The 71,751-nt window shown below is 46.3% G+C and overlaps 1 protein-coding gene and 1 long non-coding RNA gene across 2 annotated transcripts; one reads left to right on the top strand and one right to left on the bottom strand.

The window, feature by feature from the left end:
- The first annotated feature begins 27,016 nt into the window (after window positions 1-27,016).
- LOC123463589 lies at window positions 27,017-53,516 on the top strand. Its single transcript, XR_006639003.1, has 3 exons — window positions 27,017-27,095; window positions 52,934-53,054; window positions 53,430-53,516. It is a non-coding gene; the product is annotated as an uncharacterized LOC123463589 (long non-coding RNA).
- A 5,815-nt stretch (window positions 53,517-59,331) lies between these two features.
- Mrps23 (mitochondrial ribosomal protein S23) lies at window positions 59,332-68,361 on the bottom strand. The gene is made up of 5 exons (XM_045158715.1): window positions 68,238-68,361; window positions 67,181-67,351; window positions 62,740-62,817; window positions 62,432-62,558; window positions 59,332-60,196 (listed from the first exon to the last, which is right to left on the bottom strand). Exons 1-5 carry the CDS (start codon window positions 68,279-68,281, stop codon window positions 60,083-60,085), a joined length of 534 nt encoding a protein of 177 aa, XP_045014650.1. The 5' UTR covers window positions 68,282-68,361; the 3' UTR covers window positions 59,332-60,082.
- Between the last annotated feature and the right edge of the window lie 3,390 nt (window positions 68,362-71,751).

Genomic DNA, 71,751 nt, shown 5'->3' with positions numbered 1-71,751 from the left:
CACGCCCAGCTCCATATCTGCTTTTTAGAAGTCACTGAGACTATAGTGTGCTCTTCTCAGAGCCAGAACAGACTAAGCCAGATGCCAAGTGGATAAGAGATTCCATAAGAACAGAACAAGATGAGGAGGTGAATCCATGTGGGAGACATGTAGACTCCATCCTACCCAACAGGCCAGGCCAGAAGTGGGTCATGTCCCCAGCTCAACAACAAGCCACTTTAGCCCTGCACAGACCTCCACCGCTGAGGCCCTGGGAAGGGGGTAAGGGCAGAGGGTGCAGCTTTCTGCTTCCTCCAGGGCTGGGGTTTAGCTTTTTGGCACCTACCTGGGCCCGTAGGCTTTGTAAGCAAATGCCTTTCTTTAATTACTGAGCCATCTCCCCAACCTCAGAAGTTTTTATTTATTTATTTATTCATCTTTTTAGAGTTGGGTCTCGCTCTAACTCAGGCTGACCTGGAACTCACTATGTAGTCTCAGAGTGGCCTTGAACTCATCTCGATCCTCCTACCTCTGCCACCGTAGTGCTGGGATTAAAGGTGTGCACCACCACACCCAGTCCCAGAAATATTTTTAATGTGCCCCATGCAATCATTGGCATATAGCAGGTGTTTACAAAAGATGATACGTTCTGGGCACCATGGTGATGGGAAGGGCAGTAACGTAGAATCATCCACAAAGGATGGTGGATCCCGTATGTTTTCAAACAAAACAGGACCCTGAGTTCTTTTTCTAGAATCCGATGCATTGAGGAGAGCAATCACTGTCGGAGCCACACACTGGATAATTCGTCACAAAGGGACCAGCACCATCTCTTCTGCTGTCATTGAAACCGTTACCTGTATGGTTCCCTGATTCTGAACTCTCCTACGCAGGGGCCTCATCTCTTCCACTGCATGACAAGCCCGTGGAGGACTCGGTTTCTGCATTCAGGAGGTGATTGACACTTGCTGCACAGATGATCTTTGTTTAGTTCTGTGTGTGTTTAGTTCTCGCCCACAGGAAGTGCAGCTCCTCCTGGCTGGCCCAGAGTGGCAGGGCTGTGTCTCCGAGCCATCAGAACAGCAGGACTGGGGTTTCCAAAGGGGAAGGACCTCTCCCATGCCTGTCACCCCAGCACCCAGGAGGCTGAGGCAGGGGGACCATAGATTCAAGGCCAGCCTGGTAGCAAGACACTGTCTCGAATAAACAAATAAAACCCAACAAAAGGGCCGGGGATGTGGCTCAAGTGGGTAGCGCGCTTGTCTAGCTTACACGAAACCCTGGGTTCTATCTCCAGCACCACAGAAAGCGGGGCTCGGTGGCACATGCCTGTAATCCAGCCCTTGGAAGGTGGAGGCAGCAAGATCAGAAGTTTAAGGTCATCCGTGGCTATAAAGCCAGTTCCAGGCCTGCCTGGGATACATGAGACCTTGTCTCAGAAACAGATATAAAGGGTTGGGGAGATGGCTGAGCAGATAAAGGCTCTTGCTTGCAAAGTCTGCTGACCCAGCCTCAACTCCCCAGCACCCACTTAAAGCCAGATACACAACGTGGCACATGTGTCTAGAGTTCATCTGTAGTGGCAAGAGGCCCTGGCGTGCCCATACTCACTCTCCCCTCTCAAATAAATAAGTAAAAATAAATGATAAATAGATAAAAAGAGCAATTCAAAGAACCAACAGCAGGAAGGGGTTACCACACCCCTTACTGGGTGGCTCCCTGCTTCATATCCACAGGCAAAGTTAGGCAGCAGAACCCACTACTCCCAAATCAAAGATGAGGGTTTGTGCCTGGGCCCATGCCAGGGCATGAGTTGTTTTCTGCCACCCACAACCACCTCTTAGAATCCCAGGGAGTGGCCACTCCACACCTAATCAGGAGATATGAGGACTTGCCAGCAGTGCACAGGTGTCCTGCAGCCAAGCCTAATCTAGAATGGTTTAGAAGGGGGAGAGCCTCGGGCTCTAACTCTTCCCGCCCGTCTTTGCTTCCCCCAGTCTGTTCTTATAGATCTGAGGGATGTGAGCTGCTGAGCTCACAGCGGGAGCAGCTGTGTCCCCGTTCTCCCTCTGTGGCCTGGGGTGCCTGGGGCCAGGCTGGGGGCAGTCACTCACAGCTGACAGCTGAGGTGGCACCAGGGCTCAGGCGCCCACCACATGACCGCTGTTTGCTTCTGGCCTTCCCCAGGGACAGCTGCTTCTCCCTGACTCCGAGCAGCAAATGGCCAGAGGTGTCCTAGAGATGAGCGGGGCACAGGAAGGTGGGGAAGGGGTAACAATGCTTCAGTGACGTTTGCCTCAAAGCCACAGGATGGCACTTTTTTCTCAGTAGTATCCTGGAAACACAGGGGTCTAGTTTTTAACCAGAAATCAGTATTTCAGTGCTCATGGTAATTGGGGGGGTCTTAGAAAGCAGTGAGGAGCTCATCATGGTGGCACCTGCCTTTAATCCCAGCACTCTAGGGAGACTGAGGTATGCGGATCGCTGTGAGTTTGAGTTCAAAGGCAGCCTGAAACAACATAGCAAATTCCAGGTCACCCTACCTCAAAAATAAAAGAGAGAGAGAGAAGGAAAGAAGAAAGAACGAAAGAAAGAAAGAAAGAAGAGGGGGAGAGGAAAAGAGGGAGGGAAGGAAAGGGAAGGGGAAGGAAGGGAAGAGGAGCTGACTGTTGGATGCCTCAGATACACAGGCCTGAGTTAGGCATCTCTTAGCTGGGCTCCTCAGCAAAGGCAAGGGCCTGAGCTTGCTGCTCCAGTTTGATCCCTTTATTTGAACCTCAGCAAGCCAAGAGCTCAAATTTCCAGCCTCTATGCCACTCCACCCCAAGGACCCTTTCACCAGAACATGGCTTTTCCAAAAAATTCCATAGAGGGGAAACCAGATGTAGTGGCACATGCCTTTAATCCCAGCACTCCAGAGGCTGAGGTAAGAGGATCATCATGGGTTCAAGGCCACCCTGAGAATACAGAGTGAATTCCAGGTCAGCCTGGGCTAGAGCAAGACCCTACCTAGAAAAAAAGAAATCCATAGAGGGGTTCTTTCTGATTCTGGAAAGTAATTTTGCTAGCAAGTCACAGCATCAATAATAATAATAATAATAGTAATAATAATAATAATAATAATAATTTTTAAACATCTGGAGGACCGAGCTGTGCAGGGTCTGGGGCTGGCAGGAAAGCCATCTCTCCAGCCTGGAGCTGAGTCCCCGCAGGCCGGCTTCTCGTGGCAGGAGAGCGCCCCCTGCTGCCCAAACTCAGATGCTATTCCCCAGCCTGGATTCTGAGAACCCAGAGAAGGGATAGTGAAGCCGGTCAGCCATCCAGGGAGCTCCTACCATGACACCAGTTTCCCATTACAACCTGGCAGAAAAGGGGTACAGTCTCCCTGTGCCAGCATCTTCCTCTAAGTGACAACAACCTTAAACAAGCCCCTCTGAGGAGGCCAATTGTCTAGGACTCCTCGGTGAAGAGCATCAGGTCTGCCACATACTACCCACATGTTTTAACCTCTGAAACTTGCAGTTTCCTCATTAAACAGCAGCCATCAATAGCGCAGTAGATCGCAGCGATGCTTCACGGAGATAATTCATGTAAAGCACATACCGAGCTTTCAATAATAGTAACTCGCTAGTATTGATTTTGCTGACACCCCTACAACTAAGTGATAAGGGAAGTAACAAGGGCTCGTGAACAGAAGTCAGGGGATTTGTTTTTCCAAAGCACTTTCATCGTTAAATGGATCTGGTCTAGTTCCATGGGCATATTTGAGGAAAACAACTTTGCCTAAAGGGAAAATAAATGCCAGACATTCACAGAAACATCAACCACAAACAATTACTAAACACATTGATCAATGCTTGGAGCCGCACAATAAAGGAAGGGAGAAAGTTATGCTTAGGGACCTTCTGTCCTGTGCTATCAATTTTCTCCCTCGTTGCTAGATTATATCTACAGGCTACAAGTGTACTGGAAAAGCAACAAAACAAAATGCCACCCCCTATGGCCCTCCAGCCCGAACCCACCCCAGTATCAATGGTCAAGTCATTGAAACAGGCTTAATGAGCCAGGCGTGGTGGCGCACACCCTTAACCCCACCACTGGGGAGGCTGAGGTAAGAGTTTGAGGCCAGCATAAGACAACATAGTGAATTTCAGGTCAGCCTGGGCTAGAGCAAGACCCTGCCTTGAAAAACGAAAAGAAAAAGAGAGAGGGAAAGAAAGAAAGAAAGAAAGAAAGAAAGAAAGAAAGAAAGAAAGAAAGAGGGAGGGAGGGAGGGAGGGAGGGAGGGAGGGAGGGAGGGAGGGAGGGAGGGAGGGAGGGAGGGAGGGAGGAAGGAGAAGAGAAAAAGGGCTGGAAAGATAGCTTGGTGGTTAAAACATTTGCCTGTGAAGCTTAAGGACCCAGGTTCAATTCCCCAGCACCCACATATGCCAGATGCAAAAGGTGGCACATGCATCTGGAGTTCATTTGCAGCAGCTAGAGGCCCTGGCATGCGCATTCTCTCCCCCCTACACCTCATAAATAAATAATTTAATTTAAAGAAATAAGCAGGCTCACTGGCATCATCTCCTCTGTAGGCTCTTAAGTGTGCTGAATCACATGTCTGTACCCAGTCCACCCACCCTTGTCAAGGTCACCGTGTCCAGTGGTCCATTCTCAAATCTTATCCCCCTTATCCCTCCGCCGTTAGCGGCGTTGATGTCATTAGCGCACCACTCCTTCCACCGAGGACGCTGTCCCGTCCACTCTCTCCCAGTTCTCCCTGCCCACGCCTCTCCTTCACTTTCACGCTCCAAAGATTCCCCTCTCAGAGTAGACAGCAAGGTCCTCCCATGGCCCACAGGGTCACTTATGATCTTGCCGTGGCCTCCTTGCTGGTGCTGGAACGTGCCTGGCGTGACACTATTCCAGGTTCCTTGCTCTTCCCTCTTCCTTAGGACGCTCCGACCCCAGGCAACTGTGGGACGCCCTCCTCTCTTCATGTAGCCATCGCTCAGCAGAGAGAACTTCCCCCTCCCATTCTACACAAAATTCTTATATTCCTTCCCCCTTATGATGAGATCTTTCACAGCCTCTGGATATATGATAAATCTGCTAGTCACTATTGTGATCTACATAGATTATTAATTATGATGATCTAGTTGTCTCCTCCGACTAGATCATAAGCTCCGGGAGAAGAGGCAACTTCGTTTTGCTCACTGCTAGGACTGCAGCTCCTCGTAAGAGCAATTCCCGGCACACAGTAGCTGCTGGATGGATGCATGTTGACTGCGGGCAAGAGTCAGTCCTCCCTGGCTGTTCTGCCCTGACCTCAGACCAGTCTCTGCACTGACTTCAGAAACGCATTCATGACCCTGGGCCTTGCCTGTCACCAACATTCTGTGAGACAGTCCTATGCCCAGAGAGGAAAAATAATGATTCCACCTTCTAGGTCTTGAGATCAACCAGGACAGGAGGACCCTGGGGACTTGCTGGCCACCTAGTCTAGCTGAATCGGTGGACTCCAGATTCAGGGAGAGACCTCATTTCAAGGTAGAGAGGCTAGGGAGATGGCCCAGTGGCTAAAGCGCTTGCTCCGCTAGGCTGCCGACCCGACTTTGGATCCTCAGCAGCCATATCTAGTCAGACACAGAGTAGCACACTTGTCTGTAATCTCAATGTTCCTACAGCAAGGGGAGGCAGGCAGGAGAATCCCAAAGCTCAAAGGCCAGTTCATTGGTGGCAAACAAGAAAGGCCTTGTCTCAGGGCTGGAGAGACAGCTTAGTGGTTAAGGCATTTGCCTGCAAAGCCAAAGGATCTGGACTCTCCAGGACCCACGTAAGCCAGATGCACAAGGGGGTGCGTGCATCTGGAGTTCCTTTGCAGTGGCTGGATGCCCTGGGGCATCCACACCCATTCTCTCTTTCTCTCTCTCCCTCTTTCTCTTAAATAAATAAGTAACTAATTAAAAAAAAAAAACTTTCAGGGCTGGAGAGATGGCTTAGCAGTTAAGCACTTGCCTATGAAGCCTAAGGACCCCGGTTCGAGGCTTGATTCCCCAGGACCCACGTTAGCCAGATGCACAAGGGGGATGCATGCATCTGGAGTTCTTTTGCGATGGCTGGAAGCCCTGGCGTGCCCATTCCCTCTCTGTCTCTTTCTTCCTCTGTGTCTGTTGCTCTCAAATATATAAAATAAAAATAAACAAAAACTATTTTTTAAAAAACTTTCATTTAAGCAGGGCATGGTGGTGCACACCATTAATCCCAGCACTGGGGAGGCAGAGGTAGGAGAATTGCTGTGAGTTCCAGTCCAACCTGAGAATGCATAGTGAGGTCAGCCTGGGCTAGAGCAAAACCCTACCTCGAAAACAACAACAACAAAAAAAAAAGTAAATAAACTTTCATTTAAAAAAATGAAGTAGAGAACAGTTGAGGAAGACACCTGATATCAGTATCTCTCTCTCTCTCTCTCTCTCTCTCTCTCTGTCACACGCACACACACACATACACACACGCATATACACGTGCACCTCCACCCACACCATACACGCCTGGGTTGGTCGTTGAGATTTTTTCTCTGTTTCCCATCATAGGAGCGGAGAGAGACACACTTGTGAAATAATCCACCCCAGGTTTTCTCTGTACAGTGTCATGTCATCCGACTCTCACTCAGTGTTCCAGTGATGTGCTCAAAGAAATGAGCATTCAGGGTAAAGCCAGCTGAGGCTTGAGGTGGTCCTGGCTGTTTCTAATAAACACCTTTAAATAAAACAGAAATGAACCTGACCTTGGAGCATCTTTGAGAGAAAAGAGGGCAAATGCTTCATAATATGAATCCCCTTGCTTATTTCACTGAAGATGAGCTGGAGGAGGTTGGGTCCTGCAACAAAGCCTGAGGATGTATTCCAACAGTGACAGGAGGGTGACTTAGAAATCCCCTTTTTTACCGGCTGTGGTGGCGCACGCCTTTAATCCCAGCACTTGGGAGGCAGAGGTAGGAGGATCTCCAAGAGTTCCAGGCCACCCTGAGACTATTCCAGGTCGGCCTGAGCTAGAGTGAGACCCTACCTCGAAAAAACAAAAATAAAAAAAGAAATCCCCTCTGTCTACTCCCTGGAGTCTATTTCCTCCCAGCCACACCACCTCCCATGCTCATGTCATTAGACAGGGATGCCTTTGGAGGGTGACATCTTCAAATGAATAAACAGTGTTTCAGTTGGTGTCCAACTTCTAGTCACTGTGGAGCACCTTAGGCTGCTCTTAGAACTCATGGTATTCTTTTTATTATTATTACTTTAAATATTTATTTGTTTATTTTATTTAGAGAGATGCAGATAGAGAATGGGCACACCAGTGCCTCTAGCAACTGCAAACAAACTCCAGATGCATGCACCACCTTGTGTATCTGGCTTACATGGGTCCTGGGGAATCAAACCTGGGTCCTTAGGCTTCACAGGCAAACGCCTTAACCACCAAGCCATCTCCCCAGCGCTTTAAATTACTTTTATTTATTTATTTGCAAGCAGAAAGAGATAGAGAGAAGAGATACAGAGAGAATGGTTGTGCCAGAGCCTCCAGCTACTGCAAATGAGCTCCAGATGCATGCACTACTTTGTACACCTGGCTTTACGTGGCTACTGGGGAATCAAACACAGATCATTAGGCTAGGCAAGCAAGTGCCTTAACCACTGAGCAATCTCTCCACACCCCGTGGTACTCTTTGTTTTCCTGTTTTGTTTTTATGGGTTTTTTTTTGTTTTTTTGTTTTTAGGCAGGGTGTCACTCTCACCTAGGATGACCTGGAACTTACTCTGTAGCCCAAGGCTGGCCCAATTTCCAAGATCCTCCTACCTCTGTCTCCTGAATGTTGGGATTAAAGGCATGCACCACCATGCCTGAATCATGATTTTTTAAAAATACTTTTATTTATTTATTTTAATTGACAGAGGAAGAGGTGAGAGAGAGAGAGAGAGAGAGAGAGAGAGAGAGAGAGAAAGAGAGAGAGAGAGAGAGAGAATGGTCATGCCAGGACCTCCAGCCACTGCAAATGAACTCCAGATGCATGTGCCCCCTTGTGCACCTGGCTAACATGGGTCCTGGGGAATTGAACTTGGGTCCTTTGGCTTTGCAGGCAAACACCTTAACTGCTAAGCCATCTCTCCAGCCCTCATGATGTTTTTAACATATCATTATTATCTTTTAAAAAATTATTTAGGGCTGGAGAGATGGCTTAGAGATTAAGGCATTTGCCTATGAAAGCCAAGGACCCTGGCTCAATTCCCCAATACCCAGGTAAGCCTGATACACAAGGTGGTACATGCATCTGGAGTTTGTTTGCAGCGGCTGGGGGCCCTGGCATGCTCATTCTCTGTCCACCTCTCTTTCTTTCTCCCTCCCAAATAAACAAAAATATTCTTAAAAAGTTATTTATTTGCATGTGTTTATGAGTGCATGAACACCTGCCAAAACCTCTTGCCACTGCAAATGAATGCCCATCTGGCTTTTCATGGGTAGTGGGGCTGGCAAGCTTTACAAGCAAGCATCTTTAACCACTGAGCTATTGTCTTAGATCATTTACTTGGCACAGGTGCCAACTGCTCCATCTTCTAGCAGCACCCTGATTCCACCCCTTGCCTGTCATGCTAATTCACTCTCGGAAGGTCTGATTTGATTCTTCTTGGTACTCTTGAATCCCAGTAATGCAAAGTCCATTTTCTACCTGAGCCCAGCTTTACCCCTGTGGCTTATCTTCTCATTGAGTGTGGTGGTCTGAATCAGATGTCTCTCAGAAACTCGTGGAATGTTTGGAATGTTTGATCTCATGCTGGTGGCAATTTGGGAGGTGGAGCCTTGTTGGAAAAAGTGTGCTGTTGGGATGGGTTTTGGGGTATTATAGCCAGCTCTTTCTTACCAAACCTCAGCTCACACTCTTGCTGCTGTGGCAAGATTGTGATGTCCAGCCTCTCTATTCTGCCATCTTTCCGCTGCCATCATGGAGCTTCTCCTCAAGAGACTACAAGCCAAACCAAACCTCTACCTCCCGTCAGTTGTTTTTGGTTTGGGTGTTTTGCCCCAGCAATGTGAAGGTAACTACAACACAACAATTGGACAGGTATATAAGTTTGCCACTACCACTAGTGAGACCGACACCAACTAGAGGTGTCTGCACGGTGCTGAGGGTGATGCAGAAGACTGAAGGGCTCTGAGGCAGCTCAGGAGGGAGTCAATGCAGTAATAGTCCAGGCAAGACACTGGTAGAGCATTCCAGATGGGGTGGAAGGTACTGGACGGAGCAGAGATCACAGGAGTAACTGAAGGGAAAGGAAAGCCCCGAGTCCACGGTTTGAGGCCCAGATAACCGAACACTCAGATTCCCAGACCATTGACCATCCTGTCCCCTCTTCTGCACCTTCCATCTTACTGCCTCCGGTACAGTCACAATCCTTACCTACCAGCCTGGATACGTGTCCTCCCTGTCAGCCACTCCTCATCCACAGACGGGACAACAGTAGTCATTCCCCTGTATATTTATAGTGAGGAACAGTCACCCCACTGTATAGAACATGTTTCGGAGAGTTCCTGAGAGGCGACAAGCTCTCAAGCAATGTCGCCTGGGGTCACCATTTTCATTGTCATCATTACTGTCGTCACCATTGTTACCATCACTGTCATCATTTACTTCCTGTCCTCTGCCTGAGCCACTGTGTTCCTTCCCCATCTCCAACAATAATCACAGCGCACTGGGTCGTCTTCTCCGCTTCTGTACCTAGTCTCACGTCTTCTCAAGTTTCATTTTTCGGGCTTGTTTCAGACACCCTTCCCCCATTTTTTGCTGCAAAAGAGCTCTTCGCTCTAACGCTTTCATTCCCTCTTAATGTACGTTGGATTAAACTCGGAGATCACTCCCTCAGTCCCGTAGCATTCCCTCCCTCAGCTCCACAGTCACTCCCTCTCCCTCTCCAGTGGGCAGAAAGAAACAATATAATTAGGACAGAAACTCCCTCCCTGGGGGGCACTGCCAACCCGACAGCTCCCATGGAAGCCTGCTTGTTTCTTTTTCCACTCTCTAAGCACTTGCAGATGTCTCTCTGTTTCCTTGATCACATGTCTTCCAGAAGAGGGAAAGCTGATCAGATACTTGGAAATATTTTAATCTCTCTTTTGCTTTTTCTCCTAACATGAAAAGAAGCAGTGGGTGAGTGAGGGGATGCTTTTCTTCCTTCCAGGTGCAGTTCAAGTTGGCAAAACCTGTAAGCAGCTTCATTTCATATCCTAAGGGAAAAGAAATGGTAAATTCATTGACCAGAAAACTAGACTGAGCTCTGAACCCCCTCCAGCCTCAGTAGGATTTCAGAAGCCTCAGAAGGAATCAGAATCAGATTCACCAACATGGCTACAACATGGAGTGGAAACGAGCCAGTCTAGTTGGCTAGCTGGAGTGTTGGTTACTTTCTGATTGCTATTACAAAGTGCCCGATAGAAACAATCTAAGAGAGGAACGGTTTACTTGAGCTCATGATTTCAGAGAGATTTCAGTCCATCATAGCAGGGAAGGGTTATGGCAGAGGTCAAAGTGGTGGGAGTGTGAGGTAGAGACTGTTTACTTCTTGGTGGACCAGGAAGCAAAGAAAGCAGGCTAGGACTAGAAGTGGGAATAACCTTCAAAGGCCTACCCTTAGTGACCTACTTCCTCCAGCTGGGCCCTGTGTTCCGAAGTTAGTTCCTATAGCCTCCCAAACCAGTGCCGCTCGCTTTGGACCAAGTACTCAAACACAAGAGCCTATGGGAGAACATTTCACATTTGAACTGTAATAGTTGCTTTCTAATTTGCTATAAGATCTTCAGATTAGGGAATTGTTCCCAGGAGGAATGGACAGGAATGGCCAAGGGTGGCTTGAAATGAGAATGAGAGAATAAGGGCCCACAATAAGCTAAACTATAGTATGAGGCACTTGACAGCATCTTTCAGAAAGGACTGGAAGGGCCAGGTGTGGTGGTGCACGCCTTTAATCCCAGCACTTGGGAGGCAGGGGTAGGAGGATTGCCATGCGTTCAAGGCCAGCCTGAAACTACATAGTGAATTCCAGGTCAGCCTGAGCTAGAGCGAGATCCTACCTTGAAAGACAAAAGAGAGAAAGAAAGAAAGGAAGAAAGGAAGGAAGGAAGGAAGGAAGGAAGGAAGGAAGGAAGGAAGGAAGGAAGGAAGGAAGGAAGAAAGAAAGAAAGAAAAGAAAGACAGGAAGGAAAGAAGAATTGGAAAAAGAAAGGACTTGAAGGCTTAAGTAGGAGGGGATGGGGAGATTGTTTCATGTGTCACAACCTTGAAAGGTTGCATTTGGAGCTGGAAAGATGGCTCTGTAGTTAAGGCACTTGCCTGCAAAGCCTAAGAATCCTTGATCCCACAGTATCCACATAAAGCCAAGATGCACAAGGTGGTGCATGTGTCTGGCGTTCATTTGCAGTGGCTGGAGGCCCTGGCGTGCCCTCTCTCTCTTTCTCTCTCTCCTTATCTTTCAAATCAATCAATAAATAAAATAGTAAAGTTTACATTTGGAGCTGGAGAGATGGCCCAGCCATTAAGTGCATTTCCTGTTTAAGCATAAGGGCCTGAGGGGACCTGAGACTGCCTGAGTTAGAATCTCCTGATCTCACATCTGCGTGGCCATCACATCTGTAATCCCAGTCCTGTGGGGGAACAGAGACCAGAGACTTGCTCGGGCTCCAGAATAACAAAGCACTAGAATCTGTAAAAGATTCCATCACAGGTAAAAGTATCTGTGGCTGAGCAATGACACGTGACAGCTAATGTTCTCCTCTGGCTGGCACAGGCAAGCAGATAGAGCGCCACATCAGCACATACATGTGTGTGCACCATATACACACCACCACATGTATCACATCACACATACTGCTGCTACATATACAAAGAAAATTAAGTTATGTCTGTGTAGTACAATATTTTTTAATATTTTTATTTATTTACTATTGTAAGAGAGACAGAGAAAAAGAAAGAGAGAATATGGGCGCCTGAGGGCCTCTTGCTGCGGCAAATGAATTCCAAACCCGTGCACCACTTTGTGCATCTGACTTTATGTGGGTACTGGGGAATTAAACCAGAGCTGGTAGGCTTTGCAAGCAAGCACCTTTAACCACTGAGCCATCTCCCTGGCCCCAGGAAAAATATTTACTTCAGAAGGAGTGGTGTGTAAAACAAGGGTGTTCCAAATTTAAAGACTCAAATCATAGGCCTTGCAGGAATGTAAATTCATGCAAAATCTGTGAAAAGTAAATTGGTCAAATGAGTTGAAAATCATAAAAATATCCAAATTTTTGGACTCAGAAATGCCATGTCTAGAGTTGGATGCTAAGGAAATTGCTCCAAACACAGAAGAAGATGCTTACTCTGGTATCATTTACGGTAGTAAAGACAGGCACTTCCCATCTGCCCACTTGCAGAGGAAGGACGAGGAGAGCCAGAGAATCTTCCTGAAGAACCATCTGGCAACAAGCCTGTTCCAAAGAGCACGTGAGGCATCTTATAAGAAGGCTGGAGGAGGCTGAGGAGATGACTCAGTGCCTGTGTGCCCAGCCTCAATCCCACAGAAAATTCTGGCCATGGGCTGGGGAGATGGCTCAGCAGTTAAGGCACTTGCCTACAAAGCCAAAGGACCCAGGTTCATTCCCCCAGTACCCACGTAAAGCCAGATGCACAGAGGGGAGCATGCGTCTGGGGTTTGCTCACAGTGGCTAGAGACCCTGGCACATCTATTGCAGTCAGATTCGCATCGCTGGTAAAAATCACCAGGACAAGAGGGAGATGGCCATCGGTGACTGCAGCAAAGCAACTCAGTTAAACCCCAGCTACAGCCATGCGCTGCTGCGGAGAGCGGAGCTGTACGAGCAGACGGACAAGCGGACAAAGCAGTGGAAGACTGACAATCTGTGTTCGAGAAAGACCCCACCGCATGCCCGCCTAGAGAAGCTTGCTTGAGACTACCCAGGCGAACTGAGGAACGTAAGGAAGGACTGACGGAAGGGACACTAGGTAAACTTCGAGATCTTGGGAACTTGGTTCTACAGCCTTTTGGGGCTCTCCACAGAAAATTTCCAGATCCAACAACATTCCTCTACTGGCTCCTGCTCCGTCAATTTTGTTCAAAATCCCACCAATAGCTAACAAAGGTGGTGGAGGCTTGAACACCATCTGGGAAGCTGTGTGCCCTTTGCAAGGGGCAAGGCCCTGCCAGTTTAACGTTTTAAAGCACCTTATCTGGGAGAAAGGCTGCACGGTCAGCCCTGTGCTCGAGCTGCCTTCTCACTCATGTCTTCCTATGGGTGGAATGTGCTCCTGATGCCGGGGGCTTATTTGATTTCCATTTCAAGGTGGCGCCTGTGCAGCTGTTGTCCTTGGTTCTGTCTGTCCTTTGTCCAAGAGAAAGCTACTTGTCAATGCTGACCTCCTGGAGCCACACAAGTGTGCTGACCAGCAAGGGCCTCTCCCTATCATTCAGGGCTGTTAGTTGTGTGACAGCTCTGTGGTAATAAAAGCTTTCTATGACAATAAATAAATCATATATATATATACATATATATGTATATATATATATATACACATACATATATATACATACATATATATATATCATATATATACATCACACATTGCCAGGCGTGATGGCACACGCCTTTAATCCCAGCACTTGGGAGGCAGAGGTAGGAGGATCACCATGAGTTCAAGGCCACCCTGAGACTAAATAGTGAATTCCAGGTCAGCCTGGGCTAGAGCGAGACCCCACCTCGAAAAAGCAAAAGAAAAAATATAATATACATTATGAATGTCTTAGTTGTAATAAATAGTGACCACTTAAAATTTTGGGTTCGAGGCCAGGTGTAGCGGCGTACACCTTTAATCCCAGCGCTCGGCAGGCAGCGGCAGGAGGATCGCCGTGAATTCAAGGCTGCCCTGAGACTGAATTCCAGGTTGGCCTGGGCTAGAGTGAGACCCTACCTCGAAAACAAAAACAAAAAACCTGGGGTTCAAGTGTTCATCACTCTCATTACTCCCTACCTGGTGGCTTGACTACGTGATGCCAGTTCCCTTCTCCTGCCACGCTTTCCCTGGCAGGATGGACCTTCTGGAACTGTAAACTGAAATAAAGTCTTTCCTTCCTTTCAAAACAAATTGTTCACTGGGACCAGGGAGATTGCTCAGTGGATAAAGTTGTCGTTGTACAAGCATGAGGAGCTGAGTACAGATCCAGCACCCACGTAAAACTGCTGGGCATGGTGGCATGTGTCTGTAACCTCAGCACTAGGGAAGCAGGGACAGGAGGAACCCTAGGGCTTACTGGCCAGCTAGGCTAGCAGGATTGGTGAGCTCTCATTCACTGAGAGACCCTGTCTCAAACCAGCTCCAGGGAGATGTTGACAAACACTATTGTCACTCAAATCTCATCAAAATAGAAATCCAGAGGCTACAGAGAACTCAACACTAAATCAGACTTCTCTTTCTCTCTCTCTCTCTCTTCTTAAAGAGAGAGAGACAGATAGAGACACAGAGAAAGAATGGGCACACCAGGGCCTTCAGCCACTGCAAACGAACTCCAGAAGCATGTGCCACCTTGTGCATCTGGTTTACATGGGTCCTGGGGAATCGAACCTGGGTCCTTTGGCTTTTCAAGCAAGTGCTTTAACCACTAAGCCATCCCTGCAGCCCCTAAATCAGATTTCTAACATGCCTGCCAAGGCTCAGGGAATATTACAGAAAAAAAGGAAGAAAGATTGTAAGAGCCTCAGGGTGGATGGGAATAGCTGAGGCTCTCTCTCTCTCCCTCTCTACCTCCCTCTCTCTCTCTCTCTCTCTTGCTCTCTCTTTCTCTCTCTCTCCCTCCCTCTGTGTGTGTGTGTGTGTGTGTGTGTGTGTGTGTGTGTGTGTGTGTGTGTGAAAGAGAGAGAGAGAGAGAGAGAGAGAGAGAGAGAGAAACTAACTGAAGCCTTCAGGTCCCCACAATGAATTTCAATAACCCCACTGAGGAGGGCCCTTAGTGGAATGGAGGTGGAGGATAGGGAATATAAGAATATAACCTTGGGGGGTGGAGAGATGGCTCAGTTTTTAAAGGCACTTGCCTGCAAAGCCTGACAGCTTGAGTTCAGTTCCCCAGTACCCATGTAGAACCAGATGCACAGAGTGGCCAAAGCATCTGGAGTTTGCTTGCAGTGGCAAGAGACCCTAACAAGCCCATTCTCTCTCTCTCTCTCTCTCTCTCTCTCTCTCTCTCTCTCTCTTTCCTTATAAATAAATGAATAAAAATTTTTAAAAACAGAAGAATACAACCTTTTTTAAAGAATAAAATTTAAACCAGGTGTGGTGACACATGCCTTTAATCCTAGCACTTGGGAGGCAGAAGTAGGAGGATTGTCATGAGTTTGAGGCCACCCTAGACTACATAGTGAATTCCAAGTCAGCCTGGGCTAGAGTGAGACTCTACCTCAAAAAACAAAATAAATAAATAAATAAAATTTAGCCAGGTATGTTAGCGCACACCTTTAATTCCACCATCAGGATGCAGAGGTAGGAGGATCACTGTGAGTTCAAGACCAATTTGAGACTAGATAGTGAATTCAAGGTCAGCCTGGGCTGGAGCAAAACCCTACCTTACAAAACAAAAAAATAATTAATATAATTTAATTTTAAAAATAAAGGAGAGATTGCTTAGTGGTTAAGGCATTTGCCTCAAAGCCTAACGACCCAGGGTCCATTCTCCAATACCCACGTAAAGCCAGACGCACAAAGTATTGCATGCATTGGGCTTTCGTTTGCAGTGGCTGTAGGCTCTGACATGCCCATTCTCTCTTCTATCTCTCTTTCTGCTTACAAACAAGAAAACAAATAAACAAAAAATAACAATAAGGTAGAGAACAATTAAGAAGAAACCTAATGTCAACTTCTGGCCTCTAACATGCGCATATATATAAACATGCACAAGCACCTGCGTATATATACCTGCCCACACACATGAGCATGAATACACACACACACACACACACACACACGCACCACGAACACATGCACATGACAAGAGAAAGCAAGAAGGGAGGAAGGAGAAAGAAAGAAAAAGAGAGAGAGAAAGAAAGAGATAAGAAAGAAGGAAGGAAGAAAGAAGTAAAAGGAGGAAAGATAGAAAGAGGGCTGAAGGGCTGGAGAGATGGCTTAGCGGTTAAGCGCTTGCCTGTGAAGCCTAAGGACCCCGGTTCGAGGCTCGGTTCCCCAGGTCCCACGTTAGCCAGATGCACAAGGGGGCGCACGCGTCTGGAGTTCGTTTGCAGAGGCTGGAAGCCCTGGCGCGCCCATTCTCTCTCTCCCTCTATCTGTCTTTCTCTCTGTGTCTGTTGCTCTCAAATAAATAAATAAAAAATGAACAAATAATAATAATAATAATAATAAAATATAGAAAGAGGGCTGAAGAGATGGTTTAGCAGTTAAGGCATTTGCCTACAAAGCCAAAGGACCCAAGTTTGATTCCCCAGGACCCACATAAGCCAGATGCACATTGTAGTGCATGTATCTGGAATTCATTTGCAGTGGCTGAAGGCCCTGGCATACCCATACTCTCTCTCTCTCTCTCTCTCTCTCTCTCTCTCTCTCTCTCTCTCTCTGTGTGTGTGTGTGTGCATGATTGCAAATAAATACATAAAAACTTTCTTGTTTATTTTTATTTAGTTATTTGAGAGAGACAGACAGACAGAGAAAGAGGCAGAGAGAGAGAGAATGAGTGCACCAGGGCCTCCAGCCACTGGGAATGAACTCCAGATGCATGTGTCACCTTGTACATCTGGCTTACGTGGGTCCTGGGGAATCAAGCCTCGAACCGGGGTCCTTAGGCTTCACAGGCAAGCATTTAACTGCTAAGCCATCTCTCCAGCCCACATAAACTATTTGTTAAAAAAAAAGAAAGAAAGAAAGAAAAGGGAGGAATGGGGAGATTGCTCAGTGGTTAAATGTTCTTGCTTGCAAAGCCTGTCAGCCTGGGTTCAATTCTCCAGCCACCCACATAAGGCTCGATCCCCCTCACAAACATACATGCAGATAAATTAATTAATGCTTTTAGTCTAGCCAAGCATGATGTTTCACCTTTGTGATCCCAGCACTCAGGAGGCTAAGGCAGGAGGATCACCTTGAGTATGAAGTCACCCTGAGCTACAGAGTGAGTTCCAGGCTAGCCTAGCTTACGCAGTGAAAACCTTGCATTAATGCTCAATGTTTTGGTGATGGATCCATTTGTAAATGGTTTTCTTTTTCTGTCTTTTATGCCTTTCAGTATTTTTAAAGAGTTTGTTAATGAACCATTTCACTTTTAAAGTGGAAAATATTTACTGGCCTTCAAATTACAAAAATCCATCGAGAGGTTTTGCTTTAACATCAAATGAAAAGTTTTACATGGGGATCATTTTTCTAGAGGGTTTTTTTGGTAGCTGTTGTTCCAGAGAAGTCTGTTGGCTCTCAAATTCTGCCACTCCAAGCATGCTAATGCACCTTTGCTCTCTGAAGATGCCCACGTTACCTCAGCTTTCATCTCCAAGCAGGGAGCTAGCCAGTGGGGCAGAAGCAATTGTGGTACATGCAGCTAAATATAACCACTGCTTACGCAGGAAGACCCAGAGCAAGTCGGGATGAAATCCTCCGCAGATGACCTGGTTCACCCAGGACAGAGTGTGCTCGGTACACGCAACCCTGGGGTCCAGGCAGAGGGAGGAAGGGGTGGAGAGCATGAGATCTGAATCTGAGAAACTGTTCCCTTCAGGCCTACAGAAACAGAAACAGTTCCGTTTGTGTACTGGGGACAGTGAGGCTAACGATGGCTGGGCCAGCCATGACAGCTGCTCAGAAGTCCTCAGGCAACAGTCCCTGCACAAAGGAGAAATCTGAGTTAGAATAAACCCTGTGCCCTGTGGAGGAGGCGCCTCTGGCAGAGGCGCTACGGGAGCCCCAGCTCTGACTTCCTGCCCCACCGCAGAATCTCGGGAGCCCAGGTCAGACTGTGGCTTGAGATGTGAGGGTCACTTTTTTGTTTGTTTACAGGACGGTCCTGTGTATCTCTCAGGCTGGCGTCAAATTCTGTGCAGCTGAGGATGACCTTGAACTCCTGATCCTTCTGCCTCTAGTTCCCAAGTGCTAGGATTATAGCTGTGTATTAGCACACCGAGTTTCTGCAGGGCTTCGTTAAGTGCTCGGCAAGCGTTCTGCCAACTGAGTGCAGGCCTAGCTTGGAAGTACATCTCATCATGAGACTGCGGGGGCTGCCCGATGAATCCACAAGGAGATGAGTAAGGAAAGGGGACCACGCGTAGGAACTCCCTCATTTTGTCAGAGACAGCTCTTGGCTTGGCAGCCTCCTTAGAGGCTGTTGGGTCTTTTCACGTAGTTTGTGTGTGTGTGGTGGTGTGTGTGTGCATAGTGTCTGCACACATTTGCAAACGCACACACCCTGTGCGCATGTGAGCAGAGGCCAGAAGAGCAGCTCGGGCGTCCTCCCCACCACTCTTCCGCTGTTGTTTTCTTAAGACGGAGTCTCCGCAGGTCCCAGTAACGCAGGCTTGTGTGGCCACACTTGGTTTTTTCACACGGGCGCTGGGGGGGGGGGGGTCCCACTCAGGTCCTCATGCAAAAGCTCTTAAAGGACTGAGCCACTTCCTCGTCTCCCTGAGACTTCTCACCTTCTTGCTTCCCCCTTACATCTGTATCCCCCCTGAGCTATAGCCCCAGCCCTACACAAAGGGGTTTTTTTTGTTGGTTTTTTTTTTAATTATTTATTTATTTATTTGAGAGTGATAGACACAGAGAGAAAGACAGAGAGAGGGAGAGAGAGAGAATGGGCGTGCCAGGGCTTCCAGCCTCTGCAAACGAACTCCAGACGCGTGTGCCCCCTTGTGCATCTGGCTAATGTGGGACCTGGGGAACCGAGCCTCGAACCGGGGTCCTTAGGCTTCACAGGCAAGCGCTTAACCGCTAAGCCATCTCTCCAGCCCAAGGGTTTTTTTTAATGTCTTTTTTTTTTCAAGGAGAGGGAGAGAATGGGCACGTCAGGGCCCCCAGCCACTGCAAATGAACTCCAGGCGCATGTGCCACTTTGTGTATCTGGCTTTATATGGGCACTAGGGAATCAAACCCAGGTGGTTAGGCTTTGCAGGAAAGCACCTTAACCTCTGAGCCATCACTCTAGCCCCATAAAGTTTTTTTTATTTATTTCATTTTATTTATTTATTTGCAAGCAGAGAGAGAGATAGAAGAGAGAGAGGCAGAGAATGGGCACACCAGAGTCTCTAGCCACTGCAAATGAGCTCCAGATGCATGTGCCCCTTGTGCATCTGGCTTACATGGGTCCTGGGGAATCGAACTGGATCCTTTGGCTTCACAGGCAAACGCCTTAACTGCTAAGCCATTCCCCAGCCCCACAAAATCTTTTTAAAAGCATTGTGGATCTACCATATTGATCCAAAACAAAATTATGATAATTTTTGAAAATCATCCCAAATCCAGAGAAGGTTTAACTTCTCTGATTATCCCATAAATTTTTGAGTCTATTTATTTGAATCAAGATCCAAGTAAGTTCCTTATAATGATGATTGATTGCTTCGCCTTAAGACAAAGAGATGAATTCTGAAACCACAAAATCCAAATTTAGGGCAGGTGGCAATGTGGCAATCTTAATAGGCGCCAACCATTAAAGCCAAACATTTGTTAGGTCCCTCATTCCACAGATATTAATCAAGGGTCTTACATGTGCCAGGCCTGGAATATAATGATGGCATGTTTGTCACATATCTGCCAATTTACAAACACATAAGCGTCTTATCACCTTGTTCCTCCAAAACCCTTCTAATCACCTTGTTGTTGGGGGTGCTAACCAACCTCATCTGTCCTAGATTGTGGGTTATGGTAGAGCCCATAGGTAGTGCTTATTTATTATATGTGGCTGAGTCCCCTTGGACTCTCTGAACCTCTGTGACAGGCACCAAATGCCATGGGCACTTCTGTGTACTTACTGCTAATAACTTGTACCAATTGTTTTCAGAACACAGACCCTGGGCACCAAAGTCGCTTCACTCTGGAAATGTGACACTTCTGCCTGGGGTAATGTTGCCAATAACCAGCAAATCTGAGGATGGAAAGACCCAGTTCTTTTTGCTGAATCCAAGATGGTACAGTCTGAGGTGTGATGTATGTCCCAGAGATGGGAAAACTGGCTCCCCCCGCCCCACCCTCGTCCCTGTCTTGCCTCAGCGATGTAGACAGGGCCATTCCTCAACACATCTCTTGTGCTAGAATCCTAGGCCCAGGCTCAGGGCCTCACTATATAGCCCAGGCTGGCCTTGAACTTGTAATCCTCCTACCTCCCCCTCCTAAGTTCAGGCCTCACAGTCATACACGACTAGGCCCTGCCTTGGCCCAGGCTGTTCTTCTTATAAAGAATCCATATGGCGCTCCGAGTGTCACTCAAAATACATTCCTCTCAACTCCCCCTACACTGTCACCGTCCTCTGTCTACCTTAGCCAATAACCTCGATGCTCAACTTCAAAACAGCCTCACCTCTGGAACATTACGCTGGCACTAAAAGAATTATAATGGTTTTTATTCACTTTACAAAAGAATTCACAGCAGGATTCTTCACACAAGGAGCCCCACTTGTATGTTTAAAATAAAATTACAAAATTTTATCCAAAAAAAAAAAATGACCTAAAGCAACTTTCCAGAAATAACCTATCCTATATAAAGCGGTACCCCAAGTACAAGCCCAATAATTGAGACTTTGAAATTCCTGCCTGTAAAAGTGGCTTTTCTCCTGAGGACCCCCTGGTAAGTCTCCTGACTTTTTTCCTCAGCCCCCTCGGTCATACCCTGAAGGGAGTTGCCATGGTGACTGTGGGACTGTGACCTCCAGAGTAGAGAGGGCTCAGAAGAAAGGGTTCCCCCAGTGTAGCGGAGAAGCTGGGAGGCAAATGGCACATTCTCCTCAGTCAGTCAGGCAGACAGTTAACTGCCTCAGCCCAGGGGAAAGTGCTCAAAAGCTTTTGGATGCCCAGAGTTGACTCGGGGCTCACCCAGCTACCCATGGGCAAAGGCGCTAACAATACACCCAGTTTGGACAATGAGCCAAAGAAAAACCCCAACCTAGGGAGGCAGGTTGGGACTGAATGGCTCTAATTAATTGATTACAGGAGACCACTGGGATAAAGGAAGGGTTAGTACGTATGTGAATGATTCTCTTTTTATCCGAGGACCAAAACCCACTTAACCAAGGAAACCGAAAAGATCTCTTTGTTTAGCCAGCTCATGTGAATAGAAGAAAGCCACAAACAGGCCTGAATGCAAGAACCTACCCCACCCACAGGAGCCAGCCCTCACTTCCTTAGCACAGAAACCCCGCTGGCCTCCGACCCTATCCTCTGCCCCACGTTATTAATATTTGTAATTACAAGTGTAGCAGGTGTGCTCCTTGTAACAAGTCACAAGATGCAGACTTTTCAAATTAGTGCCTTTCCTTTCCTCCCATCCTTGTCTCTTCGTGTTACCACCAGAAACATCTGGAGCAAAAAGTCTTATACATCAGCTTATGCTTGTTTTGTTTTCCTGAGAAAGGGTCGCACTGAATTCCAGGCTGTCCTGGAACTCTGTATCCAGTCTGGCTTCGAACTCCCACCAATCCTCTGATCTCAGTCTGCCTTCTAGATCTTTCTTTTCTTTTCTTTTAATTTAATTTAATTGAGAGAGAGAAAGAAAGAGGCATAAAGAAGGAGACAATGGGCGCGCCAGGGCTTCCAGCCACTGTAAACAAATTCCAGAAGCATGTGCCACCTTGTGCATCTGGCTTACATGGGTCCTGGGAAATCTAACCTGGATCCTTTGGTTAGGCAAATGCCTTAACCACTGAGCAATCTCTGCAGCCCTAGATCTTTCTTTTCTATATGTCTGTTCCTCTGCCTATCATCATAGGAATTCCTCCAGATCTACATGTCTCCCTTTCACTATTCAATACCTCTATCTATAATAGCCTATGGTGTGTATACGTACATATATGAGTAAGTTATTATATATATAATATATATAGTATATATTATATATAATAAATATATAATAATATATAATATAATATATATACACACACACACATATATAGGTGTATATAAAATAACTTATTCAATATTCCTTCCTCCCTGATATATTTTTTTTAGTTGGTTTACCTCCCTGGCAGTTTTTTGTTTGTTTGTTTGTTTGTTTTGTTTTGTTTTATCAAGGTAGAGTCTCGCTCTAGCCCAGGTTGGCTTGAGATTCACTATGTAGTCTCCAGCTAACCTTGAACTCACAGCTATCCTCCTATCTCAGCCTCTCCAGTGCTGGGATTAAAGGCATGCGCCACCATGCCCAGCTCTCCCGGGCAGTTTTAAAGCATGGAGATTGCATATACTTGTGGTATCATCAGGTTGGCAGGCTCTAGTGGTGCCAGAGGCATTGCCTAGGCCATGGCTTGCTGAATGGCTTCCAAAACCTGCTACTGCAAAGGGCCCTGTTCAAAGTCGATGGCTTTGCTTGTCGCCTTGACCGAGGAGTTCAAAGGAATGCCCAAGTGGAGCACATGCCAACATTCCCCTTTGATGAACAATACAGACAGCCTGCTTTTACCACACAGAACAATGCTGCAGTAAATGATGTATACACAATATGTAGATAGATAGCTATATATATATAGACAGCTATATAGATATATATGTAAACACATATAATGTATAACACATACACACATAATATGTAACTGTCTATTGATGGCATTATCATAGAATGCATTCCCAAATGTTATGTTGCTGGGATAAAAGATGTGTTCAGCCGGGCATGCTGACACACACCTTTAATCCCAGCACTGGGGAGGCAGAGGTAGGAGGATGGCCGTGAGTTCGAGGCCAGCCTGAGACTACATAGTGAATTCCAGGTCAGCCTGGGGTAGAGCAAGACCCTATCTTGAAAAAAAAAGTGTGTGTTTTTAATTCCACTCGTCACCCTGAGACTTTCTTCCCAAGAGGACTTAGCATCCCACAGACACATTACCAGTGTATTTGGGTCCCTGTTTATCCCTCACTCTTGATAACACTAGATGTTCTTGGTCTTTAATTTTCGCCTACTGATAAGGGGAAATGGTACCAATTGTTTTCTTTTGCATTTCCCTGACTACAGACTTGCGTGTCTTTCATATGCTTATTGCCCATTTGTATTCTCTCATCTGGAAAATGTTTCTCGGAATCTTGTCCAGCTTTTTAAAGCTTTCCCTTTTTCTCTACAGGGTTTATGTGAGGGATGTCATTTCCTATTTGTAGATTCTTATTAGTCTGTACATTTAGTGAGACTTGATGATTTTTGTCCCTTCCTTGGCAGCTTCCCTGGTGAATGTCAGCCTTCATTGTTTTGTTTTGTTTTTTTCCTATTTAATGGGCAAAGATATAAAACTGGGAAAAGGCTGGTGACCACCACAGAACACAGAGGAGGCTGAAATGGTAAGTGGACAGGGTTTGTGCTTAGGAGGCTGAGAGGCCGGGCTAGGAAAACCAAGTTGAACAGCATTTAGCATCTATGATACTCTTTCCTCCTGCCCCGCCACTGTGGATTTTTAAAAAATATTTGATTTATATGTATTTACTTGAGAGAGGGAAAGAGGCAGAGTGAAAGAGAGGGACAGAAAGAGAATGGGCGCACTCGGGCTTCTAGTCACTCTGCAGACGAACTCCAGATGCTCTCACCACCTTGTGCATCTGGCTTACACGGGTCCTGGGGAATTGAATCAAGGTCTTTTGGCTTTGCACACAAGCGCCTTAACCACTAAGCCATCTCTCCAGCCCGCCACTCTGGATTTTATTTTATTGTAGCAAAAATACTTAGAGTGAGATCTTCCTGCTTAACAGATTTTTAAGGAAATGATAGATTCTGTTGACTAGAAATGTTGTGGAGATGATCTGAAGAACTGATCCATTGTGCTTGACTTGTAAGTGGAAAGAGAAAATAGCTTTTCCAGAATCCACTCTGCTCTCTTTGAAATGGTCCTTCTCAAGCCGGGCATGATGGTGCACGCCTTTAATGCCAGCACTCGGGAGGCAGAAGTAGGAGGATCACCATGAGTTCAAGACTAGTTCCAGGTCTTCTTGAGCTAGAGTGAAACCCTACCTCAAAGAACCAAAAAAAAAAAGGGGGTCCTTCTCTCAGACTAGAGCCCTTCTCCCTAACCCACTCATGAGCCTTCAAAATTCAGCTCAGGGGCCTGGAGGGATGGCTTGGCAGTTAAGACATTTGTTTGCAAAGCCAAAGGACCCAGGTTCGATTCCCCAGGACCCACATTAGCCAGTTGCACAAGGGAACACACGCATCTGGAGTTCGTTTGCTATGGCTGGAAGCCCTGGCATGTCCATTCTCCCTCTCTCTCTCTCTCTCTCTCTCTCTCTTTCTCTCTCTTTCTCTCTCTCTTTCTCTGTTAAATACATACATACATACATACATACATAAAATTCGACTCAGCATCGCCTCCTCAGGAAGTTCTCCTGGACTGTGAAAAGCTGGCCTAGAGTCTTAACTATGCAGAACTCTTTGAGTGCTTGGTACACCAAGTCGTGACTCACCAGTGTCTTGTCAGTACCCTTCCAGACTGAGTTCACCTTTAGAGCACTCCCTTTGGAGCCCATTACTGTCCCTAGAGTCTGGCACCTTCAGGGCTCTTCCATCCATGTAAAGAATGACTTGAACAAACTCAGCAAACCTTTTTTCGGTTATTACTGTACCAGGAGCTATTATAACATATGATCCTTGATCTCAGGGTGCTTAGTAACTAGATACAAGGTAAGAACACACTGAGGGCAGGGAAGATGGCTCAGCGGTTTAGACGCTTGCCTGAGAAGCCTAGGAACCCAGGTTCGATCCCCTAGTTCGTATGTAAGCCAGATACACAAGATGGCATATGCATCTGGGGTTCATTTGCAATGGCTGAAGGTCCTGGTGTACCCATTCTCTCTCTTTCTCTCTTCTTCTCTCTCTCTCCTTCTCTCTTTCAAATAAATAAAATATTTAAACACACATGCACACACACACACTGAAAGCCGGCCGTGGTGGCGCACGCCTTTAATCCCAGCACTCAGGAGGCAGAGGTAGGAGGATTGCCGTGAGTTAGAGGCCACCCTGAGACTCCATAGTGAATTCCAGGTCAGCCTAGGCTAGTGTGAAACTCTACCTCAAAAAACCAAAAAGAAACTGAGACAAAAGCACATGACAACAATTGCACTTCAGTAGACTACAGAGTACAGTATCTGGAAGCCCTGGGGTGGGGTATAGAGTGCAAGGAAGAGTCACAGAGGATGTGGAAATTAACCAGGATGGTAGTAGGTAGAGGGATCTAGGTAGACAGTGAGAAAAACCAAGGCAGTGTGGGGGAGGGGCTGGGGAAGAGCACGAGGCGGTGTAGAAGAGAAGGGACAGATAAGGTGACCAGAGGACTGGAGAGATGACTGGCTGGATAAAGTCCTTGCTGTGTCAAGTGTAAGGACCAAGTTTTGGATCCTCTGCACCCATGTTCAATGCCTGGTGGTTGTGGTAGCCCAAAACAGGAGATTCCCGAGGCTTGTTGGCTAGCTAGACTAGCCAGATCGGCCCTGGCTTCAAGTGAGAGGCCCTGCCTTGGAAACAGAAGTAGAAAGCAATTGAGGAAGATACCTGACGCTCACTGTTGGCCTCCAGATGAACGCATGGGATTGCACAGCCACATGCACATGTGCCCACATACATGCAAACACACAAACATGCGCACGCGCGCGCGCGCACACACACACACACACACGGACCAGAACAGAGAGTCTATACTGGTCGAGAAGCCAAGCCAAGCTGGGCAACAGTTTCCAGGTGGACAACAACATCTGGTTCCCAGCAAGGAACTCCCAGATTATGTCCCGAAGAGCAAGGCTGCCTCCCGGGATGCTCCGGCCGCCTGGCACGCTACCATGTGCCTGGAAGATGCATCATCGTGTTTTCCTCACTGCAGTGTGAACCTCTGGTCTGGAGTGTGGCTGGTAGAATAGTGTACCCCACCCTCTCAGCCCCAGAATAAGAGATTTCCATGCCGTAGTCCCTGGAAACTGAGTGTTGCATGCCACATGGCAGAGAATAATTATGGTTACAGATGGAATTAAGGTTATTTATCAGTTGACCTTAAGGCAAGCAGACTGTCTGGCTTATCTGAGCCCAGTGTCACTACATGGACCCTTGGAAGGTAAACAGAAGAGGAGAGACACACCGTGGGAGGAGGTCAGACGGACACGGTCTGAGAAGGCCGCAGCCTGTCATTACTGGCTTCAGCAATGGCAGAAGGAAGCTGTATTAGTCAGTTTCTCATAGCTGAGACAAAATGCCCAACCAGGGATGGAGAGATGACTTAGCAGTTAAGGTGCTTGCCTACGAAGCCTAAGGACCCGGGTTTGATTCCCTAGAGCCACGTAAGCCAGATGCATAAGGTGGCACATGTGTCTGGAGTTCATTTGCAATGGCTGGAGGCCCTGCCCTGCCCATTCTTTCTCTGTCTCTTTCATAAATAAATAAAATGTAACAAAGTTACATAATGAATCTCTCACATCTCAACAGCCTTCCAAGAAAACAAAAGCGAAACCCGAGCCACACGGCCCTGTACTTGCTGCCCAGGGCTCCAGGTCCGTTTGTTTTCTCACATGGCCTCCGCGTTTGCCATAATAAATAACGCCAGAGCGGACGCCTTCCTCCTGTTTCTGAAGCCATTTGCTTATGCGAGTGGAATTGCTGAGTCAAAGATGATGCCTGCCTTAATGACTCTTCACCCTCTTAGCCCACTTAGACGTTCCACAGAGTTTGTGCTAATTTATACACCCACTCAAGATGCCAGCCAGTACCACCCTCTGACACAACCAGGCCCCAGTAGGGAGGGCACTCATACACAGCCCTTCCCTGAACATTGAACTTGTTCTGGCTCCAAAATAAACACTATAGCATTCTGGGCTCCTCGGATGCAAGGGAGGCTGTCCCCAAGGAACAGAGCCCCTGGACGTTGCTAAAGGTGGCTGGCAGGAGGAACAGCTGGTTTATGTAAGTCTTGTGCTTTTCTTTTCTTTTTTTTACCCTTTGCAGTGGTAGTTTGGGAGGAGAATTGTTTTTAAGCTAGAGTTTTGGCTTTTAGCTTGTTTTTTTATTTTGTTTTTGTTTTTAATGAGTCCCTTGTTGCCTGTGCTAATCATAGCATGTTGGAAGCAAAAACAAGATGAGTAATTTTTTTTTTTTCACCTGTTTTCAGTCCCTCGGTCAGGAACAGATCTAAGATTTCATCTTCCCTTAGAACTTTCTACCCAGTTTCAGGGAAGGAAAAAACACCCACGGGACAACTTGGCCTCAGTTTCCTCCCTCACCAAAGTCTTGCTGTGCCTGGGTGTGGAGAACATGGCTCGGGCAAGGAGAGGCTGTGGGCAGCAGTGGTGATCACGGGCCGGTCAGGCTCGGTCACGGGAGCTCTTCGCCCATCCTTGGCCCTCACCCCAGATTTCCTCTGGGACTTGAGGTTCTCATTTCCCCTGGGGCCTCAAGTTCTCCCTCTGTGAAATGGCCAAACAATGCTGCTCCCCAGGAAGCAAACAGTAAGGCCAGGGCCTGAGGAAGAAAGAGCAACAAACATCAATCCGTCAGGGCCTGGACCCTTGGAGAGCTTGCTTCCCCGCCTGCCTCCCACCCACACCCCGACAGGGAGGCCCCGGGCAACTTCACAGCCCATGCATTTCCTTTGGCACTTTGAGGCTCTCCCCCTGGAGGATTCATGAGACCGCAGCAGGAAATGAGGAACATATTTTTAAATCAGAAGGGGAAGCAGTGTCTTTGTGTCACATAAGTGGCCTGGATCCAGGGCTGAGAGACTGTGGCGCATTTCTCCTCGCAGACAGCAGGTGCTCTTGGAGATGTGGTTATGGCAACAAAATAAATGATGGATAATTGCTTTTGTGACAACTTGCCAATTAAATTAGACTCAGCAGAATAACATAATGACAATTTGTTATGCTCCGGTGGGCACTAACATACCAATCATAATTAAATGCTATGACTGAAATAGAATACCACTCAGCGCAGGAATATATAACCCCAATTCCCTCTCCGTGAAACATTATAGGTTGAGGCTTGATTTTAATTTCAGGAAGATAATGGCATTAGTGCGCATCCGAGTGGGTTTGTGGAGACGCCGGTGGTAAGGGGAGAGGGACCTGGCAGAAGGCTGGGCCTGTGGGGAAATGCCCCCGGGCTGAGCTGCAAGGTCGCGTGGAAGAGTGGAGGAGCCTGTGGTGAAACAGGGCTTCCTGGGCTGGGACGGAGCCTGGTCCTGCCGACCGAGCTTGGGGGCCAAATAAGGCGCCCTTAGCCAGCAGCCTGCGCAGTCACGAGGCCTGTGCTACACAGCTCCAAGGCCCCACTCTACAGTGGTCAGGCAGATGTCCTCAAATGAAAAGGCAGGCTCATGGCCCATGATAAAGAGGAACCTACGGTCTACTTTTGCCAGAATATGTATCAGTCCCCTCCACCTATCATGCTTTGGTTCCCAACAATCCTACAGTGAAATGAGGAACCCGCCTCAGAGACAGGAACCTACTCAAAACCACATGTGGTCAATTCAAACCCAGAATGTCTGCCTCCAAAGCCACTGGCTTTTCCACTTTGCTCTGCTCTCCAAACACTTGCTGCTTGGATGTAGCAGTTCATCAGTTAACATCAGGGAAAGGACTGCTGGAGCCATAGAAGAAGCTAGAACAGGTAATAAGTGTGCTAAGTCGGAAGACATTCTGCACCCTGACCTCCCTGGTCATAGCTGATTGGGCTAGGAGTGAACAGCTGAGCCACGGTGGGCCAATCAAATTCTTCCTGTGGAAACTTTCCTAAACCAATCCTATGAAATGGTCAGGAATGTATACCATGTGTTTATTTAGAAGAGCTTCTCTATGTTATGATTTACATCTAGTGAAAATAGTACATAAAGGCCAGCTATTTATGTGAGGCTTGGGGATTGGTCTCAAGGAGTCTCCCAGGCCTGCTCCAGCCTACAGGCTTGCACAGGAAGTGCTGCCAACTGCTGGGCCATCCAGCCCATTGCCTCATTTACAATTTAAAAAAAGTTTTACTATTTTATTTATTTATTTGAGAGAGAAAGAGGCAGAGAGAGAGAGAGAGAACGGACATGTCAGGGCTTCCAGCTACTGCAAACAGACACATGTGCCAACTTGTATATCTGGCTTATGTGGGTACTGGAGAACCAAACCTGGGTCCTTAGGTAGGCAAGCGCCTTAATCACTAAGCCATCTTTCCAGCTCACCTACTACATAGATATATATAATAGATTGGCTTAAGATGTAACTCAGTGGTAGAGTGCTGGTCTAGCACGCGCCAAGTTTCTGGGTTCAGTCTATCACCACAATAAGTAAACATCTTGTGGGCATAACTCCAGGTATGAGCAGCTATTCCTTGTAGTACTTTTCCATTGTATAGTGTTGCCATTATATTTCCATTGTATAGATGTTGTACAACTTTCCCAACCTCACTTATCCTGATGAGTTATTTCAATGTTTTTCTTTTTCTTTGTTTTGATCTCACTCTCTCTCTGAAAGAGATAGAGTAAGGGGAGAGAGAGAAAATGGGCATGCCTCTGAAAATGAATTCATGATGCATACACCACTTTGTGCATCTGGCTTTATATGGATACTGGGGAATCGAACCCACACCAGCAGGCTTTGCAAGTAAGTGGCTTTAACCACTGAGCCATCTATCCAACCCCACAATGTTTACTTATAACAAATAATGCTGAGTAAACATACTCACTCATATTTAAGTATACATACATCTCTTCTCTCTTCAAGGACGAGTTCTAGATAATAAAATCCTAAAAGTATTAATTTATAAGTCAAAATGCAAACATATTTTAATTTTGATTGTAATTGCCAAATTCTTCAAAACATGTTAAGAACTTCAATTCAGTCAAGTGTATATGCCTTTTTATCGTATCCTTCTAAATATTTAGTACTAACAATCTTGTCCATTTTTATTCTAGTTTTGATAGGGAAAATATATTCCAGGACTGGAGAAATGGTTTAGGAGTTAAGGTGCTTCCCTGCAAAGCCAAAGGACTCAGGTTCAATTCCTCAGGACCTATGTAAGCTGGATGCATCTGGAGTTTGTCTGTAATGACAGGAAGCCCTAGTATGCCTATCCTCTCTCTCTTTCCCTATCTCTCAAATACATAAATATTAAAAAAAAAAAAAAAAAGGCAGGGGCTAGAGAGATGGCTTAGCGGTTAAGGCACTTACCTGCTAAGCCTAAGACTCATGTTCAACTGTCCAGATCCCATGTAAGCCAGATGTACAAAGATGAGGCAAGAGCAAGGTCACACATACCAACTACATGACGCAAGCATCTGGAGTTTGATTGCAGTGGCTGAGGCCCTGTTACGCCAACTCCCTCTCTCTTTCTCACATTCTAAAAAATAAAAACAATGGCCGGGCGTGGTGGTGCACGCCTTTAATCCCAGCACTTGGGAGGCAGAGGTAGGAGGATCGCCGTGAGTTCGAGGCCACCCTGAGACACCATGTACCACTTAGTGCATCTGGCTTATGTGGGTACTGGGGAATCGAACCCCAGTCCTCAAGCTTTGCAGGCAAGTGCCTTAACTGCTAAGCCATCTCTCCAGCCCCAGACTTTTTTTTTTTTTTTTTTTGAGTTGCATCTTGCTCTAGCCCAGGCCAACCTGGAATTCACTATGTAGTCTCAGGCTAGCCTTGAACTCATAGCAATCCTCCTACCTCTGCCTCCCAAGTACTGAGATTAAAGACATGTACCACCATGCCTGGATTATTTATTTGCAGAGAGAGAGAAAATGGGCACACCAGGGCCTCTAGCCACTGCAAACAAACTCCAGATGCATGCACCACTTTGTGTATCTGGCTTACATGGGTACAGGGAATCGAACCTAGGTCCTTAGGCTTCGCAGGAAAGTGCCTTAATAGCTAACCTATGTCTTCAGCTCTCATCTGAGTTTTGTGTCATGGTCACAGAGGCCCTATAATTTCTTCTAGTGCTTTTATACTTTGATTTCACAATTTCAACCCATTTGGAATTGATTTGAGTTATCCTACTAGATAGAAAATCAAACTGAAATTTGAACTCTGTTTCCAACAATGTTTATGTGATAATCTATCCTTGCCTCACTAATGTGAGATGCTGTTTTTTAAATGTTCATTTATTTGCAAGCAGAGAGATAGACGGAAGAGAAACAGACAGACAGAGAATGGGTGTGCCAGGGTCTCCAGCCATTGCAAACAAACTTGAGGTGCATGTGCTACTTTGTGCATCTGATTTTATGTGTGTACTTGGGAATCAAACCCAGGTCTTTAAGCTTTGCAGGCATGTGCCTTAACTGCTGAGCCATCTCTCCAGCCTCTGAAATGCTGTTTTTGTCATATATTTAATACTCATACACAGAGAGCTTTTTCTTTTTTTTCTAGACTCCCTGTTATATTCCCTGGTCTACTTCTATACCTGTATCATACTTTTTAATTGTTGTTAAAACTTTTTGTTTGGAGGGTGGGTGTGGTGGCACACACCTTTAATCCCAACACTTAGGAGGCAGAGGTAGGAGAACTGCCTTGAGTTCAAGGCCACTCTGAGACTACATAGTGAATTCCAGGTCAGCCTGGGGTAGAGTGAGACCCTACCTCAAAAAAATTTTTACAAATTTTTTGTTTGGTTGGTTGGTGTTTGAGTCAAAGCCTCCCTGGGTATCTTTGGATGACCTGGTTTTCACTTTGTTTGCATGTTTAATTTTTAAAATATTTTATTTAAAATATTATTATGAAATTTGCAGAAAAGTGGATGGACCTGGAAAGGATTATACTAAGTGAGGTAACCCAGGCCCAGAAAGCCAAGCGCCACATGTTCTCTCTCATATGTGGATCCTAGCTACAGTTGATTGGGCTTCTGCGTGAGAATGAAAATACTTAGTAGCAGAGGCCAGTAAGTTAAAAAGGAGACATAAAGGGAAGAGAAAGGAAGGGAGGAGGGTACTTAATAGGTTGATATTGTATATATGTAAGTACAATGATTGTGATGGGGAGGTAATATGATGGAGAATGGAATTTCAAAGGGGAAAGTGGGGGGGGAGGGAGGGAATTACCATGGGATTTTTTTTATAATCATGGAAAATGCTAATAAAAAATTTTTTAATATTTAAAATATTTATATTTTATAATTTTTTATCTATTTATTTGCATGCACATGTGTACCAGGGTCTACAAATTGCTACTACAGATGAATGCCAGGTGCATGTACCACTTTGTAATCAGCTTTATTTGGCTGCTAAAGAAATGAACCTGGGCTGGCAGGCTTTGCAAGCAAACAACTTTAAGTGCTGAGCCATCTTTCCCATCACCGTTTGTTTTTGAGACAGGGACTGAGATATTCTAAGCTGACCTCATACTCACTACATAAGTGTGGATGGCCTTAAATTTCTGATCCTCCTGTCTCAGCCTCTGGAATGCCAGGATTACAGGCATGTACCACCACGCCCAGTTTTATGTGGTGTTGGGGACCAAAACCAGGGCTTCATACATGTTAGGCAAGCACTCTACCAACTAAGCCACATCCCCAGCCTTGGAACTCATTAGGTAAACAAGAACTGACTTCAAGTTCAGTTATCTCCTGCCTCTGCCGCCTGAGTGCTGGTATTGCAGGTTTGTGTGACTATCATGCTCCAGTATGTATGTATGTATGTATGTATGTATGTATGTATAGGTTTTTTGAGGTAGGGTCTTGCTTTAGCCCAGCTAACCTGGAATTAGTCTCAAAGTGGCCTAGAACTCACAAAGATCCTCTAATCTCAGCCTTCTAAGTGCTGGGATTAAAGGCATGCGCCACTGCCCAGCCATGATATATTTCATAGCTAGCAGAATATATCATATCCTTATATTTTAAAATATTATTGTCTATTTATTTATCCTTTATTTGAAATTCATTATTAAATTGTTGAGTTAAAAATAACAGTTGGAGGTTGGGGCTGGTGGTACACGCCTTTAATCCCAGCATTCAGGAGGCAAACATAGGAGGATCGCCATGAGTTCGAGGCCACGCTAAAACTATACAGTGAAGTCCAGGTGAGACCCTACCTTGAAAAACCAAAAACAAAGAAAATAAATAAATAATCAGCTGTAGAAAGATGTTTTTCATGAAGCTCCATGGCAGACAGAGAAGTCACCAGTGATGATAAACAACAGTGGACACTGCAAGCCTTAAATTTGGCCAGCCAGACCAAATGAGCCAACGGTGCAATAGTGACATGTCTGTTATGGAAGAAATCAGCCGCTCTCTAGTTGGAATGGAGACTCGCTCCATGGGAGGGAATACATGCCTGATACTGGAAACCTATGCCAGAGGTAGTCATGAGCCCTAGGGGTGTAACGTCTGCTGCTGTCTGGCTAAATGTATATATTATGCTCACCAAAATACCCAGTAAGCACTTCTCTTAATGTTCATAGCCATATATTAATGCTATTCTCAGTTTTGATTAGAGAAGCTTCTCTTTTGAGGTGGCAGTGAGTCTGAGATGACTCAGAAGGCACCATGGTGCTGAGAAGAAGTGACAGAGGAGTGCTCAGCTCTGAAATATCTCTATCACACCTTCCCAGGCACAGGGTCCATTGTGGAAGAGGTGGCAGAAAGAATGTAAGAGCCAAAGGAAGGGCAGGACTCTTTACAACGTGCTCCTCCAGACACAAAATGGCCTGGATATCCATGACCTCACAGTGCCTGACACTACCTACACAAGACCATCATAACAGGAGGAAAAAATCACGACATTAAAACAAAAGAGACACTGATTGAGAGGAGGAAGGGATATGATGGAGAATGGAGTTGTGAAGAGGGTAAGAGAATTACCATGGTTTACTGTCTGTAATTATGGAAGTTGTCAATAAAAAGAAAAAAGATGGGGCAAGCTCACTATGGAAGTAAGCAGGTCACTATGAGAAGAAAGTGTGTCTGGGCAGCTGCGAGGGTGGCCAAGCCCTCAGCGGCTGGGAATATGGGCTGCTGACAGCTCAAAGATTCATCCCTCACTAAAAATCGACTTACCTGGGGCTGGAGAGCTAGCTAACCTGTTAAGATACTTGCCTGCAAAGCCTAACAACCCTGGTTTGATTCTCCAAGAGAGCTAGCTAACCTGTTAAGATACTTGCCTGCAAAGCCTAACAACCCTGGTTTGATTCCCCAAGTGCCCACATAAAGCCAGATGCACAAAGTGGGGCATGCATCTGGATCTCATTTGCATTGGCTGGAGGGCCTGGTGTGCCCTTTTCATTCTCTCTCTCTCTCTTTCTGTGTATCTTGTCTCTTCTTTCTTCTCTGTAACTCTCTGCTTGCAAATAAAATACCTTTTAAAAAATAGAAATTGAGGGCTGGAGAAATGGCTTAGCAGTTAAGGTGCTTGCCTGCAAAGCCTTAAGGACCCCAGTTCGATTCCCCAGAACCCACGTAAGCCAGATGCACAAGGGGGCGCATGCATCTGGAGTTTATTTACAGTGGCTGGAGACCCTGGCGCACCCATTCTCTCTTTCTCTCTGCCTGTCCCCCCCCTCAAATAAATAAATAAAATATTTTTTTAATTGGAGATTGACTTACCTAAACTACATGTCCTCCTCGGTGATGTAATGCCCAGTCAATGACTGGCTAATGGTGGTGGGGTACACGGGCCACAGGCCTAACAGTCTTACCTCAGGATAGTTCTGAAAGGACATCCCAACTCCAGATTTCCTCACTGGACCAGCTGAGGCCTCTGGCAGAGAGCATTTCCCTCTGCTGAGCCCTGCCTTCTTAGCTCCCTTCCAGACATCTCTCCTGACAACGCTCCTACTTAACAGTCTGCGTGGAGCTCTCTGGTTCCGGGTCTGTTTCCAGGGAGCTCAACTTCAGCCATCTCCCAATCTCAGGCCACAGTGTCGAGAAACCCAAAGGATACTATCTCAGTCCCTGGAACTGCCCAGTGATCTGTCAATCAACAGTTGACAGGGCTGTTCAAGTTGGCTGTTCCCAGCCTGTCCCCTCTCGCTGCAGGTCATGGAAATTATCCAGCAGAAGGAGAAGGCAGCCTGTCCCACACTCCATTGGTCACAGCTTTTCGTGTGCACTTCTTCTCCACTCAAAGCCATATGACTGGGGAGAATGTTAAACAATTATAGTAAAAACCTCCGTAAGACAAGGACAAATCCAGGGACCTCTGCTAGGGAATGTAGCCAAGCTTGTCCTTCCAAAGGGAGGAGGAAGGGCTGTTAGCGTTTATGAGGTCCAGGGGGCATTCAGTGTTTTACAAGAGTATTTTTAGTAAACGACAGGAAAATGTAGGAAGCAGACTGATTGATTGACAGACAGCTCAATTTTTAATCTGGACATCTTTAATAAATTCTGCAATGTAGGATTATCCATCTTATCTCACCAGGATTTCTACCCTTCACAAGGAGATGGCCTTGATTGTAGAGGCCAGAATAAGTGGGGTACTTTCTCAGAAAGCTCTCTGTAAACATGCCCACATTGAGCAGCTCTGAGTCAATCCCCAGGAGCCAAGTTTCACCAACTTTTCATGGTCAGAGTCTTTCTGAGGAGTTGCACATGGGAAACCAGTGTTTTCCATGGCCTGGGTCTGAAGGCAAGCAATACTAATGTCGTTTTCACCTGGGTGTACTCAAATCATTCTAAGAAGCTAGTCACAGTGGCATGTCTCGGGTGTTGACAGAACGCTAAGTTCTCAACATCAGGATCTCTTTATATCCTTACAACCCCTCAAAGCAGGGCAGTGCTATGCCATCCCTATTTTGCAGATGATCCAACTGCAACATGCAGAAATTAAGTGATTTTCCCAAGATTATACAGTTTTGTATGAGAGTTGGGACCCCAGTCTAGACTGTCTGATATAAAATCTATATTCTTTCACACCTGTAATCTCAGCACCTAGGAGGCTGAGGCAGGAGGATCACATGAGTTTGAGGTCAGTATGGCCTGCAAAGTGAGCCCAAAGGACAGCATAAGCTAGAGTATGAGGCCCTCTCTCAAAAAATAAATAAATATAAAATAGCGGCTACAGAGATGGCTTAGTGATGCTTGACTGCAGAGCCCGAAGACCCATATTTGACTCTCCAGATCCCATGTAAGGCAGACACACAAAGAAGAGGCAACTGCAAGGTCACACATGCCCACTAGGTGGTACAAGCATTTGGAGCTAGATTGCAGTGGTTAAGGCCCTGGTGCGTCAATTCTCTCTCTCTCTTTCTCTGTCTGTGTGTGTCTCTCTCTCACACTTTCTCTAAAATATAAAATAAATAAATAAATAAGTCCAGGCCATTTCACAATGTCTCATGCCTAGAATCCTAGCACTTTGGTAGGAAGATCAGAAATTCAAGGTCATATTCAGCTGCATAGTAAGTTTGAGGCCAGCCTGAGATACATGAGACCCTGTCTCAAAAATAAATAAATAAATAAGCTGGGCATGGCGGCACACACCTTTAATCCCAGCATTCAGGAGGCAGAGGTAGGAGGATCACTGTGAGTTTGAGGTTGGTCTGAGACTACTAAGTGAATTCCAGATCAGGCTGCAAGAAGACCCTACCTTGAAAAAATAAATAAATAATGGGATGGAGAGATGGTTCATCAATTGAGGTGCTTGCCTGCAAAGCCTGAAGGCCCGGGTTCAGTTCCCCAGTACCCACATAAAACCAGATGCACAAAGTAGTACATGCATCTGGAATTGGTTTGCAGCAGGTACAGGCCCTGGCATGCCCATTTTCTCTCTCTCTCTCTCTCTCTCTCTTTCTGTCTCTCTTTCTCCTTGCAAATCAATAGATTAAAAAATTCAGAAAAAAATAAATAAATAAGGGCTGTGAGGATTGCTCAGTGGTTAAAGTTGCTTGCTTGCAAAGTTTGATAGTCCAGGTTCAAAGACACAAAATAATTAAATAAAGCCCAAATTCTTAACTATGATATCCTATGTGTAAGCATTTTCAGCAATGTCTTCTATACACGATAACACCATAGCTACTTATATTTCTCACTTTCTTTTTCTTTAGCTGTATGTGTGTGCACATGTATATATGTGGGGCAGGGTGTGCGCGTGCCACAGGTCAGAAGACAACGTCCGTGCTCTTCTTCCACCATGTTTGTTTGTTTGTTTGTTTGTTTATTAAGGTGGGGTCTCACTCTAGCTCAGGCTGACCTGGAATTCACTATATAGTCTCAGTAGTCTCAGGGTGGCATCGAACACTAGGCGATACCTCCTACCTCTGCCTCCCAAGCGCTGGTATGGAATTCTATAGTCTCAGGCTGGCCTCGAACTCATCGCAATCCTCCTACCTCTGCCTCATGAGTGCTGATATTAAAGGCATGTATCACCACACCTGGCACCATTGTTTTTACACTTTTATAGGAATAATATGAGGCCTAATATAAAATTATCATTGCCATGGACAACCTGCTTCTGTACCATGTTGGAGCCACATGTGTCTGCAACCACTGTAAGGCAAGTCTAAGGCAGATTTCCAGGCCTGGTCAATCCAGGCGATTAGAAGCTGGGTCATGTGATCCTGCATGTGTGCTGGTCTATTTCCATTAACTTGCACCCTGTGGCTAATCCTAGGGGCCCAGCTCACTAAAGACTTTTCTTGGGCTGGAGAGATGGCTTAGTGGTTAAGGTGCTTGCCTATGAAGTCTAAGAACCCATGTTCCACTCTCCAGATCCCACATAAGCCAGACACAAGGTTACCTTGCGCACAAGATGGCCCACACATCTGGAGTCATTCTCTCTCTCTCTCTCTCTCACTCTCATAAAAAAAAAACATACAAAAAATGAAAAGACAGTTCTCTCGCTGAGCTGGCTTTTATTTCTGCCTTCTTCCAGCCAGCCTCCAGCTCCTCCGAGAACACTCCCCGAGCCAAGATGGGCAAATACCTCAAAACAAAGCCGCCTCCACGTCCACGCACGTCTCTGCTTCTTTTCCTATTTCCCTGCTGACCTAGTTATTTCTTTCCAGCTTGTCAGCAATTTAATACTATTGAAGATCTCACAGAAATATTTTATGCAGCATTTATAGTTGTCTCTAGTGGGAGACTGGGTCCAAATCATGTGGCCTATCATTTCTACGAGGTCTCCTCCTGCACACTTCACAAGAAACAGCCACCTGGTCAACCTTGGGAGACAACACATAGGTGTTCAGAAACACCTAAAGTTTGATTTATGTGCCTTACAACAAAATAATCACTTTTCCAACAAACACAAGCTTAATTGTGCTTGCTGAGACCTGTGGTTCACAGAAGTACTGCTTCTTGGAGTAGGCAGGGGGACATCTGTGGACCAGCTACAGCACTGGGCTCTCAGGCTCTGGTATTGAGCAGCTGGGCAGCCTTGGCAATAAGGCCAGCTCCAGCTGCTTTACTCATTTGGAGAAAAAGAATAATAATAATAAAATAATAAATAAAGCTAATCTCGAAATGTGTGGATTTACATTAAAAATACATTGTTTAACATATTTATTAATTTGAGAGAGAGAGAATAAATGGGTGCACCAGGGCCTCTAGCCACTGTAAACCAACTCCAGATACATGTGCCACCTTGTGCACCTGGCTTTACATGGGTACCGGGGAATCAAACCTGGGTCCTTAGGCTTCGCAAACAAATGCCTTAACCTCTAAGCCATCTCTCTTTGCCTCTTTCTCTCTCTCATAAATAAATAAATAAGACTTTAAGAAGTTATAATTTATTAAAATACATTTTAAGCCTTTAGCACAACATTGGAAAACCGTTACGTGTTCCATAAACATTACCCTAAGTTCCTTACTCCTCTGACACGTGGACCCCCCTTCTTTGCACGTGCTCACAGGGCCAACGAGGGCCTCAGTGAATAACGATGATTTGAATGAATCATTCAATTCCAATGATCAGGTTGTTGAGACATTAATTATCCTTATGGCCTGACAGGCCAGCCTCTTGGATTTTCCTTAACTCATTCTGTGACTTTCAAATAGGAAGGAGGGCAATAATTCGGATGTTGAAAAGGCCTAGAGATCTCTCTCTCTCTCTCTCTCTCTCTCTCTCTCTCTCTCTCTGACACACACACACACACACACACACACACACACACACACACACACACACACGCCTCCCCAGGGCCACATGGCAAGTGATGCTGTTATGATCAAGTGAAAGAGTGTTTGAAAATAATCAAAACTTCTCTCAGGAAGCCCAATTATATTTTTACATCAAGAATCAAAATGCTGGGGCTGTAGACTTCAGCCTATCACTCACAAACCTTTTATCCTGTAATTAAGCCAGATCTGCTGCTGGGCTAACTCTTCCCTGAATGACACCACCCTTTGAGCCAGCCCGAACGGCAGGAGAAGACTTCACTCTGATGATCTATTACACCAATACATCACCGCGGTGAGCTGCCTCCTTAATGATTTATCCATAACACATCATCAGAGTGAGGCACACTCATAATATATTGCTCAATAAGTCTGCAGTGGCCAAGGGAGGAAGGCACGGGCAGCGGCCAACTCTGTGCTCTGACATGGATGGTGTCAGAGCATGGGCCCACGCTGGGTTCTCCTTCCCAAAGCAATGCTTAGCATAGAGGCGGGAGGTTCTTGTACCAACAGGCATTTAAACCACAGAGAATCATGGCCTGGAATCCAGAGCAGAAAGGTCCCTCCGGAGTAGCGCTGACCTCCTGAGTGGATCATGTCTAACTATCCTCTCTAAGCATTTATGAAGCAGAAGACCAGGGCCACTGCACTGCATGACCCCCAAGGTGTCATTCACTTTGTACTCTGTGCAAAGGGTGCCCCCGGGGACTGTGCCAAGTGACGCATAGCACACCTTGCGGGACAGCCATTGGTTAAAAGCCCTAACTGTAGCATTGGATTCTGGGAATAACCTGTTTCATAAGGCTTGTGGCGGCTTGAATGAAATGTCCCCCACAAGTTCATGTGCTTTGAATGTTTGGTCCCAAGCCAGTGGCAACTTGGGAAGCTTTTAGAGCCTTTGGGAGGAGGAGCCTTGCGGGAAGATGAGGGATGTGCCTTAAGATTAATTAATCCATGCCTGGAGAGATGGCATAGTGGTTAAGGCACTTGCTTGTGAAGTCTAAGGACCGAGGTTCATTTCCCCAGTACCCACGTAAGCCAGTTGCATAAGGTGGCGCAAACATCTGGAGTTTGGTTGCAGTGGCTTGAGGCCCTGGCATGACCATTCTCTCTCTTTCTCATAAATAAATTTAAAAAAAGATTAATTAGTCCAGCCCAGTGGGTGTTCTGAGCTCACTCACTCTTGCTGCTGTCTCCCAGCTGATGGGACAAGATGTGATGCCCAGCCTCTGCTCTGCCAGGCCCTCCCTGCTAAGGTGCAGCTTCCCCTCAAGACTGGAAGCCAAAATAAACCCTTTCCTTCCATCAGGTGTTTCTGGTCAGATGTTCTGACCAGGCAAAGAGACAATAACTGCTACAGAGCTGCTGTGAGATTAAGACAGTTTGCCCAGAGCCTCTCTTCCATAGAAAGAACTCCTTCAGGGTTAACCACTGTGATGGCTACCTTAATTCTGACAGTCACAAGGGCATGGGTGGCAGGCAACCTCTATATATTATGTCCTTCATTTCCTGGGTCCAGTTGGATTCATATGCTTCAAAAGAAGAGTGCAGAACTGGGTGTGCACAGAAATACACATTAGGAGCCCACTGTGGTGGTGCATACCTTTAATCCCAGCGCTCAGGGACAAAGGTAGGAGGCTTGCTGTGAGTCTGAGGCCAGCCTGGTACTATAGAGCTACAGGTCAGCCTAGGTGAGAGTGAAACCCTACCTTGAAGAAACAAAAACTAACAAACAAAACCAGAAATACATGTTAGGGTGAAAGTTAATACATGGGACATTAGGGGAAAGAGGGGAAAATATACAGAATATATAAGAAGAAATCTAAGAAGTCATGCACAAGAAGGCTCTGGTAATTGGTGAGGGTGGGAGCTCCAGGTACGTCACTCCTGGTGGCAGTGTGATCATCTATAGCCACACAGAGGAGAAGCCACAGCCCAGACAGTGAGAGATGGGCCACTGCCAGCCCAGCAATGCCACACCAGGGGCATGCCCTGGCTCATGCCCAGGCTCAGAGGAGCTCTTTCTTATACACACGCACAAAGAAACAGGCCTAGTAATGCAATGCTTTCGGCAACATTCTAGACATGGTAACCTCAAAGCCCACCAACAGGAAAACAAGTGTGACAAAAGGGTACCCACTTCTAAATAGCACATATTTCACACCAGAAATATTTCAAGTATTTTTTTTTTTTTTTTGAGGTAGGGTTTCACTCTAGTCCAGGCTTACCTGGAACTCACTCTGTAATCCCAGGGTGGCCTCAAACTCACAGTGATCCTCCTACCTCTGTCTCCTGAGGGCTGGGATGAAAGGCGTGAGCCACCACATCAAACTCTACCTCAAATATTCTAAATCTATTCAATCTAAGGTAGGTGACATCTTAGTTCTGTTTTATAACATAGGAAACTGAGACACAGACAGATTAAGTAATTTTCCCAAGGTTATGAAAGTAGGAACTAGCGGAAATGGGTTTAAAGGGAGACAGTTTAGCTCCAGGGCCAGGCCCCTAAACCCTAACTATACATGTGCTCAGCCATACTATGGAACCGTGTACAGCAGTGAACAGTGAACTGACCATGACTACTGTGGCGATGGAGGTAAGTTTCAAAAGTAAATTGTGGTGAAAATATTAACCTACAGAGGCTGAGGAGAGGCTCAACAATTATAAGTGCTTGCTTGAGAAAGCCTTCTAACTAAGGTTCAACTCCCCAGCATCCACATAAAACTGGACACAAAAAGTGGTGCATATGGCAAATCGATAAATGTAATATATTATATAAATGGACCATAGGACAAAAATCACATGATCATCTCATTAGATGCAGAAAAAGCATTTGACAAAATCCAACATCCCTTCATGATGAAAGTCCTACAGAAACTGGGAATTGAAGGAACATATCTCAACATAATAAAGGCTATTTATGAGAAGCCTACAGCCAACATATTACTAAATGGAGAAAAGCTTGAAGTTTTTCCACTAAAATCAGGAACAAGACAAGGGTGTCCACTATCCCCACTTTTATTTAATATAGTACTGGAAGTCTTAGCCATAGCAATAAGGCAAGAGACACACATAACAGTGATATAAATTTGGGCTGGAGGGATGGCTTCGTGGTTAAGGTGTTTGTCTGCAAAGCCAAAGGACCCAGGTTCGATTCCCCAGGACCCACTTAAGCCAGATGCACAAGGGGGCGCATGCATCTGGAGTTCATTTGCAGTGGCATACCCATTCTCTCCTCTCTCTCTCTCTTTCTCTCTCTCAAATAAATGAATAAATAAAATAAAAATATAAATATTTTTTAAATGGGTACAAATTGGAAAGGGAAAGTTATCATTATTTGCAGGTGACATGATTCTATACATAAAGGACCCTAGAGACTCTACCAGCAAACTGTTAGAGCTGATAAACACCTATAGCCATGCAGCAGGATACAAAATAAACCCAGAGAAATCAGTAGCCTTCCTATATGCTAACAACAAACACACAGAGGATGAAATCAGAGAATCACTACCATTCATAATTGCATTAAAAAAATAATAAAGTACCTTGAAATAAACCAAACCAAGGAATTGAAGGATCTCTACATTGAAAACTTTAAAACACTCAATACAAAAATGCAGAAGACACTAGGAAATGGAAAGATATCCCTTGTATTTGGATCAGAAGAATCAATATTGTGAAAATGGCAATCTTACCAAAAGCAATCTACATATTTAATGCAATCCCTATCAAAATTCCAATGGCATTCTACATGGAAATAGAAAAAATAATCCAAAAATTCAATTGGAAGCACAAAAAACCTTGAATATCTAAAACAATTTTGAGCAACAAAAATAAGGCTGGTGGTATCACCATACCTGATTTTAACCTATAGTACAGAGCCATAGTAACAAAAACAGCATGGTACTGTCACAAAAACAGACATGTAGATCAATGGAATAGAATAGAGGAGCCAGATGTAAGTCCAGATAGCTATAGCTACCTGATCTTCGACAAAAAGACAGTCTCAGATAAAACCACAATCAACTGCTAAGACCTCATGAAATACAAAGTTTTTGTACAGCAAAGGACACTGTGAATAGAGCAAAGAGGCAACCAACAAAATGGGGGAAAATCTCTGCCAGCTATACATCTGACAGAGGATTAATATCTAAGATATACAAAGAACTAAAAAAACTAAATAATAAGAAATCAAACAACCCAATTAAAAAATGGGCTATGGGCTGGAAAGATGGCTTAGCAGTTAAGCACTTACCTGTGAAGCCTAAGAACACCGGTTCGAGGCTTGATTCCCCAGGACCCACGTTAGCCAGATGCACATGGGGGTGCATGTGTCTGGAGTTCCTTTGTGTGGCTAGAAGCCCTGGCGCAGCCAATCTCCTCTCTCTCTCTCTCTCTCTCTCTCTCTCTCTCTCTCTGCCTCTTTCTCTCTCTGTCATTTTCAAATAAATAAATAAAAATAAAAAATGGGCTATGGCCAGGTGTGGTGGCACACACCTTTAATCCTAGCACTTGGAGGCAGAGGTAAGAGGATCACATGAGTTTGAGGCCACCCTGAGACTACATAGTGAAGTCCAGGTCAGTCTGGACTAGATGAACTAGCGTAAGAGCCTACCTCAAAAAACAAGACAAAAAAAAGAGTAGGGAGGCTGGAGAGATGGCTTAGTGATTAAGGTGCTTACCTGCAAAGCCTAAGCACCCAGGTTTGATCCCCCAGTACCCACATAAGTCAGATGTACTAGGTGGCACATGCACCTGAAGTTCGTTTGCAGTAGCTACAGGCCCTAGTGTGCCCATTCTCTATGTACCGCTTTCTCTCTCTCTCTCTCTCTCTCTCTCTCTCTCTCTCTCTCTCTAATAAATAAAATATTTTTAAATGGGCTATGGAGCTAGATAAAGAGTTCTCAACAGAAGAAATCCAGATGGCGTATAGACATCTAAAAAAAGTTTTACATCTCTAGCCATCAGGGAAATGCAGATTAAAACTACATTGAGATTCCATCTCACTCCTGTCAGATTGGCCACCATCATGAAAACCAAGGACCATAAATGCTGGCGAGGATGTGGAAAAAGAGGAACCCTTCTACACTGTTGGTGAGAATGCAATCTGGTCCAGCCACTGTGGAAATCAGTGTGGAAGTTCCTGAAACAGCTAAAAATAGATCTACCATATGACCCAGCTATACCACTCCTAGGCATATATTCCAAGGATTCATCTCACTGCCTTAGAGATACTTGCTCAGCCATGTTTATTGCCACTCTATTCATAGTAGCTGGGAAATGGAACCAGCCTAGATGTCCCTCAAATGATGAGTGGATAATGAAGATGTGGCACGTTTACACAATGGAGTTTGACTCAGTGGTAAAGAAAAATAAAATTTGCAGAAAAATGGATGGATCTGGAAAGGATTATACTTAGTGAGGTAACCCAGGCCCAGAAAGCCAAACATTACATGTTCTTTCTCATATGTGGATCCTAGCTACAGATGATTGGATTTCTATCTGAGTAGGAATAAGACTGAGTAGCAGAGTCCAGTAAGCTAGAAAGGGGATATAAGTGGAATAGAAAGGGCGGGGGGGGGGGGCCTTAATAGGATGGTAATATGTGTGTGTGTGTGTGTGTGTCTGTAGAAGAATAGATTAATGGGAGGTGAAAAGGTCTAAGTGAGGTCAGGGGAAGAGATTGAGTAAAGGAAAGGTAGAGGGAGGGCTCATCAAAATCTAAGATGATATAAATAAGTCATATGGAAACCACTTTTTTGGACCATGGAACACTCAGAAGCCATCGATTGTTACTAGGAAATTTTCAGTGCCAGGGATGGGATCCCTTCCAGTGAGTTGTTGGCCATGGTGGTCCCGACTATACACTAGGGAATACTAGCATTCAGTACAGACACTCCTAATGCTGAAAACCGACAGCAGGGCTAGTCATGAGCTCTAGGAGTGCAGCGTCTTCTGCTGTCTGACTAAATGTGTACACTGTGCTCACCAAACTGCCCAGCAAGCACTTCTCTTAATGCTCATTCCCATATATTAGTGCTACTCTTACTTTTGGTTAGAGAATCTCCTCTTTTCAGATGGCAGGGACCTTGGGATGACTCAGAAGGTACCATGGGGCTGAGAAGAAGTGACAGAGGAGTGCTCGGCACTGCAATATCTCCAAATGCATGTGTCACCTTGTACGTCTGACTCAACTGGGTCCTGGGGAATCAAATCTGGGTCCTTTGCCTTTGCAGGTAAATGCCTTAACCACTAAGCCAATCCTCCAGTCCCTTCTCACTCTTTTAAAAAATATTTTTAACTTTTATTTATTTATTTGAAAGAGAGAGAGGCAGAGAGAGAGAATGGGCATGCCAGGGCCTCCAGCATTGCAAACTAACTCCAGACATATGTGCCGCCTTGTGCATTTGTCTTTTCGTGGGTACTGGGGAATCCAACTTGGGTTGTTAGGCTTTATGGACTGAGCCATCTCTCCAGCCCTCTCAGTCTTTTTTTTTTTTTTAATTAACTTATTTATTTGAGAGAAACAGAGAGACAGTGAGAATAGGCATGCTAGGGCCTCCATCCACTGCAAACGAACTTCATACACATGGGTCATCTTGTGCATCTGGCTTAATTGGGTCCTGGGGAGTCGAACCTGGGTCCTTTGGCTTTGTAGGCAAGTGCCTTAGCCATTAAGCCATCCCTCCAGCCCCCTCTCGCTCTTTAAAAAAAAATATTTATGGGCTGGAGAGATGGCTTAGCGGTTAAGCGCTTGCCTGTGAAGCCTAAGGACCCCGGTTCGAGGCTCGGTTCCCCAGATCCTACGTTAGCCAGATGCACAAGGGGGCGCACGCGTCTGGAGTTCATTTGCAGAGGCTGGAAGCCCTGGCGCGCCCGTTCTCTCTCTCTCCCTCTATCTGTCTTTCTCTCTGTGTCTGTCAGTCTCAAATAAAATATAATAAAAATAATTTAAAAAAATATATTTATTTATTAAGCCGCATGTGGTAGCGCACACCTTTAATCCCAGAACTTGGGAGGCAGAGGTAGGAGGATCACCATGAGTTTGAGGCCTCCTTGAGACTACATAGTGAATTCCAGGTCAGCATGAGCTAGAGTGAGACCCTACCTCAAAAAGAAAATAAATTATTTATTTATTTATTTGAAAGAGAGAGAGAGGAAGATAGAGAGAATGGGCAAGCCAGGGCCTCTACCCACTGCAGACAAACTCCAGTTGCATATACCACTTTATGTATCTAGCTTGCATGGGTCCCGGGGAATCAAAGCTAGGTCCTCCAGCTTTGCAAGTAAATGCCTTAACCACTAAGCCATCTCTCCAGCCTTCACTCTTAAAAAAAAAAAAAAGCCGGGCATGGTGGCTCACGCCTTTAATCTCAGCCCTCAGGAGGCAGAGGTAGGAGGATTGCTGAGAGTTCAAGGCCACCCTGAAACTCCATAGTTAATTCCAGGTCATCCTGGACCAGAGTGAGACCCTACCTCGAAAAAAAAAAAAAACAAACAGTAATTATTTGCAAAGAGAGAGAAAGAGAATGGGCAAGGGCCTCCTGCCACTGCAGAGGTACTCCCGACACCTGTGCCACTTTGTGCATCTGGTTTTAAGTGGGTCCTGGGGATTTGAACCTAGGCCAGCAAGCTTTATGCGAGCAAGCACCTTTAATAGCTAAGCTATCTCCCCAGCTCCAAATCCTACAGAATACATCCCTGACACTGAAAACCTACAATGGGGTAGTCATGAGACCTAGGGGTGCAGTTTCTGCTGCTATCTGGCTAAATATATATATTATGCTCATCAAACTGCCCAGCAAGCACTTCTCTTAGCATTCATACCCATATTTTAATGCTACTCTCACTTTTGATTAGAGAAGCTTCTCTTTTCAGATGGCAGTGACCTTGGGATGACTCAGAAGCCACCATGGTGCTGAGAAGAAGTGACAGAGGAGTGCTCAGCACTGAAATATCTCTATCACACCTTCCAAGGCTCAGGGTCTCATGTGGATGAGATAACGGAAAGAATGTAAGAGCCAAAGGAATGGTAGGACTCCTTACAACGTGCTTCTCCAGACACAAAATGGCCTGGATATCCATGACCTCAAAGTGCCTTATACTACCTACACAAGACCATCATAATAGGAGGAAAAGATGATGACATCAAAATAAAAGAGAGACTGATTGAGAGGGGAAGAGGATATAATGGAGAGTGGAGTTTCAAAGGGGAAAGTGGGGGAAGAGAGGAAATTACCATGGGATATTGTTTATAATTATGGAAGTTGTCAATAAAAAAAAAAAAAGAACACAAGCCATTGAATTCAGGACCCATTCTGTTCCAATAGGACCTCATCTAGAGTCTATATGCCAAGAATCTCTTTCCAAAGGTCACATTTCCAGGCAATGGTGATAAGGACTTCAGCATATCATGATTCAGCCTAAAAGAGAGCCTGCATGAGTGCCATTGCACAGAGGAACTGAAGTAGGATGACATTACCCTGCAAAGATGCAGCATGTAAGTAAGCAGAGCCCTCACCCATCACAACCGAACTCCAGGAGAACAGGGTTTTTGCTGCAAAGCCCGAAGGCAGGCGTAAGATGGCAATCTGCTACAGTGACCGCTGGAAGCACTGAAGACAGAAATGGTTCAAAGCTGTTGGTAGCCTGGCATGGTGGCTGGTTTTTTGAGGTATAGTCTCGCCTTAGCCCAGGCTGACCTGGAATTCACTATGTAGTCTCAGGGTGGCCTCGAACTCATGGCGATCCTCCTACCTCTGCCTCTCGAGTTCTGGGATTACAGATGTGTGCCACCATGCCTAGCTCAGTTATTATTTTTAAGGCAGAGTTTGCTCATGGACCACTGGGTGAGATTTTCCTAAATTTGAACTTCTTAGACTTCACAAGTGTCCAAAGTGGTTCTGTGTGTGTGTGTGTGTGTGAGAGAGAGAGAGAGAGAGAGAGAGAGAGAGAGAGAGAGAGAGAGAGAGAATGGGGACACACAGTGCACACATGGAGGTCCAAGGACAACTTCTTGATTGACCTGAATCTTTCCCCCTCATTTGAGACAAGTTGTGTCCCCTCTTTCTCCCTCTCTCTCTCTCTCTCTCTCTCTCTCTCTCTCTGCTTCACGATACTGTTGCTATTTGCTACACTTTCACGATCTGCCAGAGCTGTCCCTACGTCCCATCCCACCATCAGTGTGCAGGGATTACAGATAGTTTGTACATGGAGTCTGGGGATCAAACTTAAGTACTAAGGTTTGAGTGGCACATGTCTATAATCCTAGTGCTGGGGAGCAGAGATAGGCAGATCCTCAGTATTTACTGGGTAGCTACATTAGCCAAATAGGTGAGCTCCAGGTTCAATGAGAGTTCTTTTCTCAAAAAATAAGATGGGGCTGGAGAGATGGTTCAACAGTTAAAGTGCTTTTCTGCAAAGCCTAACAACTGGGTTTGATTCCCCAGTACCCACATAAAGCCAGATGCACAAAGTAGTGCATGCATCTAGAGTTTGTTTGCAGCAGCCAGAGGCCCTGGCATGCCCATTCTCTCTTTCTCTCTCTCTTTTCCTCTCTACTTGCAAATAAATAAAAATTGAAAAAAAAAAAATAAGGTGGAAGAACAGTTAAGGAAGACACCCAACATTGACCTCTGGCCTCCACACATGCCAGCATACATGTGCACCCACACATATGCATAAATATCTCATATACAGACATGCAAAAATAAGCCAGTCTATAGAATTAACATAAGAGCCAAAGGTTGAGGGAGGAGTGCCTGGGGATTCTATCTTCTAGACACAATGTGGCTGTTGCATTAAAAAATTCATGATTTCACAGTGGCTGATGCTACCTACACAAGACCTGCATAATATAAGGACAAAAAGATGATGACATCGAAATAAAAGAGGGACTAGTTAGAAAGAAGAAGGGGTTCCATAGAGGAAAGACATGGAGGAGGACAAAGGAGGGTGGTGGGGTTATGATCAGAGCACATTGTATATATGTATGGAGGCTGTCAATAAAATGCTTTATAAAAACAAAACAGGAGCCAGGCGTGGTGGCACACGCCTTTAATCTCAGCACTCAGGAGGCAGAGGTAGGAGAATTACCATGAGTTCAGGGCCACCCAGAGACTACATAGTGAATTCCAGGTCAGCCTGGGCTAGAGTGAGACCCTACCTTGAAAAACCAAAAATCAAACAAACAAACAAAAAACAGGGCTGGAGAAATGGTTTAGCAATTAACACACTTGCCTGCAAAGCCAAAGAAATCAGGTTCAATTCCTCAGGACCCATATAAGCCAGATGTACAAGGTGGCTCATGCATCTGGAGTTTGTTCGCAGCATCTAGAGGCCCTGATGTGCCCATATTCTCTCTCTCTCTCTCTCTCTCTCTCTCCCTCTGCCTCTCTTTTTCTCAAATAAAATAAATTATGTTTTTTAAAAAAGCATACTGGTGCACACCTTTAATCCCAGCTGAGGTAGGTGGCCCACTGTGAATTTGAAGTCAGGATGGGCTAGAGTGAGACTCTACTACTGCAAAAAAAAAGGGGGGGGCTAGAGAGATGGTTTAATGGTTAAGGTGCTTGCCTTTGACACCTAAGGACCCGTGTTCCACTCTCTAGGTCCCACATAAGCCAGCTGCACAAGGTGATACAAGCACGCAAGGTCACACAGGTGCACAAGGTGGTGCGTGAGTCTTGAGTTCAGTTATAGTGGCCGGAGCCCTGGCCTGGCTGCCAGAACACAGGCGCTACAGAGCCACTTCCCTCACTTGGCAAGAGCCAGGAGAAGCCAGGGGTAAATCCCAGGCTCTGCTATGGAGGTGGTGACTATTCAAGACCTACACCTGAGCGTGCTGTGGGAGCAGGGGGGGAGAAGGGGTTAACCCAAGCAAGCCAAGCACCCAGTCACAGTTCAAAGGTTGAACGTTCCCACCCATAGGCCCCTGGCTGGCTGGCTGCTGTCCCTTCCCTGAGGCCCGTCCTGGGCTCTGCACCATCACAGTCACCTGCAGCATTTTCCTCTTCCTCGCCCCTTGATTCTCTGTAAGTGCAGAGGGCTCAAGAGCTTACAGAGTTCCATCGCAGCCAGCATCTTGTTCCAGTTTTGTACTTCAAGATGAACTTGGGTTGATATTGTCATCTCCATGGCAAAGGTGAGGAAGCCGTGCACTCGTTCATCCATTCGCTGGGCAGATGTGCTTTCAAAAATCCATTCAGTTTCAGCATCTGTGCTGGGGCTGCCTTTGACTCAACATGGTTAAATGACTCGTCCAAAGCCACTGGCCCGGCTGTAGTGCCAGCATCAGGATTCAAGCCCAGCTGTTTGTTGTTGTTTGTTTGTTTTTCGTTTTTCAAAGTAGGGTCTCACTCTAGCTCAGGCTGACCTGGAATTCACTCTGGAGTCTCAGGGTAGCCTCGAACTCACGGCAATCCTCCTACCTCTGCCTCCCGAGTGCTGGGATTAAAGGCGTGCGCCACCACGCCCGGCTAAGCCCAGCTGTTTGAACCACACAACCGAGGAAAGAGGCTGGAGCCCTTCCTCTACCCCCCCCCCCCCCCCCGCCTGGATGCTGCAGGCAGCTCTTGTGTTCTTATGGTCTAGCACCCAGGTAGCCAGAGCCAGAGTTCCCACCACCCACCTGCCAACCAACCAGGATAAAATGAAGGAACATGGGCAGGAGATGAGAGAAAGGTGGGAATGGGCCTCGCTGGCCCTCACTTCCACCTTGGCCATCACTTTAGGCCTGCCATTCCACGATCTCCGTATTCCCTTCTCAGGGGAGAAGATCAGAAACTCCCGCCTCAGCTGATAACTGGCTCTGGGGGCCCCCAGAACAATCTCTCAGAGGCTGTACTGGCTTGCCTCAGATGGACCTCTAGATTGTGACCTCCCAGCTTTCCTCCATCGTCTGTTGTATAGGGAAGGGGTCAGGAGAAGGAAAGTAAAAAAGCTTTCATGGGAAGGAGGACAGAGAAAGAGAGAAGAGACAGAGAAATGCCATTACAACACTCATTTCAAGTTGGGCATGGTAGCACACACCTATAATCTCATCACCTGGGAGGTGTAGACAAGAGTACAAGACCAGCCTCAACTACATAGCTGGGCTACATAAGACCCTGTCTTAAAAATAATAATAATAGGCAGGGCGTGGTGGCACATGCCTTTAATCCCAGCGCTCAGGAGGCAGAGATAGGAGGAGCGCCATGAGTTCGAGGCCACCCTGAGACTCCATAGTGAATTCCAGGTCAGTCTTGACCAGAGTGAGACACTACCTCGAAAAGCCAAAATAATAATAATAATAATAATAATAATAATAATAATAATAATATGCTGGAGATATGGCTCAGCTGCTAAGGCGCTTGCCTGCTAAGCCAAAGTACCAGAGTTCGATTCCCCAGGGCCCATGTAAAGCCAGATGCACAGGGGGCGCATGCATCTGGAGTTCAGTTGCAGTGAATAGATGCCCTGGCATGCCTCTCTCTATATCTATCTGTCTCTTTCTCTCTCTCACTCTGTCTTAAATAAATAAATATGATTTCTACACACACACATATCACACATTACATACACACATATACTTATAACCCAAGAAATAACTAAATAAAAGTAAGGGTTTTTGTTTGTTTGTTTTGTGAAACCTTCCACTATTGGGTAAGATCCAAGGGTAGAGGTTCCCAAGATTCCTATAATTTTTCTTGGCTTCCTTCTTTGCTCTTCATTTAAAGAAAGAAAGAAAGATTTTAGTTATTCATTTATTTGTTGCAAGAAAGAGACAGCAACAGCCAGGAGTGGTGGCACATGCCTACAATCCAGCATCAAAGAGGCAGAAGGTCACAGCAAGTTCAAGGACAGCCTGGTCTATGTAGTGAGTTTCAGGCCAACCAGGGTTCCCTAGCAAGACAAAAGAGCTGGTAACTGCTGGAACAGTGGATTGAAAGAGCCAAGTGTTTAAACAAGTGGCTGGCGAAAGAGACCACAGTCCCATTTCTGTTTCTTCCCTGTGTTAAGCTAATGCACATTCCTACCCACCTAGTGGGGATGGCAGTGCCTCCTAGGCATGGAGGGCAGAGACTACTGCCAAGAATTCGGTTCCTGCTGTCATTTGATCCTCACAACAACTGGACGGGGGAGATGTTGTTACGGCGTCGTGCAGATAAGAAAATTGAGATCCAAGATATTCACTAACTCCTTTAAGGTGGCAAGAGAGTGCAATGGATCAGGGCTGCTGCTCCTCCCAGGCCTGGGGTTTTTCCACTGCTCCGCACTGCCTCTCTGACTGTAACTGTCCCTCCGCCGTCCTCCACAGCAAATTCGCAGATGTCATTGAGTGAAGAAGGGTAGGAAACTGCTCTGTGCAGTCACCAGGGGCTCAACACAGCTCCTTTCCTTTCCTGCCCCTATTATCGATCAGGGCTGCCCCTCCCCACTACAGCCACAGGCCCTTGTCATTTGTCCCATGACCTGTCCCCTCCTGTTCTCTACGCCATTCCAGTAGTACCCCAGGACCTCAGCTTCCTAAATCTCAGGCAGAATGGTTATTTTACAAGGACACTCGCCAACCTTGAAAGGCAAGGTACCCCGAGGCAAGGAAATCAAATGAGCCTAACCAATTGAACAGCATGAGAGTGCAGCGCCACCTAGTGGTGCCGGAGCCGACTGCGCCCAGCCGGTGACATTTTCAGACAATCAATATCTCATTATTAACCATAATCACAACCTGATGTTTACTTTTGCAGAAACGTTCCGGTAAGGGATGAACGCGTACTCTTCTGCATGATTCCGGAGCCTGCGATCCTAAATGCCACAATGACTATTAAACAGTGTCCTGCCCATGAGCAAACAGGAGGGAGCCGAGATGTGAGTGTATATCTTTTTCATCTAAGCTGTGCACCAAAAAACAAAGCATCCGTTGAAGCCAGTGACCTTTCACTAAGTGCTGAAAGGAAAATGATTGATAAATAATAAATGGGCCACCAATGAATGTGGCTTAGAACCATCTTTTAATTAAAAGATCTGAGCAACTAGAAGGTCAGGTGACACGTTTATTTAAGTTACATTCCAGGAAAATCCATCAATCAAGGGAAAAACTACACTCGAAATGCAGTTTGATTGTCAGCTAGCAATTCAAAAAAAAAAACCTCCCTCTGCAATCTCACTGATGGAGGGTGGCAGTGGTGGGTGGTGGCAACATTTTTGAGAGAGATAATGTTTTACTCCCCTGTCCTTCCCTAGCAACCTAATTCTGCCTGAGCGTTGGCCACTCCATGGAAAAAAAAAGCTTCAGCGCTGTGCTCATCCAATCAGAGACTACCTTGCCCCGTGCAGCGCTGCCCTGAGAGGGACATGAGAGCTATTTCCTGTCTCTTCCACAGGAGGGCAAGTGCCCTTCCTCTACCAGCCAAGGTGACCTCTACTAAGTTGCTCACGGAAACCGCTCAGACATCCCTCATTTCACGCAACAGTGAGGTTTGGAAACATGACTGACCTCACCAGTGTCCCACCTGTGGGATGTTCTGGAAGAGATTTCAGAAACACAGGCACCAGGGCAAACGTAAGAGCTGGGCTGTTGCTCCACTCAGCCGGCCTTGCTCTGAGCTCCAGCGCTCTGGCCAGGCGTTATGGACAGCTTTTTGGACACAGGAAAATTGCTCGCCAGGGTTCTGAGCCACAGCCCAGAGCTAAGGAAGGGTGAGCCCCAGCAACTCCAGTGCACCACATCTGGATCCCCTGGAGCAGAGGCAGGAGCCAGTGGTAGTCTCAGAGGAAATTTTACCATCCCACTTGAATGATTGTGTTTAAAAAAAGAAATCTAAAAATAAAATAAAATGAAAAGAATGGTTTTTTTTTTTAATCTGCTGGGCTGGAGAGATTGCTTAGAGGTTAAGGCACTTTCCAGCAAAGCCAAAGGACACAGGTTCAACTCCCTAGGACCCACCTAAGCCCAGTGCACAAGGTGGTCCATGTGTCTGGAGTTCATTTGCAGCAGCTGCCTCTCTCTCTCCCTTTTTTTTTTCTCTCAAATAAATAAATAAAATATAAAATATAAAAAAAAAAGAAATCTGCTAAATGTTTTTACGTGGCAAGCCATCAAGTATCACTGTAACAAAATAAACTATCTTTTGGATTCAAAAAATGTAACACTAAATATTATATAAACTACAAAAAGATTTGAGCTAGTTTTAAATGTTTTATTGACAGTTTTCATACAGGAATATGATATATTTTGATCAAAATCCCTTCTCTTGTCCATTTCTCCTCATCCACCTTCTACTGGACCCCTTCTTTCCAACTAGTCCCTATTCTATTTTAATGTCTTTTCTTTTTCCAAGTTAGGGTCTTACTCTAGTCCAGGCTGACCTAGTATTCACTATGTGGTCTCAGCGTGGTCTTGAACTCACTGCGACCTTCTTACTTCTGCTTCCCAAGTTCTGGGATTGAAGGTGTGCTCCATCACACCAGGCTTAATTTCTTTTTTAAGAAAATATTTTTCTTTCTTTTTTTTTTCTGAAATAGAGTCTCACTCTAGCTCAGGCTGACCTGGAATTCACTATGTAGTTACAGGCTGGCCTCAAATTCACAGTGCTCCTCCTACCTCTGCCTCCTGAGTGCTGGGATAAAAGATGTATTCTATCACACACAATTAACTTTTTAAAAATATTTATTTATTTGTAAGCAAATACAGGCAGAGAAAGAAAGACAGAGAGTGGGGGGAGAGAATGGGCATGCCAGGGCCTCTAACCCCTGCAAACAAACTCCAGATGTGTGCGACTTTGTGCATCTGGCTTTATGTGGGTACTAGGGAATTGAAGTGCCGTAACTGTTAAGCCATCTCTCTAACCCCCAACTTGTTTTTTGTTTTGTTTTGTTTTGTTTGAAGACAGAATCTTACTATGTAGTCCCGGGTGGCCTGTCACTCGCTGTATAGTCCAAGCTGCCCTCAAACTTGTGGTAATCCTCTTGCCTCAACCTCCCCAGTACTGGGATTAGAGGCAAATGTCACCCTGCTTGGCTTCCTTTTTTTCCCCCCTACCTTTCTCCTTCCTTTGCTTTAACTGGCATCACTCACCTGGCCAGGCCCCTACATCCTGTGTCACACCCCTCCCCCAAGCTTATTCTCTTGACTCCAAATCTGACTCCTGTGTTAGGGATTTTCTCCCTCTCTCAGAAACATGTCCCACGTCCCTGCTACTTGGACATTGTGCCATTGCACCCAACCAAACAGGATTGAAGTTCTGTTTCCAGAAAGTGCCAATTCCCCCCTCCGCTCCACCTCTCCCTCTCTCTCTCTCTCCCTCTCTCTCTCAGGCTCTGTCAGCAACACTTTGCTTGGGTTTGCAATGGTGGAATAGCATCTCCTCTTCCCTTCCTCCCCGCCAACTCCTCAACAAACCCCCCTTTGACCTGATACTGCTTTTGCTACATTTCTTCCTGCTTGCTTTCTCCGCCCCAGCTGAACCGCCATGTGCCTGTCAAGGCCACCAAGATCTGATCCCACCCATCTGTTCAAACTGTTTTCCATCACTCCTCAAAAGACTAACAAAAGGCCAGGTGAGATGGCACACACCTTTAATCCCAGCACTCAAAAGGCAGAGGTAGGAGGATCGCGGTGAGTTTGAGGCCAGCCTGGGACTACATAGTGAATTCCAGGTCAACCTGGGCTACAGCGAGACCTTACCTGGAAAAAAAAAAAATACTAGATAAAATTGCCTGTGACACACTCTGAGAGAACTTCGCATTCACTATCTCAGCTAACCCTCACAACACCACCTAGAAGCCACAAGGCAAAGCCTGCCCTTATTCTGCAGGCTAGGTGACTGACTGATACAGGGTCAGGCCAAGAAGCTGGAGCATCTAACTGGAGAGGTGACTCAGCGGCCCAGAGCACTTCCTCGGGAGGCTGGAGGGGCCCTTAGGGTCCATGCCCAAGCCCCTCGTAAACCTTGGAGTGTGGCCACACGCATCTGTAAAACCCAGTTCCATAGGGAAACAGAGACCTGCAGCTCTGGATCAATAAGAGACCCCAGCTCAAGCAGAAGGGGGATGCAGCTGGACGCCCAGTGTTCTCCTCCCACTGGGAGCGCCAAGCTAGGGTTCAGGGAACTGACTGGGTACATACACGTGCATTCAACACACACTCATGCATGAGACAAAATTTTAAGAACTGGAGCATCCAGACCTACCCAATCCTCAGTACTAGTCTTGGGCAAATGTCACTGTCACCTGGACGTTTGTCTTCCTGTGCTTCAGCTCAGCAAGGCCTTTGGGGGATCTGCTTCCTGCCTCAGCAGCTACAGTGAGACCGCCTGCCCTTGGTTATGCTGTGTGTATGGGGGCGGGGCACTCATGTGGCACCGTGCCCACGTGGAGGTCAAAGGACAACCTCAGCACACCAGTCCTCACCTCCCGCCTTGTTAAGACCGGGTTTCTCTTGTTAACCCCTGCTGCATACATCTGGACCATAGCGCCACTAGTTCCCGGATTCTCCTGGCTCCGCCCCCTATCTTGCCACAGGTGTGCTGGGATTACAGACGCGGCACTACTGCACCCAGCTTGTACCCGGGTGCTGGGGATCCAAACTTCAGTTGTCAGACTTTTAAACCATTGAGCCATCTCCCCAACCTCTTATGTTCTTTTTGTTGTTGTTGTTGTTTTTCCTTTGAGGTAGAGTCTTGCTCTGGCTCAGGCTGACTTGGAATTCATTATGTACTCTCAGGCTGACCTCAAACTCCTACCTCTGCCTCCCAAGTACCAGGACTAAAGGCATGCACCAACCTGCCTGGTCCAGAGAGAGATAGAGAGACAGAGAGATAAGAGAATTGGTGCTCCAGGGCCTCGGCCACCAAAATCCACCTCCAGAAGCTTTCGCCACCTAGTGGGCATGTGAGACCTTGCGCTTGCCTCACCTTGGTGCGGCCTGCTAAGGTGGGATCTGGAGAGTCAGACATGGGTCCTTAGGCTTGTCAGGCAAGCACCTTAACTGCTAAGCCATCTCTTTTTTTTCAGACAACTGTATTTATATTTTTATTTATTTACTAGAGAAAGACAGAGAGAGAATGGGTGCACCAGGGCTTCCAGCCACTGCAAACTCCAGATGCATGTACCACCTTGTGCATCTGGCTTACCGTGGGTACTGGGGACTCAAACCTGGGTCCTTAGTTTTCACAGGCAAATGCCTTAACCACTAGGCCATCTCTCCAGCCCACCCCTTATGTTCTCAGTAGAGAAAGAATGCTACACTTGAACAGAGGCCACAGTAAGTTGGGCAGGAGCAGACAGCAGCCTGGGTATGCAAGCCACAGTGAAGCAAGCACTGTTTGGGGATTCCACAGGGTCTTGACATTTGGTTTCAACAACAGGCTGTAGAGGTGGGTAGAGTGTTTCTGGTAGAATCCACACATCAACCCACTGCCCTTGCAAGCTCTCTCATGCAGTATTTCTAAAAACATCTTATTTTTTATTTATTAGAGAGAGACAGGATGAGCATGGCAGGGCCTCCAGCCACTACAAATGAACTCCAGATGCATGCACCCACCATGTACATCTGGCTTATGTGGGTTCTGGGGAATCAAACCTGATCCTGAGGCTTCACAGGCAAATGCCTTAACTACTAAGCCATCTCTCCAGCCCCATTATGTAGTATTTCTACACAGGTCCAGAACAAACTCCTACCTCCAGGAGCCTCTGTCATACATTTCTATAATCCTATTTTTTTTTTCCAAATTGAAGCAAGCTTTTATTATTTATTTATTTATTTAAGAGTGACAGAGAAAGAGGCAAAGAGAGAGAGAAAGAATGGGTGTGGCAGGGCCTCCAGCCACTGCAAATGAACTCCAGACGTGTGTGCCCCCTGTGCATCTGGCTAACATGGGTCCTGGGGAATCGAGCCTCAAACCAGGGTCCTTAAGCTTCACAGGCAACCACTCAACCGCTAAGCCATCTCTTCAGCCCTCTATTATTATATTTACTCACACGTGTGTGCACCAGGATCACTTGCCACTGCAAACAAATGCCAGACACTTGTGCCACTTTGTGTGTCTGGACTTACTTGGGTAGGTGGAGCATTGAACCTGGGACAGCAGTGTTTGCAAGCAAGCACTTTTACACATGAGCCATTTCTCCAGCCCCTCTAGCATTACTCTGAAGGATTCCTGTCTTGTTTCTCAAGGCAGTCTTGTAAAGGCAACAACGGGGGTCACACTTCCATTCCCTTCAAGAACACTAAAAGGTGAGCTTGCTTTGCTCTAATTCTTTTGCACACATTTTAAAAAGGGGGCCCTGAAGGCTTTTGCCCAAACTGTGGGATAATGCAGTTACAATTCCCCAAGTAAGCTTCACACCTTTCTCAGTTCTGCCCATGAAGGAATCACCATGTGACAGCTACTTCCTCGCCATCCAGAGGTGTTATCAGGAATAGTCTGCTTCCTTTCCACAGGCCAGACTCTCCTGAGCCCCAGTCTCCATCAACAAAATCAAAGTGTGTGAGGAAAGGCATTCTCACATATTATTGGTGAGAGCAGAATTTAAAAAGTAAAAACCCAGAAACATAAGGTTAGTAACATAATGAGTGTCAATCCCCCACCACCAACTGCTCCTTCGGAGACCAGAACCATCTCCTTCAGCTGCTAGGGCCTCTGCCCCAGGTCTGGCCAGACATCAGTCATTTACTGGCTCTTTGAGTGGTTGAAATTTGCTTGCTCATCTAAAGAAAAAGATGAGGCATTTCCCAAACCCAGAAACTGAGACTATGATGGCGCTTCAGGCCGGTGGAGCAGCGTAGTGGAGGACCACCCTGGCTTGTGGACTCAACCACCTCCATTAACCCATTACACAAGCACTCACGGGTGAGAAGTGGATCTTGCCTTTCAGTACAAGGATAAAGAAGTGACCATAAATATAGAAGGAATGGGCCAAAAAGCCACATGCTTTAAGATAAGGAATGCACACTTGGGAAGCAGAGGTGGAGGATCACCATGAGTTTGAGGCCACCCTGAGACTACTTAGTGAATTTCAGGTCAGCCTGGGCCCGAGTGAGACTCAACCCGAAAAAACAAAAAAAAACAAAAAAGATAAGGAATGCCGAAAGGAGCTTACTACCACCAAGTGGAAACTATTAACACAAATACAAGGGCTATAATCACAGAGGAATATTTCATTTATTTAATAAAACAGGAAAGCAAGGCAGGTGAGACATCTGGTAAGGACTTTAGGCACATCACTGTACCAGAGAGACAAGATAGGCATGTAGTATACCACCTCATCAGCTGCCACAACCCTGCCACTTGGCAATTCAGTGACCAGCATAGAAGCCACGAGTCTGTGGCTGGGTACACTTGCTCATTCACTCAAGCATTACTGAACACTGCTAGCTGCAGGCCCACGTCCATCATCAGTGACAAGTCCTCCCTCACCCTTACCACAAAGCACAAATCGGCTCAGTCTCTCAAGTTGCAGTAATAATTCTATAGCAAAAAGTGCAAACAGTGTCTGCAGATAGAAACCATTGGCCAAGGGACCACATCATGTGTGCAGGGGAAGTTCTGAGGGATGCAGAGAGGAGATACACCACAGAGGACCAGACGCGGACGGCTCACATGCCAGCACAAACACCAGAGTCCCGCTCAAATGATCTGCAGAAAGGTTTCCTTGTGTTATTTAGTTTCAAAGTAAATTTACTTTATAAGCAACAAGGGAATCCTTTATTTAGTAATGTCTTGAAATAAAAGTTCACAAAACTGCTGCTTTTCAAATCACGATACTGAGTTTTATGACAACCCAGAAATAGGACCAAGAGAAGGCAAACATAAGGCCTTGGAGACGGAGAAACATTTGCATAGTTCAACTGTTAAAAATAGCTCAGCACTGGTCCAGCAAGCACAGTACACACTTCAGGGAGGGGAGAGGCCTTTCGACGGCTCTTCTGGTGCCTCCAAGTGCTGGTCCTGGGCAACTTCCTTCTGAGGCTGGTTTTCTTCCAGTGTAGATTGGGGTGTGACATTCACCTGTTGGGATTTCCAGCAAATGTGACTTTTGCTTAAAAGACCAGATATAAATACGTCACACAGGTGTTGTTTTCACTTAGTTCACTGGCTGGAACTATATGACTAGCGCAGTCTGTCACCCAAGTGAAATTCTCTCATGAGAAATAACAAACATAAAAATTTCTAGCTAATTTGAGGCCACCCTAATGGCAACTTGCTTGTTCCAACTACCATTCAGAATTCCAGTATATTCAATCTAACAGTATTTAACTCGGAGTTTGAGAACATTAGCCACAGTTGGAGTCCCTTTTTGCTTCTGACAAACAGACAAAAATCCCAATTTTAATTTTTGTTTTCTTTTTTGCAGGGCTGGTATCTGAACCCAGGGCTTTACTAAAACAAGCTAGACAAGTACATACCACTGAGCTACTCTCCTGGCACAACAACAGTTTTTAAAAATATTTTTATTTATTACTTGAGAGAGAGGGAGGCAGAGAGAGTATGGGCATGCAAGGACCTTCTGCCACTGCAAACGAATTCCAGAGGCATGCATCACTTTGTGCATCTGGTGTTATGTGGGTACTGGGGAATTGAACTCAGGCTATAAGGCTTTGCAAGCAAACACCCCTAACCACGGAGCTATCTCCCTAGCCCCAAGATTTTTGTTTTGTTTTGGTTTTGGTTTCTCAAGGTAGGGTCTCACTCCAGCCCAGGCTGACCTGGAATTCACTAGGGAGTCTCAGGCTGGCCTTGAACTCATGGCCACCCTCCTACTGTCCTACCTCTGCCACCAGAGTGCTGAGATTAAAAGCATGTACCACCACGCCCAGCTCAAGATTTTTAAAACAAATTTTAAGTTAAAAAAAGTTGTTTAAATTTATTTAGTTGAGAGAGACAGGGAGGCAGATAGAGGAGAGAAAATGGGCATACGAGGGCCTCTAGCCACTGCAAACAACTCCAGACGCATGCACCACCTTGTGCATCTGGTTTGTGTGGGTACTGGGGAAATGAATCTGGGGCCTTCGGCTTCGCAGGCAAGCGCCTAAGCACCTAAGCCATCTCTCCAGCCTCTCAAAACTTCTTTTTTACTATTTTTGTTTATTTATTTACTTGAGAGAGAAAAGAGAGAGAGAATAGGTGCACCAGCGCCTCAGGCCGCCGCAAACAAACTCCAGACACATGTGCCACCTTGTGCAACTGGCTTACGTGGGTCCTGGGGAATCGAACCTAGGCCCTTTTGCTTTGCAGGCAAGTGCGTTAACTGCTAAGCCATCTCCCCATCCCTCAAAACTTTTTTTTAATGTGTGTGTATGTCTATGTGGACAGGTATGATGTGTACGGGTTTGTGTGTGCAGGTCTGACAAACTCAGGGTGGTGTTTCTTTCCTTCCACCTTGCTTAAGACAGGTTTTTTTGCTGCTTCTTCATATTACACCACTATAGCTCATCCACAAGCTTCCAGATTCTCCTGGCCATGGGTGCACTGGGAATGCAGAAGCATGTGTCACTTTGTGCCCAGCTTAACATGGGTGCTGAAGAATCAAACTTGGGCCAGCATACTTGCAAGGAAGCACCTTTATTTTTTTTAATTAATTTATTTATTTGCAAACACAGAGAAAGATAGAGGGGGAAAGAGAATGGGAATGGGTACTCTAGGGCCTCTAGCTGCTGCAAATAAACTCCAGATGTATGCATCACTTTGTGCATCTGGCTTTACATAGGTACTGGGAAATCAAACCCAGGCCATCAGGCATTGCAAGCAAATGCCTTAATCACTGAGTTATCTTTCCAGGCCCACCTTTTTAAAATTAACATATATTTATTTATTTATTTTGGTTTTTCAAGGCAGGTTCTCACTCCAGCTCAGGCTGACCTGAGATTTACTACATAGTCTCAGGGTGGCCTTGAACTCGCGGTGATCCTCCTACCTCTGCCTCCCAAGTGCTGGAATTAAAGGCATGTGCCACCACACCTGGCTCCTTTTTTTATTTTTTAATATTTATTTACTTATTTGGACAGAGACAAGGAGGCAGTCAGAAAGAGAGCATGGATCCACCAGGGCTTCATGCCATTGTAAACAAACTCCAGATGCATACGCCACTTTGTACATTTGGCTTTTTGTGAGTTTTGGGAAACTGAACCTGGGCTATAAAGGTTTGCAAACAAAATGCCTTTAACCACTAAGCCATCTCTCCAAACCCAACAAGAACCTGTAACCACTAAGCCAGCCCAACCATTTTAACAATAAAGTACTCACACTCTTTGCTTCTCCTATTCGTCTTAAAATGATACCTTCTGCTAATAAAGCCTTCCCTGTTTCCACAAACAACTTCTCTTCGTCTGTTTCTCCAAGATTCTGCAGTTCAGTGTACTTCTCCACAAACCTGCAATTCCAAGAACCCACATCTCAGGTCTGTGTCAGGGCTGTAGAAAGGCACAGTTAGTGTTGGTCTTCCTACAGCCGCACCCTTTTCTAAAGAATTCATCAGAGCTGCTCCGCTGGTAACTAAACCCTTGCAGAGGCAGGGGAGCTAGGGAGTAACTGGGGACTTGAAAGTGACTTACCGTTGACAAGTAGATTTGAAGTTTGGGTTGAACAGATCAAAAGCTTTTTGACCAGATCCATAGGCAGAAAAAAACTTCCTAGAAAATTCAAAATCACAACATGAATCTACAGTTACAGACTGTGGCCAGTGGGATGAAGACATAACTATTGGGCCCTGAGGAATTAACTTCAGTATGCCCTATACTATCTAAGCCAGAGTTTGTACTGTTGATTTTTGTTTTGGTTTTGGTTTTTTTTTTTTTTTGCACGGAGAGGGTGGGCAGGTTATTTATTTATTGTGGGGAAGCACACATGCACAACAGCACACATGTGGAGTCAGAGGGCAGACTTGAGGTATCTGTGTTCCATTTTTTCTTTTTTGTTTTTCAGGTTTTTCAAGGTATGGCTTTACTCTAGCCCAGAATGACCTGGAATTCACTATGTAGTCTCAGGGTGGCCTCATGGCTCTCTGCCTCCCAAGTGCTAAAGCATGCACCACCACGCCTGGCTCTGTGCTCCATCTTTTGGGGCAAGGGCTCTTGCCACTGCTACCGCTGAGTTTGAGATTGCATCCAGCTTCACGTATTTGCTGGGGAATTGAATCTAGGCGGGCTGGCTTTGCAAGCAAGTGCTTTTAACTGCTGAGCCTTTGCCTTAGGCTCAGGGTTTTTTTGTTTCTTTTGTTTTGTTTTGTTTTGTTCAGGTGGGCTCTAGCCCATGCTGACTTGGAAGACTGTGCAGTCTCAGGGTGGCCTCAAACTCGACAACCCTCCTACCTCTGCCTCCCAAGTGCTGGGATTATAGGTGTGTGCCACTACACTCTGCTAGGTTTGGGTTTTCAAAGTCAGTAATACATGTAGTACATTAGATGGTATAAAAGCATCTCTAGAGCTGGAGAGATGGCTTAGTGGTTAAGGCACTTGCCCAAGAAACCTAAGGACCTGGGTTTGACTCCCCAGGGCCCACATAAAGCCAGATGCACAAGGTGGTACATGCATCTGGAGTTTGTTTGCAGTGGCTAGAAGCCCTGGCGTGTCCATTCTTTCTCTCTCTCAAATAAACAAGTAAAATTAAAATATAAAACAAAACAAAAAAATCTCTAACACTCCCCTCCCTGCTGTACCGGATACCCAACTCACACCGCAAGAAGAAACACATGGGTTCCTTATGTATCCACACTGGAAGAAATACCCACCAACATACCAGCACATACACATCTACCATGCCCTGTCCCCAGCACAGCCACTTCTCTTTTTCTTTTCTTTTCTTTTTTTTCTTTTTTGAGATGTCTCATGTGTCCCAGGCTGGCTTTAAACATGCCTTGCAGTCCAAGATGACCTTGAACATCTGATCCTCCTACTTCCACCTCTCAAGCCTAAGGTTACAGGTGCATACCATCACACCCATGTTATAGGGCACTGGGGACCGAACTCGGCTTCATGTATGCTAGGCAAGCATCTACCCACTGAGTTACATCCCCAGCCCACTAGGCCCATTCTTTCACCCACAGAATAGGTAATCCTGCTCTCCATTTTCCCTTACTTTAAACTTGAGGTAAAATTCACCTATCAAAAATGCACGGGAGGGCTGGAGAGATGGCTTAGCGGTTAAGCGCTCGCCTGTGAAGCCTAAGGACCCCGGTTCGAGGCTCGGTTCCCCAGGTCCCACGTTAGCCAGATGCACAAGGGGGCGCACGCATCTGGAGTTCGTTTGCAGAGGCTGGAAGCCCTGGCGCGCCCATTCTCTCTCTCTCCCTCTATCTGTCTTTCTCTCTGTCTCTGTCACTCTCAAATAAATAAATAAAATATTAAAAAAAAAAAATGCACGGGAGGCGGGGCTGGGGAGATGGCTTAGTGGTTAAGCACTTGTCTGTGAAGCCTAAGGACCCCGGTTCGAGGCTCAATTCCCCAGGACCCACGTTAGCCAGATGCATAAGGGGGCTTACGCATCTGGAGTTCCTTTGCGGTGGCTGGAGGCCCTAGTGCGCCCATTCTCTCTCTCCCTCTCTCTCTGTCTGTCGCTCTCAAATAAATTAAAAATTAAAAATAAATAAATAAGTAAACAAACAAATAAAAATAAACAGCCGGATGTGGTGGCACATGCCTTTAATCCCAGCACTTGGGAGGCAGAGATAGGAAGATCACTGTTGAGTTTGAGGTTACCAAGAGACTAAATAGTGAATTCCAGGTCTACAGTGAGACTCTACCTCGAAAACCTAAAATAAATAAATAAATAAAATATTTAAAAATGTATGAGCTAGGGAAAACCTAATCAAAAACCTACAGCTGAAGCCGGGTGTGGTGGCACACACCTTTAATCCTAGCACTTGAGAGGCAGAGGTAGGACAGCTGTGAGTTCAAGGCCACCCTGAGACTATATAGTGAATTCCAGGTCACCTAGAGTGGGACTCTACCTCGGGGAAAAAAACAAAACAAAAAAAAAAACCCTACAGCTGAGCAGGGTATATGGTGGTGCATCCCTTTAATTCCAGCCCTTGGGAGGCAAAGGAAGAAGTATCACTGTTTGAGGACTACAGTGTGTGTTCCAGGTCAGCCTGGGTGAGAATGAGACCCTACCTTGAAAAAAAAGAAAAAAAAAAAACTATAAGACTGGAGAGATGGCTCAGCAGTTAAGGTACTTGCCTGCAAAGCCTAACCACCCAGGTTCAGTTCCCCAGTACCCACATAAAGCTAGATGCACAAAGTGGCACATGTATCTGGAGTTTGTTTGCAGTGACCAGAGGCCCTGATGCACCCATTCTCTCTCTGTGTCTCTGTCTCTCTCTCTCTCCTTGTAGAAATTTTAAAAAGAATCTGGGTCGGGATGGGCATAGCAGTGCATGCCTTTAATCCCAGCACTTGTGAGGCAGAGGTAAGAGGATCACTGTGAGGTTGAGGCCACTCTGAGACTATAAAGTAAATTCCAGGTCAGTCTGGGTTAGAATGAAATCCTACCTCCAAAAACAAAAATAACTAAATAAATAAACCTGGGCTGGAGAGATGGTTCAGCAGTTAAGATGCTTGCCTGCAAAACGAAAGGACCCAGGTTCAATTCCCCAGGACCCATGTAAGCCAGACACAAGGTGGCCCATGCGTCTGGAGTTCATTTGCAGCAGCTAAAGGCCCTGCCATGCCCATTCTCCACCCTCCCCCCCATCCCAATCTGCCTCTTTTGCTTACTCATAAATAAATAAATAAAATATTTTTTAAAAGATGTAAAAAAAAAAAAAAGCACACGTAATTGTGAAAAAAGTATCTATGGCTGGGGAGGTCATAAAGCCAAAGAGGGAAACTACTACTGCTGTCTGGCTTAACAGATATATTATGCCCAGTAAACTGTCCTCTAAATACTTGTGTTTATGCCCATATATTAATGCTACTCTCACTTTTGGTTAGAGAAGCTTGTCTTTTCAGATGGTGGTGACCACTGACTGGAGAGACTCAAAACTCACCAAAGTGTTGAGAAGGAATGACAACAGTATGCTCAGCACTAAATGAGACATCTCTATCACACCCTTCAAGGCTCAGGGACCATTGGGGAAGAGGTGGCAGAAAGAATGTAAGAGCCAAAGGAAGGAGAGGAATGCTTTGCAATACTGTCTCTCAGACACAAAGTGGCTGTGGTATTCTTGACCTCACTGTGGCTGATGCTACCTACATAAGACCTACGTAACAAGAGGGAGAAAAATGATAACGTCAAAATAGAAGAGGAGGATGACTGAGAGTTTGTGGCCAGCCTGGGACTACATATAATTCCAGGTCAGCCTGAGCTAGAGGGAGATCCTGCCTCAGAAAACAAAAACGGCATTATGAGGGTGAGGAGATGGCACAGTTGGTAAAGTGCTTGCCTTCCAAGCATGAGGAACTGAGTTCAATCCCTGGTACCCACATAAAGCCAAGCATAGTGGCACACGCTTGCAAATCCAGCGCTGGAGAGGCAGACAGGCAGATAACACCTGAAATAAGAAGTCACACCTGAAGTCATCTTCTTGCCTCCACATGTGGATATGTACCAGCACGCACACACACACAAAAGAGATAAAACAGGCGAGCACTTTCCTCCCCTTTCCTAGTGATTATCTAAATCCCCTGGTCTCTTAAGCATCCGTTGGCCTGAGCGGCTTGAATGATCCACTGTACTAGATCTGCCCATCACTTTGTTCCTCCTCTTTCCACTTCCCCGGAAGCAGACGCAGTACCCAGCATAACTTGGGAGTCAGAGATTTAATTCCCACACCCGACCCCTTCCTGCACAACCACAGGAAGTTAACCACCTCCGGCTTCACAGTCCGACCTTCCTGAATAAAATGAAGGCAAGGAAACCTCTGCCTTAAAGGATTAGATTCATCAAGGGCTCAGCACAGTATCTAGCACAAACAAAATTTAAGTTGCCAAAGTACTAGGTAAACCTTCTCTTCTGATGTTCTGTGGGACGCTGTCCACGCCTGGGCTTCACACTCACGCTCGGATCCGATCCTCGTGGTAAAGGATGTCCTGGATGGGAGACTTGGCTTTGCCATAGCGCAACCTGTGCATCCGGAAGACAGGCTCCCTCAGCGGAGGGAAGGCCTGGTAGATGTCGAACCACAGCGGCTTCTCCTTCAGTACTCCGGCCCGCAGCAGGTCCCGAGTTCTGAGACAGGACACAGAGCCAAGGTCAGTCGGTCACAACAACCTGCAAAAAGCCCCTCAATTACACTAGCACAAGCCCCAGCATCAAAGGGGGTGGGGGCGGAAGAGGGCTGGGCGCTTCACTACAGGGAGGACGCGAACTCATGGCCTCATACTACAGCCACCTGCCGAGGAGGCCCAGGACGCAACCCTTCTGGGCGGCTGCTTGGAGAAGCGTCCGCTAAGTACCCCAGACTGGGTTGATGACCATCCCCCTGCCTCCTCCCGAGTGCTGGCGTTGCAAGCGTGAGCCACCACGTTCAGTTTTTATTTTTATTTTACTATTTTTTGGTTTTTGGAGGGAGGATCTCTAGTGACCTGGAATTCACTATGTAGTCTCAGGCTGGCCTCAAACTCATGGCAGTCCTCCTTACCTCTCTGCCTCCCGAGTGCTGGGATTAAAGGCGTGCGCCACCACGCCCGGCTAGTGCTGGGATTTTTTGCTTATTTGAGAAACAGACATAGAATGGGCGCGCCAGGGCCTCCAGCCTCTGCATACAAACTCCAGGTGCATGCGCCTCCTTCTGCATCTGGCTCAAGTGGGTCCTGGGGACTCGAACCTGGGTCCTTAGCTTCGCTAAGCCATCTCTCCAGCCCCGCACTCCGTTTTAAACGCTACAAGCGTCCATCCCGTCCCTCCATCCCGTCGCCCGGTCCGGCATGGAAATGCAAAGTCTCCCAGAGGTCTCCCCGGGGGTGGGGGTTTGGAGGAGGCACCCTTCAACGTGACCTGACTCCGACCCGGGAAGGTGCCCGACGGCCTCTGGCGACTCCGACCCCTCGGCCTCGTCCTGCCCCGGCCGGGCCGGGCCCGAGCCGCCCGTGGGGAGCCCGCGCGGAGCACGCACCGGGTGAAGACGCTGCCCACCCTCTCCAACCGGCTCCCCGCCATGGCCCCAGCGCCCAGCAGAACAGCGCGTGCCGCCACCGGAACCGGAAGCAGCGGCAAGAGAAGAGGGCGCTAAGTTGCTGACCGAGCCCAGGGGGCCAGGCAGAAGCAAACGATGGGCCAAAAACGGCGAGTTCCCGGATTGCAGCCAGATTCAGACAGGAGCACTCGATAGCCGAGCCCAAAGAGAGGGAGCGCGCCAAAAAGCAGCAGTACTGAATGACCGCTCTAAAGGAATGATTCAATGTGGTGCTTGCTTTACTCTTCCTGGCTTAATATTTTTAAAAATATTTTATTTTAAAATATATTTTTAATTTTTTAAAAATATTTTATTACACACACATATATGTATACATATATATGTATACATATATATATATATATATATACACACATATATATATATGGAGAGAGAGAGGGAGGGAGGGAATGGGCACTTCAGGGCTTCTAGCCACCGCAAACTCCAGATGCATGCGCCACCTTGAGCATCTGGCTTTACGTGAGTTCTGGGGAATTGTGAACCTGGGTCCTTTGGCCTTGCTGGCAAGCGCCTAAACGGTTCAGCCATCTCTCCAGCCCCTGGCTTACTATTTTTAAATATTTTATGTATTTGCAAGCAGAGAAAGATTGAGCACACCAGGGCCTCCTGCCACTGCAAACGAGCCTCGGATGCATGAGCCACTTTATGTGTCTAGCTTTACGTGGATACTGGGGAATTGAACCTGAGGCGTTAGGCTTTGTAAACAAGCGCCCTTAAACCTCAGGTCAAGGATGAGTGCAGGAAATAAGGTCGGGGAGGCACCAGTGGAATCGTAGAAGCCCAGATTTAAGGTCTCACCAACTCCAGGCCGGGACTGAACCTTATCTCGGTCAGGCAGACCATGAAGACGGAGACTTAGGGCCCAGGAAGGGCAGAGTCACTTTCCCAAGCCACACAGGACCTCAAACCTCGTTCCCAAGCCTGCCAGCTGCCTCGCAGGAGTTGCCAGCAGGTCACTCTGGAAAGTAGGGTTTCCTCCACCGGAGGCGCCCCGGGCCGCCAGTCCTCGGAGCTCGAAAAGTGAAAATGCTCGCAGACTCCGAGAAGGAAACTCAAAAATCCAGGGAAAGTAAGCCTCTTAGCGTTAAATTGCTAAATTTAAGGGACTTGAGGGAGGGGTGGCTCAGCAGTCACCCTTCGAGAGAGGAACTCCGTGGAAATTAAGGTATAATTTTATCAAGGTGTTTGTGCATGGAACATCATTGCGGCATTGTTTGTAATGGCAATAAGGAAAATCCATCAAATGAAAAGTGGCCGAAAAATTATGGTTTATAGATTCCATGAAATCCTATACACCTATAGGAGGGATAAGCTAGATCCATATGTATTTACCTAGATTCATGCCCATGGCTTGTAGTTTAATGTAAAAGTAAATTGCAGAAGTATTTTAGTGGGATCCCAGGTTAGAGTTAAAAAGAAAACATCTGTCTATAAGCCCATGTTTATATGAGGATAAAAATGGGGGGCTGAAGAGATGGCTTATGTACAAAGTGGCACATGCATCTGGGGAGTTTGCAGTGGCTAGAGACCCTGGAACACCCATTCTCTCTCTCTCCTCTCCTCTTCTCTCTCTCTCTCTCTCTCTCTCCTTGCAAATATACATATATATTTAACTGGGGAAAAACACCCCAGACTGAAACATTGCTTGTTGTCTCCAGGACAATTTCAGGAGAGACTGGAGATCTTTTTTTTTTTCCTTCCTTTACATGTGTTTATGTGTTTCAGAGTTTGCCTCCTAAGGAGTTTGTATTATGTGTGAACTTTTGTTTGTTTGTTGTTGTTTTGAGGTAGTGTCTTGCTCTAACCCAGGCTGACCTGGAATTCACTATGCAGTCTCAGGGTGGCCTCAAATTCACATCAATCCTCCTACCTCTGCCTCCCAAGTGCTGGGATTAAAGGTGTGCGCCACTACAAGTGAGCTTTTAAATTCAATGAATGTTTTGAGTCACACACCAGGTCTCTAGGGAGCCCTTTATCTGTCTTTGCCAGAGAAAGAGCCTGAAGTCATCTGAAAGTCCTCCCCCGCTGGGGGAGGCAGGCCCCCGAGGGGGAGGCAGGGATGCTTTGACTAGCAGTTACTACTTTGTGTAGTTGGTGTTACCTCACTGATTCCTCACATCAGCCCACAAGGTAGCTATTATCATACTCACTCTAGATGAGAAATCAAGGCCACAGGCGGTTAAGCACCTTGTCTGATAAGCAACTGATAGAACCAGGATCAAGCCCAGCCTAGGTACTTTCTAGGACCCTACAATGCTACCTAAGCTACCCTAATGCTGGAGATGCAGTGACGGGAGACCTGCTGAGGGGCTTCACTGCTGCCTCGGGACTCTGGGGCAGAGGGGAGCACAGCTCTGAGCTAACGTGGAGGTTCCAGTGTCCTAGTCCAGGGAGATCTCGAAGACTGCTCTGGGGAGAGCAAACATACTCCTAGCTAACTATCACTTCCCCAGTCCTCAACAACTTTCTAACTGTGTTGATGCCAGAGCTGTCTGCCAGCTCAGACTACAGACACACTTCCTTTCTCCTGGCCAGGCGAGCTAGCACAGTCAATGCTGCTGAGGAATTAGGAGGGTTTGACTGCAGGCTCCGGGAGGGGAGCCAATGATCTAAAGCCTGGATAGGAGAAAAACTTCAAGGTGGGAAAAATTTCAGCCTGGCACAGTGGCGCACGCCTTTAACCCCAGCGTTTAGGAGGCAGAGGTAGGAGGACTGCTGGGAGTTCAAGGCCAGCCTGAAACTACATAGAGAGTTCCAGGTCAGCCTAGGTTAGAGTGAGACCCTCTCTCGAAAAACCAGGAAAAAAAAAAAAAAAAACAAGGTGAATATTTCTCTCAAAATCTCTTCCTCTTTTGAAACTTTGAAATTTCCCTTTCCAGCATCGTATTGAATAGTTCTGTGATTGAAAGAGCCGAATGTTGGGGCGAAGGGAGCCCCCTCTGCACCGAGTGTACAGGAAGTGTACACCCAAGAAGTCTTCACTTATAATGTAAGTAATGCAAGAGGAAGTTATTGGGTAGCTGGCAACAAAGAATGAACACGCGGCGCTTCCTGCCTTGGGCACCGAGCACAGGCTCCCAGGGCTGAGGGGCTGGAGCGCAACGCTCCCAGCACCACGGCTGTGGCCTTCTGAGTGTGTGGCATCATGGCACTCCATGGATGGCCTTAGTAGATTTTTTTTTTTTTTTGGTGGGGAGGGGGGAGGTTGAACCTGAGGTCTCAAAGGTAAGTACTTCACTATGGAGCCATAGCTCTCCTTCTGGATTCGGCTTTCCTTTGAAGCTTTCCCCAGATACGTTCAAGACCAGCCTGGGCTACACAGTGAGACCCTGTTTCAAAAAGAAAGAAAGAAAGAAGGGAGGGAGGGAGGGAGGGAGGGAGGGAGGGAGGGAGGGAGGGAGGGAGGGAGGGAGGGAGGGAGGGAGGGAGAAAA

Source organism: Jaculus jaculus, chromosome 9 (assembly GCF_020740685.1).
Source record: "Jaculus jaculus isolate mJacJac1 chromosome 9, mJacJac1.mat.Y.cur, whole genome shotgun sequence".
NCBI classification, from domain to species: Eukaryota; Metazoa; Chordata; class Mammalia; order Rodentia; family Dipodidae; genus Jaculus; species Jaculus jaculus.
This window is presented reverse-complemented; position numbering and strand designations above follow the sequence as displayed.

Coding starts and splice junctions, on each gene's coding strand:
- Mrps23 (XM_045158715.1), bottom strand. CDS start 68,281: ATGGCGGGGAGCCGGTTGGAGAGGGTGGGCAGCGTCTTCACCCG. Junction 62,559..62,739: donor TTCAAATCTACTTGTCAACG/GTAAGTCACTTT, acceptor TTGGAATTGCAG/GTTTGTGGAGAAGTACACTG. Junction 60,197..62,431: donor GAATAGGAGAAGCAAAGAGT/GTGAGTACTTTA, acceptor AAATCCCAACAG/GTGAATGTCACACCCCAATC.